The following is a 60,948-nucleotide window of genomic DNA, read 5'->3' on the forward strand; positions in this document are numbered from 1 at the left end:
CTGGTATCAATAATTAACCATGAAACGCCAACAGACATCTATATTCGTCTGGTTAATCAATACTTTCAAAATCAACAACCAGTCGCACAAGACAAAAAAACAAGAACCGTTACTTATTGCCATATGATAGGCGTACGAACCTGTTAGATTTTGAGGTGGGTGGGAGCGGTGAGACAGGCTCGAGTGTCCGAATTGTTTTATTTTGTCCGAATGTCGCCAGGCTACGATTAAGCAGAATAAACCAAAGGGTGACTTGCACAGTTTTTTCGAGGGATATGAATATTGATTATACAGTATCAATGAAGAGACTGTACCACCAACAATCCCCTCCTTCGCCCAGCACTCGACCGCTGGCTAAATCTATTTGTTAAGGCCAGCTCAATTTTTGTCAAGGTCGTTGAGATGTAAATAAGGTTGGGCACGTGACCGTTACCGCGATTGTAGGTTAGGGTTAGGGTAAGCATTGGGGTTAGGTCCAGGGTTAGGTTTAAGAATTTGGGGGAGAGGTTAAGTCCCCACATAAGCACTGACCTAGGATGATGAAAAATTAGTTCGTGATATTTCCTAGTTTTATTAAAAATACATACAATACATTAGATTTATATACAAAGGCGGTTTCACTGTTTATTGGTGTTGGTGGCGTTGATGGTCTTCCTTGGGTGGTGCTTCTGATATTCTGGTATTTTTGTTTCTGGTATTTTAGCACTAGCCATGTTTACATCACGTAACCTATGACGAAAAATTGAGCTGGCCTTATCATTTAGCACTTACCCACGACCGCTCTCTGCTTCGCCCGCACATCACTGCTTATTCAATAAATCGTTCACAGTCTATACCCCAACTGTAATAAACCAAATTGGATTGCCTTTTCAATTACATTTTATATTAGACGACCTTCGCGTCGTCGTTATTCTTTGATGATGGCAACAGAAATAATTCCATGGATTCTTTTGTTAATTCTTTATTCGTTTTCAGGACCGGCCTCCGTCGTTTGTGTCAAAACCCCCTAAAAAAACTACCGCCATACCGTCTCCTCAAATATATCACGATTTAATGTACCTCTGACTTGTTTGGGTTTTGTTTTCTGGGTTGATTCAAGTCATATTGAGTTTCTTCAGACATACTTAAGATTATTGGAAAACGAGCAAAATATAATGTTCCCTTCAGAACTTTGTTGTGAACGCATGGTAGATCTGCTATGAAAGCTAAAAGCCTATATGTTTGTAGCTTCGACGTGATCTTTGTATGTTAGCAGAGGGTGGTAACGACTTGACCCAATATTTACCTAAGATCTATATATTCCTTTCGAGAGTCACGTATTCAATACTTTAGGTACAATTACTCGTTGCCGGCCTTGGGAGATTCTGACATATATGCACACGTGACTATTGAAGTATATCTCCATTAGCTTATTATTTATCTGGCGAGAAGACGATGTTTACTGTGGCGTTACTTTATTCCAGCTCTCCAAAAGTTGGCAGTAAATCGTTTATAGTGGGTTTGTTTGTGCGTACCAGTTACATTAAAGCGTAAACACGTCTGTAAAAATATGAGTGGGCCTAAATGTAGCACTATTCATATTAATTAAATGTCCTCGCGTGAACTTCTATTGACGTCAGAACTCCAATGCGCTTGATCTGCCCAATCATTGGCTATTATTATTGTTATGGCATGTGACGTTGACGTCTGTCTTGCATAGAATAGTACTATCTTTCAGTACAAATTGTTAAGTGTTTCGAGACTGTCTACAAATCCGGATTCTTTTCTGATCATACAACTGCGATCAACATAGAGAATAGGGGATGATAGCTTGTTACTACTATACATGTATACAGAACTAAAGATGTCCCTAGAAATAATGCAAACCTTTCTTGGATGTTATTATGGTTGGTTTAACGTTCTACGTTTCTGCACCACCCGGAATAATGATAATGGGCATACCCCCCCGTGTATAAGGATTGAAATACTGCATGCTTCTAATCGAATTCCAACTGTCAGGGGTTATTTTACACGGGTGGACCTCTGTCTTTCGTCGCATCTGAACGACTATTTTTCTTGCCGGCCCCCATATACCACTGGCAAGGGGAAACTGAAAAATCCCGACGAACTTTCTCCCTTGAGAATTTAATATTGACCCCCCCCCTCCCCATGGAATTTATTGTGTTACCTTGGGAACTGAAAATGGACTGGTCTATTATGGTGTTACTATGGGAACTGACGATTGGTGTAAATTATGGTTGTCAATATGGGAACTAAAGACGGTCCTCAAAATTAGCTTATGGTGTTACTATGGGAACCAAAGGTGCCCTGCGAATGTAACCAATGTGTGTTGCTATGGGAATTTCCAAGGATCCACTGGGCCCTGCCATGTTTATCGTCTGACCCTCATCCCATGGTATCACTTAAAATAGCTAAGTCTTTAACTCAGTATCATCCACGGTCTTCGACATTGAAAATACGAATTATTTGTCAAATAAAATCAACATTGATGTTATGATCTTACCTGGAAAAGATGGGCTTCTGATATTCAATATTTAAGACAAAATAAACATTTTACCATTGATACACGAATCGTGCACCATAATGCGTTTCAGCGCCATTTGTAACAAGGGACTCGAAGACTGAGGCTAGACATATTCTACAAGTTATGTCAAACCGTGACGTCATATTCTTAACTGAAAAGCAGTTGCAATAAATACTACGGGTGTAGACTGGTATAACCAGACGCTCTGGCGTAGGGGTTGCCATTTGATTGAGACTTCTCTCGTATTTCGCCGAACATAACTGATTTGAAATTAAGAATAAAAACAGAGACTATTGAATGTAAATCAGTTTATATACAGTCATATTACATTATTATATGCGTTGCTACCCATTTGTGTCAATTTCTATGTTCCAAATATTAGCGATTTCGAGTTTTAGACGAATTACAGAAACCCACTTCTCAGAAAGGTGCGTTCTTTGTTGTGTGCAAATATATTGTAGGCCCCACATCTCACTTTACCAAGTGGTCACCAGTAAGTCATAAACAGATAAATATCGTTTAAAACAGCTTAAAATTATTATTACCTTATAACATTACCTTAAAATATCTATTCGTTTACACGGGGTCTCGGTATTTCGTGCCACCCGAAAGACAAACCGCTTTTCTTTGCAAGGCCATCCATCCTGCAGACAAGGAGTAAGTGGGCTGGGAAATCTCGAGGATTGCACCTGGCACCTCTTGGTTGGTTAGCATCGTTATCTCATTCAGTGGGTAATTTAAATTAGGGGGGGGGGGGATTTAGCATAGCTTGCGCTGAAGACTTGTTAGCAGCAACATTGCCATATTGTTATACATTTGGTTAGGTCCATTTCTAACTAATGTTTAAACCATACAGCACATAGGGTAGGTCACTAGTGGCTCAGTGAGTAAGACGTTGGTTGATTCGCTAACCTGGAGGTCCCCTGTTCGATCCCGGTGTTGTTCCCCCTTGTCAGTGATGGGGAACGGATGGCCTGGCAAGGGACAATGTATAGTCGTTGGGATGGGACGGAAAACCGAGGCCCTTTGTACACATTGGCGTGCACGAAAAAGAACCCTTGACAGTTGGGGTTTGAAATAAGAGTAGACCGTAGTGTCGTTGTCCGGGCAAAATGTCCCTCATGTATATGGCGCATGCCCGCCATCTTTACCCTAGTCGAAGCAGAGCAGTAGGATGTTAAACCCTTTTTCATTTCATTTCATTTCATTTCAAGTTACTAATAATACTGATAGAACATGTTTAAACTTTTAACTCGATAAATAAAATGTCAACGAACTCATTGCATTACATCACAGGAACGGATGCATCTAAAGTTCAATAACATTCTATGTTACAGTGTATTGTTCTAATTTAAACCTGTCTTACAAGAAAGAAACGTTATAGTTATAGTCGACCATTGAACCCACCCCGCTTGCATGGTTCTGTTGTACTTAGGTTTTATTACTGCCATAACTCCCAAAGATATATGGACATAATTATCCAGGATTTTCGCCAATTCCACACGAGAACTGTATCACGCAGACCTTTAGATATATTACAGATATAGGATACAGTATTGTAAAAGCCCCACCTTGTTAGTGAGACAACGTATAGTCGTTCCGATGGGACGAAAACCCGAGATCCCGGTCAAACATTGCCGTGCACTAAAAGATTCCTTGGCAATTGGAATTGAATATAAGAGTAGGTCGTGGCGCCGCCCCCGGGAAAATTTTCCTCATACCACACTGTATGGCGTATGCCCGTCTTCATTATCCCAGCCGGTGTAGAACGGTAGGACGTTAAACCCCATTTCATTTCATTTCTTCTACGAGTCTTTCACATAGAAATACTCAATTTTATTCAGTAATATATATCTGGTACAGCTCCTTTAATCAAATATTACATAGCTGTTATAATTTTCCTCAAAAGATGAATCTGAGGGCGTTGGGTGGCCGAATGGTTAGCGCGTGCGCGCTGCATCATAAGGTCTGTCATTGAGTCAACTGGCGTGGTTTCGATTCCCCGGTTGTGCGTGACAAGGAGTAAGGTCGCCTGTCCAACCTCGTGGGTTTCTCAGGTTCCTCTGGTTTCCTCCCACTGCTAAAAGACCCCTACGCGCAAGCGAATTATTGAACTTAAATTAAACCATGTTAGTCCCGAAATGACCTAGTTTGTGTCGAGTGGACGTTAACCCTAATGGCTGAGGAGTTCAAACGTATCTTGTGTGCGTTTTGTAATCGCAAAATTCTACTTTAAGAAAGCATTGAATTATTATGAACTTGTGTCAGATGTGGCGAACAAAGAAAAATCAAGTTGAAAAACAGTCGGTAAAGATTCTAAAATAGCCTTAGAACAGAGGTGAGGAAGAGCCGTATTTTCATATTGCAGCTATAGCGACGGAAAGGAACGGTCAGCGGACAGGCGTCCGATCAGCGAGCGTTCCCAAGGGAACTAATTTTCCTACAGCTCTGCAATGCGGAATTTTCTAAATTTTCCTAAAAGATAGAAGTATCTTATAATATTATTTTAGAACAATCTTGTAAGAGCGGATTCTTGGAAACCCATGGGATTTCTACATAAAGTTAATGGTTAATTCTGGAGTTCCGGAACTATATAGTTGTCATGGAGACAGGAAAGTGGAGTTTAACGTCTCGTCAACATAATACTTTGTCATTTTGAGACCAACATTTGATTATTGTTATTGTCATGTGTAAAAAGCTGGGGGGGGGGGGAACTCGGCCCGGACACTGGCGTTTCCTCCCATTTTTCATCGAATTCCAATTACTAAGGGCGTGACCGGATTAACCTTTAGGCTAATAAGGCTATATAGCCTTGGGTCCTTACAAATTTCGGCCCTCATATTTTCTAAAATTATTGTAGAAGACACCAGCACATCTTGAATAGTCTTAGATATCTGACACAACTCCATCGCCATCGCTCAAGCATAGAAAGTAATATTGTCAGAAGTTTTAATTATCACGATTTTATTCACAATTTTGCAAGCAGTAAGGCTAGAAAAAGCAAATTTGAGCTTCATACAGTAATACAGTAATATACGAAATGAAATGAAATGGGGTTTAATGTCCTACTGTTCTGCTCCGACTGGGCTAATGAAGACGAGCATACGCCATACGACAGTGTGCTATGAGGGAAATTTTGCCAGGGCAGCGGCACTGTGGCCTACTCTTGTATCGAATTCCAACTTCCATGCCAATGTATACACGGAACCTCAGTTTTTCGTCCCATCCGAACGACTAGACAGCTGTTCTTGTCAGACCCTCCGTTCTACACCACTGACAAGGGGAAACCACGTCGGAAAATCCCGATGAACTTTCTCGGCCAATGGAGGGATCAAACACGCGACCTCCAGGTTAGCGAGCCAGCGTCTTACCCACTTAGCCACCGTGACTCCCACAGTAATATACACATGTGTATTTATTATAATATGTATCCGTTATTTTAAATATTATAATCCGTTATTTCGTAGTATAATCATTATATTTGTGTTACTTTTTGTCGTTTTGTTTTCAAAATTAGGTGCTTCAGTAAGCAGCCTTAATCCGGACCTAGCTAAGGGTTATGTTACGTGTACAGGGGTAGGCCTGTTTTTTCGTCCAATCCGAGCGACTTGGCAACATTTTAACTGTCAGCCCAAAAGACGCTACCTCTGATTGAAAAATGGGAATCAGGCTTCACTTATCCTGAAATTCGTCTCTTGCCGTAGTTTGAACCTGGGAGTTTAGTAGCCTGTTGCGGAACCTTATCTTTGAGGTCACCCTTCTATATTTAACGATCACTTGACACTAACTATGTCATTTCGGGACTAACATATGGTTCAATTTTATTTCAATAATTCGTTTGCCCGTAGGGGTCTTTAACTGTGTTAGGAAACGGGGAGGGTGAGGGGGGGGGGAGATCCGGAGAAAACCCACGAGGTTGGAATTCTATAAAGTAACAAAAGGCAACATAATTAACAAAAACTGGATTCGAAAACAAACTTCAAGTGAACAAAGACAATGACTAATTAAAGTGGATTCTTATTTATAACTGTTTTAAAATAGATGTTGGTATTGTCACATCTGTTATTTAAGGTTACAGCTCATCCAGTTCTGTCTAAACTAAAAGAATTAGACGCAAACAATAAATTACACCTGTGGCTTGAAAAAAAAATATCATCAGACACAAACAGAGCAGTCACGATGCTTGAAACAGGTAAGCCATTTTCTATGTCTTCTTACAATATGGAAATATACAAACTCCTATATACAAATATACAAACTCATATATCAAAAAGATGTCGAATAAATTCTATCTGGGGATAAATAATAAAATGTATATTCATATTTTCAAATTTTCAACCGAAAAAAAAAACATAAAAAATAAAAAAAAAACATAAAAAAAATAAAATAAAATAAACCAACAAAATTCGTTCCAAAACAAAATAGAAAGGGATTGGGTAATACAAAATCAAGTCCCTGTTCGTGGGGTCCCTGTTATGTTGAAGAATGAAACTGCTTAATTTTGTGTTAAAAGCCCTTAAAATCCTCTACCTTAGGGCCGAGCAACTAACTCAATATACGAGACACGCTTTCAAACGACTTAAATCCGTCTGGAAATGGAGACCGGTGTCCCAAGCTGCATTATATGGCATCTGGATAAAACCAGACTTTTATTTTATAAAAATAACGTGCAGGTGAAATTTACATTGGTAATCAAGTACAGAGTGTGGGTCATGCACTGCATTGATCTCTAAAAGCACGGCAATAGATTATCAGGTCACCCAACGAAAAAATTGACCCGAAATCTTCCAAACGACTCAATATTTTGAGCTGAAATTTTGGGACAAGGTCAATACATCATTCCTCTATATTTTGGGGGTTAAATTTCAGACGTACACGGACTTTTATTTCCGAGATTCAGTTAAAATCGGGATGGTCCCTTTAAAACTGCATCCAAATAAGTTGCAACATGCTAGTGTTGGCAAGCACCTCCTCGACACCCCACCCTCTATTCAAAATAATTTAAAAGGGTTATGACTTTTGTGAACTTACCTAACGAGGTTCATTCCGTGTGTGAGTAATCAAGCCACTTAATTTAGAACTTATCTGAAGGGGTTCAATTCTGTATGTTCTGAGGAGGTGCACTTTACTGGTGTCTGACTGTAACTCGCATCCAACCTCGTGAGTTTTCTCCGAGTCCTCCGTTTTTCTCCCACTGCTAAAGAAACCTAGGCGCAAGCGAATTATTGAAATGAAATTGAACCATATGTTAGTCCCGAAATGACCTAGTTTGTGTCGAGTGGACGTTAAACCCATCTCTCTCTCTCTCTCTCTCTCTCCCTCTCTCTCTCTCTCTCTCTGTAACTCGTAAGCTATTAAGCAGGGGTTCCTAAAGAGTACAGGAACACGTAGTTAACTGATATGAAGTATTTAATATCCAGAATAAAAGTGATATCGTAATTCGGAATACGGTATGCGTATCTATGAAAAGGATTAAATAGATTTTATACCCAGTCAATACGCCATTTCTAACTGATATCCAAGGGATTAAGTATAGTTATAGTTTAGCTAATTGCTAATCCTGTGGAGTCTGGTCTGATCATGAAATGTAAACCAGTAAGTGACCACCATAGTTCTTTCAAAGTTAGTAATCAAATCGATTTTGATTTTTGTTATAGATTTATTCCCAGCCATTGTCGATGTAACTTTTATAGTTTAAACACAATTCGAATACCCTGTAGCATTAATTCCACGCGAGTAATAAACTCCCCATAAATTCCTAAAAAATAAAGTCGGTTTTCGACAAGAATTTAAAAGAGATGATGAAGCCCCATTGAGAAATCGATATGAAATTCCGGTGAATATCTACATTAATTTATTCTCCGAGGCAGAGCTAGACAGAAATAATTCTTTATATTGATGGTTCTGGTTTTGTAAAAACTAAATAACTTTGAAAAACAGATCGACCATACCATCACACCAAAATTACATTAGTCTTCATTCTATACGTGCGAACTAATCAGATAGAAAGGGATAGCATGGGTTAGGCTGCAATTAACACGAAACAACATTGACCACCGTCCATCATCGTCGACACGCAATGGCAGAAATAGACAGGTGTTAGTAAAGAAATCTTTCGTAAAGTTTCTGTTTTCTGGTTTGGGGTGATGTTTCTGAGAGTCACGTGTTCTGAAAGCGCTCTATTGAATATTCCTTATTTGAAAGCATCGATATATTGAAGAATAGTTTTGTCATGTTTTCTATCAAATATCACATTGCAAGGTAAGCATTCTTTGAGTTTTAATCATGGTTTTATTGATTATTAGATAATAAATGAACATGCTTTATCGCGGACAACGCCCAGTAGGCCTGCAGCTGGAATTATTGATGTGTCGATATTTAATTGGGTTATAAAGTGTATAGATGATACTGTTATTAATCATTTTACAAGAGTTTTATAAAGGTAGGTAACATCTCTTAATATTTAGGCCTACTAATTATTATTGGATATAGACCTAACTGTTCCATAGTTATTCCTGCGTGTATTTTCTCTGTGGAACAACTTGGAAATAGCCCAAAACCTCCAAGGTCACGTTAAGGTCATTTTAAGAATAATATAAGTCAGGTCTATTTTTATTGCGTTTAAACGATAAGTTAGGTCATGTAGGCTATCCTCATCCTGTACTGAACCCAATCTGTTTCACAGAGTATACCTAGCGAATATTCATTGCGGATCAGTGTGTATTGAACCGTGATTCCCATATAACTGCGAAGGATCCGTATATGATTTACATAAAAAAAACCCCAACAAACACAAAAAATAAATCAAATTTTACATGTCGATTTGATTTAAAGTTAAGATTTGTTTCGCAATAAGAACGCAATTAAAAGCAAGTTCCGTACGAATGTATAGCCCATCAAAATCACGTTATAACGCAGGGATTAAGAGTAGAATAAAGTTCGATTATCAATTCCATAATCCCGTTTTTTGCTGTTCGAATTTTGGATTAAGCTGAGTGTAGGCCCACTTCTGGACAACAAATTGACTTTTTTTTCTCCATTTCGGCCGAATTTCCACCCTTCCTCTTTCAGAAATGTATGTATCCACTTCTAAATGAAAGTTTTTTGTTTTTTGTTTTTTGCTTTTTTTAAAAATTAAGTATGAATAAGTAGGCCAAAAATATGGTGAAATCTAAAAATGGGAAATATATTAGGTCTAGATCTAATTTTAACTCTCTAAAGTTATCCGTTTAATTTTTTTATATGCCTCAGGCGTTTTTGATCAACATCCGTCAAACTTCGGCCTACTCATGCATTAATATACCGCTACACAATTCATAATTTTTTATATATTTTTTTTTCATTAAATAATTTAAAAAAGCAGTGTGTACAAGTATGCTGCATATTTATTCGCAGGTTATAGGTACACTAGCGGAGTGTTACCATTTCTCTTGCAAACCGTTCCTTGAAGCCGTGCTCTACTTTCAATTTACAGACCGGAGCTCTTCATTGTCGACAAAAGGAGGTGAGAATCTTCATTGTAATATGGCGCTGCCCATAGAAAGAAAAACTGAATGGCAATATCGAGGAGAAGGCAATTGTAGTCTTGCTGTAGCTAATCTAGAGGTACGTTATTGTGTCAAATGTTTCACTATGTCTTTGTCTACGTTTTTCCATTATTTATTTTTGATAAATCCATCTTAACACTAAAATAACTATTGTTTATTTCAAGTTGACCAAACCAATGGCATTAGACAGTGATTAAGACAATCATTAGTAATGCCCTTGCCAACCCGGGCCTTGCTGTCTTAATTTGTTGACATTTTGATTGACATTCAAATAAAAGTAATCTCTATTAGTAAGTGCAGGAGGACACCACACCACACATGAACAAATTTTCAAGAAAACCCCGCAGACAAGACATGCAGTATCTACAGACATTTCATTTTCAAACAATAAACAACAAATGTATGGTACCGTATCAAATAAAGTGAATGGATCCAGAAGCCAGCCGTTGGTGTCCACTGTGCTCTACAGTCCCGGGTCTATATGTTTATTTTGCATGAGACAGTGTATGCGTACACATTCTTGTAACACCACATAACACTTGTTACTATAAAAGGAGGGTTTACTATTTTTTCCTACAGAGACTGTTTGGGACAAATAAAAATCATTGATAAGACTTGATGGTCCATTCTATCACTTAATCGTGACACATGAAAAGTGAACTTAGATATTACGATGTCTTGGAATTTTGTAGGAATATTATTTGAATACCGTACGGAAATTAAATATGAAAAATAACGAGGTGCACCTATTTTTTTTATTACGTATGAATTTGAATATTTTGTTGACACATGATTCTTAATTGTGGTTTGAAAACGCCTGCTTAAATAACGATAAGAGTTATGTCCCTTTATTTTCGGGAAGAAATTGTCCGACAACTAAAATTTTGAAATCCCATCACTGTATAAAATGCCAGGACTTTAAACGGGATGTAGCTTCTCAATATTTTTTTTATACCAATGTACATTACTTAAATTCCAGGGTGCATTCCATGTTATTCAACTGCTGGAATCCTTTGATGGTTTTCAGTTACTGTCCCAAGAGGTGTTTTTACTAGACCCCAAATGGTATTGACAAGGGAATGTCCATAAGAACAATCTATTCAACCACAAAGCTTTATACATAACACAAGGTCACTGGATATGACTTTTTGTCCTTGACCCTTTCTTTCACACATTTATTCTGACAGAGAACAGATCAGGCAGAACACCAAGAAAAACAATTCTGTGGTATGCTAAGACCTAACATAATTTTCAGGCACCAGTGCACTGATAGGTCTATCTACACTGTACACCAACCCAAATTTTAATTCCACACCGAACATATTAAAACCTAACTACATGGGGGCGCGGGCGAATGGTTAATGCATAGGTTGGATCAGAGGGTATGTTATTGAGTCAAGGGGCGTGGTTTAGATTTCCTGCTTGTGCATGACAAGGAGTAGGGTCACCTGTCTAACCTTGTCCTCAGGTTTCCTCCCACTGCTAAAGACCCCTACACACATGTGGATTATTGAAATAAAATTTAACCATATGTTAGCTCCAAAATGTAGGTTTATGTAGAGTGGGCATTAAACCCCATTTCTCTATCTCTTTCCTAACTACATGGAAGGCACCACAAAAAGGATGTATTCTCAAACTTCGTGTTTTGATTTATTATTATTAATGCAGGACGGAGGGGCTGACAAGGAAAGCTGTCTAGTCGTTCGGATGGGACGAAAAACCGAGGTCCCGTGTACACATTGGCGTGCACGTAAAAGATCCCTTGGCAGTTGGAATTCGATATAAGAGTAGGCCGTAGTGCCGCTGTGCGGGCAAAATTTCCCTCATAGCACACTGTATGGCGTATGCCCGTCTTCATTAGCCCAGGTTAGGAGCAGAACAGTAGGACGTTAAACCCCATTTCATTTCATTTCATTCATTTCATTTATTATTATTATTTCAGGAACAACAAGTTTATAGATTTGTTAAACAATATTATACACAACAACTAGATGCTATAACAAAATCTCTTGATACACAACAGGTAAGCAAATTACTGGCTATATCTAAAATTATGGCCATTTCAAATTAATTATTTTCTGGACCTAAAAATTTGTGGGAATCTGCGAATGTTGGGGCAGACCATGGTCACCATGCAGTTTGATTTTGATTGGCAAAATACAATGTATAAAGATCTCATGATGAATCACCTTATATTACAATTTACATGAAATGGAGTGTCTTACTGTTCTGCACCTGTCAGGCTAAAGAAAACAGGTAGATGCCGTGCTTTTGTCCCATCAGAATTACTAGACACTTTTCCTTGCCATTCCCCTGTCCTGCATTGAAAGTTCATAGGGAACTTTTTGGCCAACACCTGGATCGAACCAGACCTCCTTGTTAGTGAGCCAGTGACCGACTAGAAAGTTTTGCATATGTCGAGTACATGACCAGAACTGTTACTACATCAATGATATTCAGAGGCCTTGTATTTCGTACCATCCGTACAACTAGACAGCTGTCCTCTTCAGGCCCTCTGTTCTGCATCACTGACAAGGGGGATCTTTCTCAGCCAATGCAGGGATCAAACACCCGACCTCCAGGTTCGCGAGCCATCGTCTTACCCACTTAGTCACCATGACCCCATGATATTGAAGCCATTGCGTATTATACATACATGGCTCTATACAACACATGTAATTGGTCTAGAATGTCAGTGTTATACTGAGGCCCAAGTGTAATGGGCCCTGGATGTCAGTATTATACAGAGGCACAAGTGTAATTGGCCTCGCAAGTGTAATTGACCCCGAACATCGGTTTTAAACTAAGGCCCAAGTTTAATTGGCCCGAATATCAGTTTTAAAGTAAGGCCCAAGTGTAATTGGGTCTAAAACATCAGTATTATACCGAGGCCCATGGTTAATTGGCCCCTAATGCCGAAAGTCAGTTTGATACTGAGACAAAGTATGTTAATAATTATATTGTATTTATATTACAGACAAATTTACCAACTGATATTATTGAAGATGAATTAAGAAAAGTTATAAACTATGTAGAGAATGTTATGCAACCCTTACTCTCGACACATTATGTTGAACCACCTGTAAGTATTTCACTACTAGTTGATAATATCCTGGATTAAAACTTTTCTCATTGTAAATACAGTCTTATCAAGTTCGTTGCTGGGGAGATTATTACCAGGAAAGTAGATAAATCATATTGTAAATTGTTAACTTAATTTCTTAGATACATTATTTATGGTATATGTAAAATGTTTTCTAAAATGATTAGAGTTGGTTATTTCATGGTTTGTGATATAATACCCTGTTTGTTATTTCATGATCTGTGTTATGATACTCTGTGTGTTATTTCATGGTTTGTGATATAATACCCTGTGTGTTATTTCATGGTCTGTGATATAATACCCTGTGTTATTTCATGGTATGTAATATGATATCCTGTGTGTTATTTCATGGTATGTGTTATGATACCCTGTGTGTTATTTCATGGTTTGTGATATGATACCCTGTGTGTTATTTCATGGTCTGTGTTATGATACCCTGTGTGTTATTTCATGGTCTGTGATATATTACCCTGTGTGTTATTTCATGGTATGTGCTATATTACCCTGTGTGTTATTTCATGGTATGTGTTATAATGCTCTGTGTGTTATTTCATGGTCAGTGATATAATGCTCTGTGTGTTATTTCATGGTCTAGGATATAATACCCTGTGTGTTATTTCATGGTTTGTGATATAATAAGCTGTGTGTTATTTCATGGTTTGTGATATAATACGCTGTGTGTTATTTCATGGTCAGTGATATAATGCTCTGTGTGTTATTTCATGGTATGTAATATGATATCCTGTGTGTTATTTCATGGTCTGTGATATTATACCCTGTGTTGAATTGGATATAGAGTGCAACTTATTTTATTATTTCCTAGCAACATTTCTGATGAAGAGTTCAAATTGTACAAAGTGTGTATTCTGCTGCTGGGATGGGCAGGATATAAATTCTATTGAATATTTATATAAATAATTCTGTACTGTTTGTTAAATATGTTTTGATATTTATTATTCAGGTTTTATGTGAGATTAAAAATGGTTTGACTAAAGAAGCTGAGGTGATGGTAAATGAATCAAGACCAGGTAAAGATGTTGTTTCAGTTTAAAAATAGGTTATTTTAGGCCTGGGAGATCAGCTGTTAAGACCCTTGGATGAGAATCAGTTTTGGTATTGAAATAGGTTGTTTTAGGTCTGGGTTTCAGATGGCAGCTGCAGTAAGATCAGCTGTTAGGACCCTGGGATGAGAATCAGCTTGGGTTTCGAAATTGGTTGTTATAGGTCTGGGTTTCAGCTTTTACGGGTGTGTCTGGTAAGTGCGGGGAGCTCAGCTGTTGGGATCCTGGAGGCCAGGGTTAAACTGTGGGGAGAGGGGCAGGGAGGCAATGTTGGACTTGTCAGGGTTAACCGCTGGGGTGGAAGATCCTTTGTCTGTTGAAATTTGAAATAAATGAAATGGGGTTTAACATCCTACTGTTCTGCTCTGACTGAGCTAATGAAGAGAGGCATATGCCATACAGTGTGTTTTGAGGGAAATTTGGCCTGGACAGTTACGCCAAGGTCTACTCTTATATCGAATTCCAACTGCCAAGGGATCTTTTACCTCAGTTTTTCATCCCATCAGAACGGCTAGACAGCTGTCCTTGTCAGGGGGGATCACGTGGCTAAGTGGGTGAGGCGCTGGCTCGCTAGCCTGGAAGTCGGGTGTTCGATCCCTGCATTGACCGAGAAAGTTCATCCAGATTTTTGACGTGGTTCCCCCTTGTCAGTGATGCAGGACGGAGGGCCTGACAAGGACAGCTGTCTAGTCCCTCGGATGAGACGAAAAACCGAGGTCCCGTGTATAAATTGGAATGCACGTAAAGATCCCTTGGCAGTTAGAATTCGATATAAGAGTAGGCGATAGTGCCGCGGCCCGGGCAAAATTCCCCTCAGAGCACACTGTATGGCATATGCCCGTCTTCATTAGCCCAGCATAGGAGCAGAACAGTAGGACGTTAAACCCCATTTCATTTCATTTGTCCTTGCCAGGCCCTTCGTCCGGCACCACTGACATGGAGAAACCATGCCGGAAAATCACGATGAACTTTCTCAGCCAACACCAGGAGCGAACCTGCAACCTCCAGACTAGCGAGTCGGCGCCTTACTCACTTAGCCACCTCTATCAATTAGGGAAGACGCATCATAAGAGAAATGAATTATTGGGTGTTTTGTTTTTCTTCAGTTCACAGAAGATGTAAATCACAAGATAACGTTGATACCCGAGCTCGAACAGCCCTTGTTTTACCTGATCTATGTTTTCTTCCTAATACCGGTCCTGTTTATACGTGTACCCAGTCTTTATCTAATGGTACAACTATTATAGATGATACAGCATGTGGACCCACTATTAGTATTGAACTTAAAGTATGTATATCTTACTACTGATCCATTATTTGTATTTTCGCTACAATATCAAATTTCTCTCGTCTAAATCCACGCTAAATATGTACTCAGATTGATTATTTAACATTTAAACATGCATTATGCAAGAGCTAAATCTGTCTATTGTAGTTCTTTCTTTAGGCCTGAAATGTTATCTAGATTATTAATTAGACATTAATTAACATAACAAGACCATAATCAACTCGCAATGCTATCTGATGGCTCCAATTTTAAGTAGATTAGAACAGTTCGGCCATTTAATGATTTAATTTAAATATGGAGAAGCGAGGCTAAGACTCAAATGACCAGTACGGTGGTTACGATTGATTTACTTATCTTGTCAAATTACAAACATTGATAACTTGGCTCAAAATAAAGTAATTTGAATGAAATTTTCAATATATGTGACTGGCCACAGATAAATGAGTCAGAATGCGCGCTAATCAATAATGAGATAAAGACAAAATAAGTGAAAATATTGATTTTGATCGAAATTGAGATTTTTACAAATATGAGTCTATAAATATACTATCTATCAGCACAAAAGATCAAAATAGCAATACAAGATTTTAGAACACCTTTACTTGAACGTTTTGTAAGAGTACTGTATTCTTAAATCTGTCCTATTTCTTAAAATTCTCAGCGAAATTAGTTATTTTTCTTTGCTCGCAGCGAGACAACCGGTCATTCCTCTTGGCATCGTTGTAAAGCAGAGAATCTCTAGTTTACAAATATGACCAAAATATTGCTGATGAATTTTTTTTGAACAGATACAATCGAGTTTTAAAACCCCTAAAAATGTAAACAAACTCCGCTTGTTGCTATGCTGTCTACACAGCTGGTTCACTGATTGGCCCAGACCACCGCACGCAAAATACGTGGCTGGCTCGAGCGATAATGTTTCGGGGTACCTACATTCAATTCAACTGTCACGAATCAATGATAAAGCCGTTGACAACTTATTATTTACTCCGAATAATTAATCCAAGCAGTGATTATTTGATATCTCATTTCATCTTTAAAAAAATGATTTATAGGCCTTGAAAGGAAATAAACAAAATGGACATTAATTTTCTTTTCAAAGAGAATTTTACTGATACCTGAATTCTGTTTTCTGTCGCTTCTTCATACGGCATGCAAAGTAAGGAATGCATATTGGATATTACTGTTTAAAATTCTTTTATCACCATGGGTCGAAAAATAGAGAGCGACCAACGTGCCGAAATGCGACGATTCATGAATGGGAAAACAGTCTGCCAATGTTTAATTACACCACTGCCAAAATGCACGAAAGTGAACTTAAGTATTTCTTGCCAATGAAACTGACATTTCTATAGGGACGCATATTTTGATACCATTACGGTAACTGAAAATAATAATAGACCTATCGTACATGCAAAATCTTATTTTAATTCATGTGTTAAAAATGCGTACAGCTGTGTCAGCTTTTTTGATGATTACCCAATCAACAACCTTAATCTCCTCACCACTAGCTTTCACTAAGGTGCTAATTAATTGATGAGATTAACTGTTAATCTCACCAAAGTTATAATATACAAAACATAGACTACTAATGTATAGATTGTTCTTCAGTATAACACTATCATATGAATATGCCGCATGTATTATGGATGTTTCGTTACGAAACAAGTGAATTTACCGCGATTTTCGTTTTCAGCACCCTTGAAATCCTAAATAAAAAAATATTAAATGACAAAATAGCAAATAAATGACGAAAATCGCCTTTAGCACCCCTGAAAACCATGGAAAGATATATTCAACGACAAAACAGCAAATAATGGCCTGGTTGCTGTGGGATTTTGTTTTGGAACATACCAAATCTTTGACTTGCTTTTGCTCAAAACTTACTTTTGTGAGCTGGACACAGCTCAGTCAAGTTTTGCCCGATTCAAACAAACTATACATCAAATTGAAGGAAATGAGTTGGAGAATGTGACAATAACAATAACTCAATTTTCAAAATTTCCTCATTGTGACTCATTATTCCATGGGGAGTCACATATTCATTTTGCATTATCTATTTTTGAAATATTATAGCGGTTGGATGGCCAAATGGTTAGCGCGTGCTCGCTGTATCATAAGGCCTGTCATTGAGTCATCTGGCGTGGTTTTGATTCATCGGTTGTACATGACAAGGGGTAAGGTTACCAATCCCACCTTGTGGGTTTTCTCCGCTCACAGACGGAACAGAACAGTAGGACATTAAACCCCATTTCATTTTATTTTCTGTATTCAAGTTAATTAAAAATAATATATTCTATATTAGTCCCCAAAATATTGAGCTTTTTACAATAAAAAGAAACTGAATTGCGATCTTAATACTTTAATCCACTAAGTCTCGGCTTAAAAAGATCACTTCTACTAATTAGCTTGCTTAAATACATTGAGCAGATGTTCACAAAGAATTTTATTAATACCAGTGTCATGCATGTTTAACTTAATACTGAAGTAATTAAGATATTTGTGAAAGGATAATTAAATATATATAATAGATTATATTCGTATTTTGTCAGTATTCGTGGGAATTTAAATATATTGAATTTAAATCTTTATATTTGGATTTCAAAATTCAAATTTGTCTTTACAAGATTAAATTCATACATGGAAGAAATGAAATGCCATACAGTTTTCTTAATTAAATATTAAAGGACAATATTGGTGTCAGTCATTATTACATATGTGATAGAACTGGTTAAATACATTCCAAATATAATTTTAACACAGAGATCATTGCTACGGGAGACCTGTTACAAGTACGTGAAGAAACGGGAAGTGACGCCAAACATGACAAACACGAGTTGTCCTTCTATGTAACAGACTGAAGTAACGAGCGGTAAGAGACAAACGATCGAATTTCATTTCACTGATAATTCCGTTGAAATTGAAAAGTTATTATATGGGACGGTGAGAGGGTATCTCACAATTCAAAAATATTGTCCTTTAAATAATCAATTTGAGTACATTGTCAGATATTGACCACAAACTGAAATATTGCAAACAATATTTAGGTAAATATATAGGGACATTATGGAAGATAAGATAAAGAGCTGGCAGTTCTAACTATAATAGTTAAAAACTAAATAATGTAAAGGAAATATGCTGAAAATTTCAGTCAAATTGCTCCACTCTGAACCAAGAAATTAGCGATTTAATTTTAAGCCTAGCCTCGATCATCATTCCTAAAGTCGGTACGATAAAAAAAAACATAGTCTTGATTATCCAGTTGAGCAGCAGATCAAATTCAAATCCAGTGAAAATCCGATACATAAGATGGCATCGAGAGTTGATTAAGGTATGTGCATGTTAATAAATATCCAATTAATAGTTTATATAACATTTCAGCCCTAAAGAAACACCTGCAATAGGTAGATTTAGCTCTTTCATAATGTATGTTTAAATATAAACTCGTTTTGTTATTTTTCAGCCTAAAAAAGGATTTTTACCTCAATCACAGTACATAGATAAAGCGTCGTTACGACATCAAGTATGTAAATATTGTATGCATCAACGTCTCAAGGTAAGTCATCAATATTTATTTTAACAATACACATACTCAAGAACGAAAGTTTTCGGTTTTTTGTTTTTATTCAAGATATTTCCGATCTAACTAACTAATTATCTGATTTATAGTTGAATATCCTCTGACTGAGTGTAAATCAAACATTTACATGCACTTGAAGCTACAAGCTTACATTCACTCCAGAATCATGCAAAAAGTAGAGCAATCCGATGTGTTAAAGATACCTTCCCGCATACAAACTGGGTGATTTTATGATATATTTGGACTAACAACATATTCAAACTAGTTAATCTATCAAAATTTTGATTCAAAACATTGTATTCGCAAGGGAATACCCCTGCTATAAAAAGTCATGTTTGTGTCATGTGATTTGGCTGACGCGGTACCTATAACGGATGCGAAGCCGAAGGAGAATTCGTTGCACATACACAACGATGTTGTCTTTAATCGCTGTCCTTTTATCATATATATCTAAGCCTAATTAAATTGTCTGATTATCCACTGCCCACATCTTTTTTCCTGGATTTTATCTCAGACACTGTTGTGCGCTTAAGCTCACTAACGCTGAGAGGTCAGATAATCTTCGCTTGCAACTTTTGATGTCACTCGAGCAGACATCCATAATCATCGGGTTGCACTGTATCCGCTCCATGGGTGTTTTTTCAGGGAATCCAGTATTTTTCTAGTAAGATTGGATGATTCTACTTTTGTGAGAAAGTAGCTTTAAAGGTCACGGTAAAAGCTTCAATTTATTTTTTTGAATAATGCAAGTTATTATGTCAACATACCTTTTCCATAAGTATAACACGAACCCGAATGTCAATATTACCTGCAACAGGTAAATTTCAACATTAGTTATTTCTGCCATTCTCCGTGAGTAGTCGTAACTTTCCGTCAATAAACAATCTGTGACGTCATTTTAGTCCTTCTGCTCATATTCTAGTCTATATTTCTATGAGCAGAAGGACTAAAATGACGTGATATACTTATGGAAAGGGTATGTTGACATAATTGCTTGCATTATTTAAAAAATTAATGAAGCTTTTCCGGAGACCTTTAAGAAATTGAGTAAAGTATTGTTAACCAGGTTATTTAGCTGTGTTTAACTGTAACATACAAAATATGTGGAAACAGACAATCAAGAGAGAAATTTGTAACAAAGGAGGCATTCAGAATACTCTTGACAGAATGTTCTGGCAAGTAAAGGGTTCCCTGGTTGTGTGGATGAGACAAAAAAACTTATAGAACACATAAAATAACCTTGGACACACAGCATGACCATAAAACAAATAATCGTATGTTTGTTTTAAATTGACTGAAATATTGAGGAGACATTAAATTATATTCTTTTCTGGGTAGGGGAGCAGGAAGGGGTCTAAGGTCTGTCATTAAAGGACAATATTGGTGTCAGTCATTATCACATATGTGATAGAGCTGGTTAAACACATTCCAAATATAATTTTAACACAGAGATCATTGCTACGATAGCTGAGTAATACAGGTTTCCTGAATCGGAAATGACGAACGCCAAAGGGAAACACAAGTAATCCCTCTATATAACTGACTGATGTGACAAGTGATAACAGATACACGGCCAAATTTCTGCTCACTAATAATTTCTTCGAAGACCAAAAGTTGTTATATGGGACTGTAAGAGGATACCTGACAATTCAATAAAGTAATTGAATGTCATTAGATAAGAGAACACGAGAAAAATAGAAATAGTCCGTACATTCTCTTGTTATATTCATTCTATACCTTATAAAAACATGGTAATGCACAGACTTTTTCTGTTTTTCTTTCCTGTTCTCTTGTGGCAGTCAATTCCTTTTTATGAATTGTCAGATATCCTCTCACAGTCTCACACAACAACTTTTGGTCTTGGAAGGAATTATTATTGAGCAGAAATTAGCTCATGTTTCTGTTATTACTCGTCACTTCTGTATTACTCAGCTATTGTAGCAATGATCTCTGTGATAAAATGATATTTGGAACGTGTTTAATTAGTTCTATCACATATGTGATAATGACTGACACCAATATTGTCCTTTAAGTCAAGTGACATGATTTCAATCCCAAGCTTTGTATGTGACAAGAAGTATGGTCACCTAACTAACCCTGTGGGTTTTCTCTTGTCCTTCAATTTCTTCGAACAGCTAAGGACCCCTATGGGCAACTGCAAGCACAAGTTATTAAAATAACATTGAACTATATATATATATATTAGTCTGGAAATGACCTAGTTTGTATCAAGTGAACTTTATATACAATTATAAATGTATTTGTGGACCGGTTCCCAGTAAATGTAGAACTCTATTTACAATCCTACATGTACTTATGGACCGGTTGCATGTTGTTTGATGATATTAACTAAGTTTATCTTTGATAAATAAGAAAGAAATTTGTGAAATGGTTGATCTTGGGTCAATATGTGTCCGGACTAATGGCTGATACTGACCACTAGAATAAACAGAGGTGGCCTATAGGTCTATGTATGAACACTAACACCCTACTGGGGATATTCACACCGGTATGATATCATGTGACATGCGTTAATTGTGAGGCCGATACATGACAATTCTTTTAGTCATGACCATTGGTTAATTAGTGTCTAAAATTTGTATATGTATGTGCCGTTTTCTCAGATATATCTATAATTATTTATTGACTGATCGTTATTTTGGACATTATCTTTTTTTCGAGGCTTAATCTACTTTAGAATATGCTGGCGTCGGAAACCATTGAATACACGACTTGTGTACTGATTATAAAATGTTCATTATGTCTTAAATATTGGATATTAGGATCCCATATATTCATGGCAAGATAATAACATCAATATTGATTGAAATGTACCAATATTGAATTCTAATTCGTGTTTTTAATTTTGAATATTATGGAAAATATGTGACCTGTTACGTTAAAATTAGTCAGAATCCACCCAATCTAATTTTGAGATAAAGACAAAATAAGCGAAAATAATGATTTTGATCGAAATTTAGATTTTCACAAAAATGAGTCTATAAATATAAAGATCAAAGTAGCAATAAAACATTTTAAAACACCTTTATTTGGATGTTTATAAGAGTACCGTATTCTACTGTTCTGGTGTTGCAGGTTTAGCTCCTTTAAGTGTTCCGTCTTCATTAGCCTGGTCAGAGCAGAACAGTAGGATGTTAAACCCCATTTCATTTCCTTTAAGTGTTATTTATAACATTATAATACTCTTAATTCTTTATTCCTTTTCTCTAGAGATGGGGGATAAAAAGATGATTTTATGAAAATCTCACTGTTTGTCCCTCAAATCCCTATCTAATGAGTGTGAAACTGTGAATGCTTTTAATAGTTTATCCTCTTATTAAAGCTTATGGAAATCACAGTTTTAAAATGATTTTTATAAGCCGGCAATTCACGTGGGAGTATACTGTCCTTCAGTTGATCTGCTATTCTTCTTAAGGCTTTTTGATAACTAGTCAAAGTTTTTTTTTAATTATTTTTTAAACTTCTGGGATTGTTCTGATAGTTCTTAGGATAAATGAAATCAAAATTTAGTTGGGCAATTAATTTTCATATAGTTATTGCCCCTGGCACCGAAACCTTACAAAATGCTTTCCAGGTCAGAGTTTTTCAGATTTTTTTTTCTCAAATTTATTAGGTTTGTCTAGTCCTAATAAGGTAAGACCCTATCAAATTCCTAAAATTTGGATTTTATCTTAGTTGAAATTTCGTGAAACCGGCCCCAGTTATTGCTCCTCTTGGTGGAACTTTGTAAAAACTCTTTTCTCCAAAATTTGCTGAGATTGGGCAAATAGTTCTAAGGAGCAGTGCTATCATGCAACAATTTGTCACAAACCACCTTATGTCACCAAAACCTTGAATATTATTGAGTTGTCAGGATTGTTAGCTATGCCTGTATTTAATGTTTAGGGCCATTTTGTGTCACTTTGTCCCCTGACCTAAAAAAACATGAATATAAGCCTTGATTGTTTATTACTATGTTATCAGGAGAAAACCCTAGAGAGAGGGAGAGAGAATGGGGTTTAACGTCCACTCGACACAAACTAGGTCATTTCGGGACTAACATATGGTTCAATTTTATTTCAATAATTTGCCTGAGCTTAGGGATCTTTAGCAGTGGGAGGACCTGGAGAAAACCCACGAGGTTGAACAGGCGATCCTACTCCTTGTCACATACAACCGGGGAATCAAAACCACTCCATTTGACTCAATGACAGCCCTTAACCTATTCGACCATCCAACCCCCTTATTTAACTTTTGAACTGGAAATTTGGCTGAAAAAAATATTGTAATTATTTGTAGAGAATTGTTTTGATTTAGCCTTGTGGAAAATTTTCAATATGGTAGCTGTTTATTGAACTTTGTTAATAATAACTAAGCTTATTATATTTAGAAAGTTATTGGAATTCAATACTTTTGTTCACAATCCCCTTAAAGAAAAAAAAATAAAATTGTGTCAAAATGGTTGTAAAAAAAAAAAATTAATTTGCTGTTGCCTTTACCTTAAGAGTATTTACCTTGAAGTTGGGCCAAAAGTTTATGTAAACAATGTGTAGGCATGAAGAGGGAATAAATATTGAATCTGGATGGATTTCAAAAAGAAACCTTCACTTTTCATACTGTTAGATACTCTTTTATATCAAGTCTTAACATTTTTTTCTTCTTCAAGAGAATTAACAGACATTGTGGTATTGGTGTGTTTTGCTTAGATAAACCAGTTGGATAAAGTAATCAAGGCTTTATTTGTTTATATCATTCTGCTGAGTGTTCCTTTTCATCTGTTGATTGTCTCATAAATACCTTCTTAAATTATATATCGACTGGGTTCCTCTTGCTTTTATTGTCTGAAATTTTATTTTCTTGCTAGCAAAGTGATATGATAAACGTTTGAACCCAATGCAGACATTGCCTTCTTTTTAAGTATACATATATAGCATTTATAAGTACACATGTCTGGATCAAACAAAAAACCAATAATAGCTTGCTATACTTGCTGACAGATATGTCATTTCGGGACTAACATATGGTTCAATTTTATTTCAATAATTCGCTTGTGGGTAGGGGTCTATAGCCGTGGGAGGTATTCAGAGGACTCGAAGAAAACCCACGAGGTTGGACAGGCGACCCCCTCCTTGTCACGTACAACCGGGGAATTGAAACCATGCCAGTTGGCTCAATGACAGACCTTGTGATACAATGTGCACGCGCTAACCATTTGGGCATCAAACCCCGCTGAAGTGTGTACAACTTGAAATTAAATGGGGGGGATAATGTCTTACCTTTCCCCACCAACCAAGTTAATAAAGACGGAAGATGGGCGTGTGTGCTTGACAGACAATTTGCTCTTACATCAGTGCTACCGCCTACTTTATTTTGATTTCAAACTGCCAGGGGATCTTTTAACATACTACCAGTGGTACACTGGGGACATTGGTTTTTTGTACCATCTGCACTACTGGGTTCTTTTCCATGCCAAGTTCTCCATACAGCACCACATACAAGGGAAAACCAGACCCAGAGTTCATGAAACATACTCCGACTGAAGTTAAGAATTTACTCAAAATTGTTCGCCTTATTTTAACTAGAAAATATAGCTCTTTATAAAACTTTTGTTGTTTTAATGTATCAAAGATATTTCTCATAAACAGTGATTAAGTCTGAGAATGCTTTGTGAACTTGGAGCCAGGCTGGAAATTCCTGAAAATGTTCTCAGCCAATAGTAGAATTACACCCGGAACCTTCTGATTAGTTTGCTAAGGTATAATGTACTCATCTTGTTACGATTAAATGCATCTCCAGCAAAACTAACAGCCAGTTTAGCCCAACTTTTAGGTGGCGTTGCTTCATTAGGTCTGTCATTGAGTCAACTGGTGTGGTTTCGATTTCCTGGTTGTAGGGTCGCCTGTACAACCTTGTGGGTTTACTCCAGGTGCTCCGGTTTCCTCCCAAGTCTAAAGACCCCTTTGCGCAAGCAAGTTATTGCAATAAAATTGAACCATATGTTAGTCTGGAAATGACCTAGTTTGTGTCGAGTGGACATTAAACCCCATCTCTCTCTCTCTCTCTCTCTCTCTCTCTCTCTTAACTTTGAAAGTGTGTACAGCTGAAAACAGCAAGTAAGACTTGAAAGCTTTACATGAAAGTTGGAATTGCAATAGTTGTTAGTCAGTCTACCATAGATTTTGAACACAATGGACGCTTCATCTCCTTCTGTTTACAACTCTTAAAATTACTCAGTTGGCTTTTGTTTTGTGAAGCTTGCATTTGATGTTACTTGAAAGGACTGTGAACAGTTTTTACATCTTTCTCCAAAGCTTTGATGGTTTTGTTCAGTAAATTTGCACGTTAACAATAGATGCAGAGGCCATGGAAAATGGGTCATTTTAGTTGCTGGGGGGCCTGTTTCTTTTCTCTTTTTTTTTTTCTCACAATTTAGGCATTGAGGAAAAACCCAAACAAAAAACTTTTTGTCATGTCTGTTTACAAAGTGTTCGTGTCTTAGATTGTGTTGGCAGTCCGACAATACCTTAGGAACGAGGAACAAACAGACGGGCTGTGATCACATGCGAGAAAAATATTTGCTTTCACTGTTAATAACAGAACTGTAGAAGTGAATCTGTGGTACTTTATTATTAAGATATCATCAAAAAGATGTCTAAAAATCCTCGCACATATCATCAAAAAGCACAATTATTTTTTCTGTTTGACAGAGCAACAAGGCCGTCAATTTGATGAATAGTAATTGTAGTACATGATGGAAATCAATGGAGACGCCATTTATTTGTACAGCAACGAAATGAACCTTGAGAATATCTCATATCGTTTGGTTATTTACCTATATACTAATAAAAAGGTTTGATGCAAGTGAAATTGACCAAAATGATCTAGTTTTTCTTTGATGCAAGTGAAATTGACCAAAATGATCTAGTTTTTCTTACTGGACATTAAACTCATTGCAAGAAAAAAAAATACAATCTACATTTCTATCTTAAAATCGGCATTTCTTCATTTATGTATGATATTATATTCTACATTTCTATATTAAAATCGTCATTTCTTCATTTATGTATGATATTACATTCTACATTTCTAAATTAAAATCATCATTTTATCATTTATGTATAATAATACATTCTACATTTCTATAATAAAATCATCATTTCTTCATTTATGTATAATATTACATTCTACATTTCTGTATTAAAATCATCATTTTTTCATTTATGTATATAATATTACAATCTACATTTCTGTATTAAAATTAATTGTCAGTGATTTGACATTAAGATTGTCAGTGATTTGACATTAAGATTGTCAGTGATATTTTCAAACCTTCATTTCTTCATTTATGTATAATATTACAATCTTCATTCTATATTAAAATCGTCAGTGATATATTAAAATTATCAGTGATATATTCTTTTCTTCATTTATGTATAATATTAAATCTTCATTCTATATTAAAATCGTCAGTGATATTTTCAAACATTCATTTATGTATTATGTTAAATTCTTCATTCTATATTCTATATTAAAATCATCAGTGATATATATATTCAAACCTTCATTTTTGTATAATGTTACAATCTTCACTTATATATGTAATATTAAATCAGGCCTGGAAATATTCTTTTTGATTGTGTCTGTCATATTTTAAGGCACTACTGACATTTTAAGACAAATCTGTTCCAGACATGATCACAAGCTCCATAGGGATTGTTCTTATCAATACCTTAATTTGTGCTTAATATTGTCTGTGACAGCTTTGCCTTATTTCTAGTCTTGAATTAAAACCTTCATTAATATATAATATTAAAACCTTCATAATATTAAAACCTTCATTAATATATAATATTAAAGCCTTCATTAATATATAATATTAAAACCTTCATTTATATATATATATATGGGAGGGTTGGATGGCCGAATGTATCATAAGGTCTGTTATTGAGTCATCTGGCAGGGTTTCAATTCCCCGGTTATACGTGACAAGGAGAAGGGTTGATGATGATGAATTAGTTGTATTTTACGTCCGCTTCCACCGAGGTGATATCGCAGGAGAAGAGTCACCTGTCCAACTTTTTGTTGGGTTTACTCCAGGTCCTCCGGTTTCCTCCCACTGCTAAAAAGCTTTATGCGTAAGCGAATTATCAAAATAAAATTGAACCATATGTTAGTCCCAAAATGACCTAGTTTGTTTTATGTGGACCCCTCTCTCTCTCTCTCTCTCTCTCTCTCTCTCTCTCATTTATGTATTATTAATACCCTCATTATTAGTTCTATATAGGTGTTTATGTGACTGATATTTGATGTTTTATTGAAGTTTGTGATTTATTGCTGGACTGTTGTATTCCATAAATATTAACTACATTATTAATAATCTCACTCATAAAAAAAACCCTGAGAGTATGCTTCAACAACAATCTTTTTTGACGCCTCATCGATTTTCTTGTTTATTTGTATGAGCTGCGAGCTCGGTCACAGTGACCATCACCTTTTGACCCAAGGTAACAGCTGTGTTGGCCTGCCAGGTCATAAGGACATTTGTTTACCAACAAAACACTTGGCGGTCTGACTTCTTAGTTTGTTCATTGAGCTCTTGAGTGATAAAATATAATGAGTTATAGCCGCCTGGATGGACAAATGTCCTTGAATAAAAAAAAGATAATCAGTGAATTTATACAGCGATAGTTTGACAAGTCATTAATGACAATAACAAAAAGTTGTATTCAATATTTTTTCAATCATATCTGAAGTTTTTATGAAGATCTTTGCCTGAGTTTTGAAAGTCATGAAAGTTTGTCTAAAAAACTGTTAAATTGATTAGTATTTGTTAGCTCTAGGCAAAACATGAAAACTTCTGTTTAAAACAAGGACAAATCATGAACAAACATGAGTGCATTACTATTTCATAATTTTTTTTTTTTTAAAACAATATTTTATTCAGAAATTGAAAGGAATTGACTTCTCTCCTAAATACAAAAATTAATATGGATATGTAAAAGAAATAAGTGAGTAAACAACAAAACAATACAATGAATACTTAATCAACAACATTTTGTATATACATATTTACACATTGGCTACCAGTTGTTCATGTTCGCATTTTGATTATTTTATAATGAATGAAGTTGATTGCTATGTCAACTTAATTTTTATTTCACTCTTAATTGGATATCTCCTCAGAAATGGATGCCTGGTGTTGTTGCTCCCCCCCCCCCCTCTCCTGGGGACGTTGCTCCTTCACCCCTCCCCTGGGGTCGTTGCTATCTAAGTGATGATAGCGACCAAGTCAATATTTACTGCCCATCAGTTTGACACTTTGGCTCCCTACTTTATATTTTAATCTTACTTTAATAAAAATAATATAAACAGATTTGGCAGTTCTTGAGCAGTTAATTAAAATCTAAATTAGATATTTCAAAATAGAATTTTATATAAAGATCAACTTTAAACTCAAGTACAGTTGTAGCGAACAAAGACCTTCTTGTTCTATTCTGGTACCATATAATCGTAATAGAAGAAGACTCAAGTTTTTCTTCTCTTTGAAATAGTTAATCTCTGTTAGAGTAATGATAGGGTATTAAAGGAAGGTTTTGTTGTCATATTTGAATAGCTGATTAGAAATTTAAAGGCGCAAATGTAATTCTTTGTTTGAAAGGGAGAAAGATTTGATCCGGGAAGATTGCTTTTGACCTTTATATAAAGAATTTTGCAGAAAATATTTCGAAGTAAGAAAAATTATCACTTAATTCTTAAATTGATTGCCCAGATCATTCTATTTATAAATTGTAATGTAGTTAGAGAATACAGTTGAGGTTTTTGGTCTAAGGGCAGACAACTCTTTGTGTAGAGAGAAATGAGGACTCAGCAAGATCTTTTATTGCAAAGCAAATACAGGTACACACTTTGTTTGAAAATTTTAGAATATGAAGAGAGAGAGAGAGAGAGAGAGAGAGAGGTCTAATGGTAAACCCATTAGGTTGAACAGGCGACCCTAATTGTCATGTACATGTACAAGCTGGGAATTGAAGCCACACAATGACGACCCTATAATCTAAAGCAAGCTCATAAGACTGTATTGCCACCCAACCCCAACAAACCTGAGGACAGTTGATACCACCTCAGCCGGTTTCTCTATTCCACATAGTTTTCGTGACATGATTTGGTATTCACATAATGTATTGTAAATCAAGCAAGATCTAAAGCTCATTCTAAGTTCGTGGTGAATAATGATATTAAATGAAATATCAAAAACATCAAAAAGCTATTTTTTTGTTTAATCTGAATTTAATAGAGCAGGTGAAAGGCTTTAGATTCTTTGATTTCATGCTTGACATGTGTTCATACAATCTAAACTAGCAAAAAAACTGTATTTTTTTAACAGATACCAATATTGAAATAGAGTTTATCCCTTATTGATAAGAGACTTATTTCAGATAGACCTTTGTAGTTGCTATTGTAAGACATCACAATGTGGGCTGGCAGTAAAATTAACCCTTTGTAGAGCTTAGGTGTCAGTCAATTTACATGGTGTAAGATTAGAATTTCAAAGAATTTTTATATATAAAAACACAAGATTGACATCATGCTAAAATGCTAAATGCCAACATGTCAAAAATTGTCTAGCTGGCAACATTTTGAGGTGAAATCCGTGATAACTCTTTTTACATTTAAATGTATTTTGTATTGTACACCTGTAGACCGCATCATCTGTTTGTCTGTCAGTTTTGGGGATGCTCTACATGGTGTTTACATGTATATTCATTAGATAAACATTGATTTTCACCAATTTCTGATAATTGCTCGCAGAGTTATGGTTCTTGATCACCTTGATTGAAGAATCTTCTGATTGACTAGAAATTAATACACAATGTTAATGTCTGTGGGACAAAGAAGCCTATTAATTTTCATTGATATCCAATATTTTATATGCTATGTTTGTTTAAGACCTATTTTATCGTACCACATTAAATTTGATGGACAATACATGCTGAGTGTAAAGTACACTGAATAACTACATTGCTACTTTAATATGCTGCCAATCATTGTGTTATTTCTTACACCTATTAATTTATATAGGTGGCATGCATGACAGTAAAACTGACAGATGTGGCTTTATTATATTCTATATAGTGACACTTGACATGTCGTTATTGCAAGCAGGCTTAAAGATTTGCCCGAAACTGCAAATTTTCTCCAAGATGAATGGTAACACTCCATCATTAAAATCTTAATGCTAAATCGAAAGAAATATTTAATAATACCCTGTATTTAAAAAACAAATAACTAACAGGGGAATATGCATGATTTACAAAAGGGAGGGGAGGGAGCACAAGAGAATTCATTTGATATTAAAACCTTTCACAAAATGATCTTTTAATACCGGTTGTTAAATTATGAAATTCTGAAACAGTATTAAACAGGCATTTTGCAGGAGTTAACTCTGCCTTTTGCAGGTCTTTCTTTTGGCCTTAAATGTTATATAAATTATTAATTAGACATTTATTAACATGACAAGACCTTAATGAACTTTCAACCATTTAATTTATGAATCATGGCTATGACTCGAATGACCAGTACAGTGGTTATACGATCAATGCACACATCTTGAAATGAAATGGGGTTTAACGTCCTACTGTACTGCTCCGAACTGGGATAATAAAGACGGCACACAACCTTTGATAACTTCCCACAGAGTAAAGTAATTTGAATGGAATTTTCATTTTGCATGATCTATTTTTGAAATATAACAAGAACGGCCAGCTCTTTATCTAAATCTTACATAATGCACTTTAATTTGGTTGATTGTAAAACTCACCTGATAAAAACAAGTTATATTGTGGGTTCAAACTTGCTGGTGGGGGTTTGGTGAAGTGATCAATGTCCATTGTCCCAACAGCTGAACACAAACGATACTGGTCATGCTGCTAAGCTAATTTTTATGTGCCGTAGCAATTTAAGTATTGCCTCGCCCTCGTCTTAATGAGGTGTGTGTGTGTGGGGTGGGGGAGGTGGCTGTGCGGCACGAATAGTGGCCATTAAGTAGATGTGTCCGATTGCACCCCCTCCTCCCTGTGCCCTATACTGATAACAAAACAAATATAACATGTTTAACGTCTTTGAACTGGAATCCATTATAGATTTGTTGGGAAAGAAAAATACATGGCATTAAGAACAGGAAGGTCACAGGAAGACCTCTAAACCTGATAGATTAAGTTGTTGACCTCTCAGGATCCTAAAATGAACAATGCCATTGATTGAATCGACCATGTATTGTGATATTATTATCATGGATTAAGACCACTAAGATAAAACTAAATATCTGGTTAACTGTACACAATCTCTGTATCATTGTTCATATAATCTATATATTGAACAGTTGATAAAACATGCAAGATTAATCTACACGCTTCATATCAGCTGTCTCCCGTACTATCTCTTCTAAACAAGAAACCAGAGGAATACCAAATATAACCAAATAAACACACATATGATGTTTGATATTTCGTCCTGCTGACGTTTCGTCCACAGAGGTTTTTATTAGTGCTGGGTATTGCCACTGCAGTCACGATACAATATGTATTGCGATTTAGATGCTACGATACGATTCATATCATGATTCATAACCAGGTCAATATTTACCAAGGAAATTAATCATATTGACGATATATCATGTCAGTGCTGGTTTTTATGAAGAGGAAGCCATGTTGGCTCGGTGTGGAAGACACTGACTCACTAACCAGGATGTTCAGGGATCGATCTCAGTGTTGGCTGAGAAAGTTCCTCAGGATTTTCCAGGCTGGTTTTCCCTTGTCAGTGGTGCAGGACACAGAGCTAGCAAGTTAAAGTGTCAGGTCATTTTGATTGGACAAAAAAACACTTTCACGTAAAAGAACCAGTTGGCACCAGTTTAACTTCTGTGACCATTTTATTTGGATTGTACATAGTATATATGTTTCGTACCTCCTGTCTGTATCAGTATTGTGCTTGATAACGACAAGAGAATCATTGTTGAAACGTAGCTTTAATAGAAATACAGTAATTGTTATCCATAGAATTGTTGTGTTTATTGAAAATACTCCTTGTGTGCTTCACCTACATGTACTTTTTGTTACACTCTTTGAAAGTGTTACTGCTGACAAAATAATTAAATAAATGAAATGAAATAGCCTTTATTATCTTACTTTTCTGCACCAACCAAGCTCATGAAGACCTAATCAAATAAGAGTGTGATATAACTCAATTTTATTTACTAACTGCATTGACTTTACTTGAGAGCTCATCTCTACTTCATCTTCTTCATTTGTATCAACTGTTAAACTCAGTTATATGTTATATGCTTGATAATGACTTGTGAAATAAACCATAGTAATTGTTATAAATAGTGTGTTATTTGTTAAACTCGGTCTTACAATTTCACAGATTTTTATTCTTGCAATTATTTTACTTTTTTTCACCCATCTTTTAAATTATTTTTTTTACAAGTGATGAAGCTTGGTGTATAGTTTCACTACATCAATACAGTGACTAAGTTCAATAAGGAGCGTTTTCTGTTTAGTCTAAGTACATGTAGATGTATTATAAGAGCCATTTTATTTTATTCACCAATTGATGTTGTTTCAGATTTCGTAAAATGTGCCATATTTCAGTCACAGATTTTCACCACTGTTCCTTTTTTTTTTACCCTATTGAATTAGCCCCTATTACCACCTTTATCACTTATTTAACCTCGGAAACATTGGTGGCCACAGCTGCTGTCCTTATCACCATAATGCGTAGAACCGACAACCATGTGACATGTAATTATTCAATCTCAGAATATCATTCTAAAGACTGCATTATCTTAAAACATTAATCATTCAAATTATCTGATAGAACTTTACTCCAAATTAAAATTCTTGGTGACCAAAGCTGCAGTTTACCGATTTTTTTTATCACCGAAACTCCTCGAACCAGCAAGAATATGACATGTAGTTACTCAATCTCAAAACAGAATTATGAGCAGAACAGTAGGACGTTAAACCCCATTTGATTTCATTTCAAAACAGAATTTTCAAGGCTGCATGTTCTTGAAATTAAAATTCTGTATGTACCTGTAGTTAAGATCTTGACAATTGGAAACATTAATCATTGAACTGTCTGACTGGTCGTCTGCTGGTGTTAGACTGCTGCCAGCACATCTACAACATAATGTAACATCCATGTGACACCTATTGTGAGAACTATCAGGATTCCCAATACAAATAAAGCCTGCTGATACAACCTTGTAGGATAACCTTTACAATTAAATTAGCCTTCGGTCAAATTATAGTTATGTTTACAAACAATCAGGTTGCTAAAGTAAGGTCTTTGTTAGAAGGGGTGCATGCCCCAAGACTATCTGCTAAATAAATAATGATAATTGCTTGTTAGAATACAGGCATTCACATTGTGAAACTGGAGGAGACAGTATTTTTAATGGCATAAATCCAGTACTAAAGGTGATTCAGAGTTCAGATTTGTATTTTTATTAAGCTTTAGCTGAAGTTCTAGTATAAGATTTTATTCTATAAACTTTCTATGTTGAACAGCATGGAAACATGAAAAAAGTAAATATAGTAAAAAAAATAAACAAGTATGAATAATTGAACTGTGCCGTTTCACTATAATTGATATAATGATAATAGGGGTCCCACTTTTCCTCCCACTGCTGAAGAAACCTAAGCACAAGTGAATTATTAAAATAAATTTGCACCATCTGTTTCTTTAGAAATGAGTAGACATCAGACTCTATTTCTCTCCCAACATGTATATAAATATGGATTTTGAACAATACATATCCAGACAATTAAGATTATATTATTAATATGTAATTTTTATATTGTAATTATAAAGTTATAAATTTAACTATAATGTACGTATTATAGAAATTGTATAAAAGCATTATCTTAATTTAGATCAAAATTAATATCGAGATTCTTCTTTGTGATAAGTTAATTTAAATGCTACTTGAAATTGATTATTCAAATGTAATTAAAACATAATCAAATGTAATTAAAACATAATCAAATGTAATTAAAACAACTATTTTTAACAGGGTCTCAGAAATAAAAGTCTGTGTACGTATGAAATTTAAACGCCAAAATGTAGATGAATGCTGTATTTACCTTGTCTGAAAAATTCAGCGCAAAAATATTGAGTGGTTTGTACTGAACTTCAAAATAGCTTACCCGGACACATAACCCTTTGAAGATTTCGGGTCAATTTTTTTGTTGGTTGATCTGATATTCTATTATTGTTCCTTTAGAGGTCAAAACTGTGAGTGAGTGGTGCATGTACTGTCCTTGATAACGAACAGAAAATTTCACCTACACGTTATTTTTAGAGATTAAAAGTCTGGTTTTATCCAGACACCATATAATACAGCTTGTGACACCGGTCTCCATTATGAAGACTGACAGGTTTAAGTTGTTGGAAAATGTATCACATATATGGAGTTAGTTGCTCAGCCCTAAGGTATAGGTTTTTAAGGACTTTTCATACAAAAAAGCAGTTTTATTCTCCTAAATATAATCAAGATTGGTCCTTTAATTCTAACAGGGATTATAAAATCCTACATGTTAGGACACTACAGGTTCTAGAGTGCCGTGCTTCGACCTCTAGCTGGCCAGTCACCTCTGGCTTGCGGCTGGTCCATAACAAAATGTATTCAAATCCACTAAATATCACAGGATAACGATGGCATCAAGAGTTGATTATGGTCTTGTCATAGATCTGCAAGAGAGAGAGAGAAATGGGGTTTAACGTCCACTCGACACAAACTAGGTCATTTCGGGACTAACATATGGTTTAATTTTATTTCAACAATTCACTTGCGCGTAGGGGTCTTTAGCAGTGGGAGGAAACCGGAGGACCCGGAGAAAACCCACGAGGTTGGACAGGTGACCCTACTCCTTGTCACATACAACCGGGGATTCAAAACCACGCCAGTCGACTCAATGACAGACTTTATGATACAGCGCGCGCACGCTAACCATTCAGCCATCCAACCCCACCCCTGGTGTGAGCGTATGTGGCTTGGATATAGGGCCGTCTTCTCAACCGCATGGGTTTACAACAAAGACCCCTGCAATATCACCTTTGGTGCAAGCGAATGTTAAACATCAACAACAACAACATCACTGCAGATCTATCTTATTCATAACAGGGATTATAGGATTCAATTTGATTTTTGTTTGGTTCTTATTTTTGGCATTCTAATCAGATCCTTTGTATATTGGTCCAATAATAAAACCATTTTGAGATACAATGAGTTTTATTAGTTACTGTGTAAAATAATGAGTTGTTATTAAAGACATTGTGTTTAGAGATTGTTGGGTTTGATGAGAAACAGACATGAATGATAGCTTATTAGAAGTTTATTAGCAGACATTGTGTAGAAATCAGAATACTGAGTCTGGTCATTTATTGGTACTGACCTTCCTGAAACAGCTGATACAAGGCCACACAAAATAATTCAGTAGAAATAACAATATTATTAGACAGTTTGTTTATCACATCTAGTTTTAAGTTAAAACTTGTATTTAGTCTGGAAGGATTTATGAATATAATTCAAATGAAGAAAACTATTTTAAAATCTCTAAATGCAGATTAAAAATTTACATGAACTTCTTGTATTTTTGATTAACATGGTGGTTCTCAAACTTTTTTGCCAAGGGCAAACCTTGGAACAGTGAACACATGAAAAAAAAATAGCGGCACAGCTAGCTAAATATATATGAAAAATATTTGAATTTTGCAAAAATAAAGTCATAGACGGTATACAACCGTAGACACAGACTAATCATAGACACATAGAACGACTCAAACCAAATAAAGTAAAACACAGCTATGAACGTATCAGTAGACACCAGTGAATACTAAATTGGGATCACATGATTTTTCGCATTTTCTTAGTATTATTAGTATGTCGTTCAAAATTTTGCGGCACACTTAGGAAGATCTCGCGGCACACTGGTTAAGAATCACTGGATTAAGACAATGGCAAAGGCAGGATTTTCCAGTAGGCGGCTGGGGAACTCCCCCAGCATCGATCAGAAAGCAGAAAAATTAGCTCATTAAAGCTGGATATAACTAGTTTCAAATGTAAAGCACCATACATTTCAAATTAATATTCTTTGTGGCACTAGATGAAAACCTTGCAAGTACCTACTGAAATGTTAAGATCTCACAGATTTGTAGGAACAAGGAAACAAGGAAACCATGAATTAAACAAGTGAGCCTTTTAATTTCCAAATAACCATAGCATTAAAGTGGGTTTAGACTTTGCCCAAAACTACTTTTATTAATGGCTATTTTATGCTGCTTGACCAGAGCTTTGGTCATTACAGATAATTATAACTTGCCTTTCTGAATGGTCAAGTGGTGAAACGGTCAGTTCAAGTGATAACTGGTGAATCTCAAAGGATATGACTGAAGACAGAGTGGTCAGTGAGATAGACAATAAAAGGAAGAATATTTTAGGAGACTTTTCTCAGTAATATTATACCTTAAAGCCTATTTTCATTACATTTTGGTTTATTTCCATTTCTGATCATAAAATGAAAGTATCAACAATTTCTTATTCTCGGCAATTCAGCCACATGTCTTGAGTACAGGCCTGCAAATAACAGATTTAGCTGAATGTGACAAAATGTCAGACACTACAACTGAACTAGTTCATATAGTATTATCTGATATTTTAAACTTTGTGTCAGACATGTATTAGAGGGGTATTAGGTAAGATTAGATAAAGAGTTGACTGTTCTCACTATAATAGTTAAAAAATAGAGGATAATGAAAACAGAATATGATGAAAATTTCAGTCAGATTGCCTCAATCATCATTACTACTAATAAACAAAGTCTTGATTATCTAATTTTATGTTAAATCATCCATAACAAAATGTATTCAAATCCACTAAATATCACAGGATAATGATGGCATCAAGAGTTGATTATGGTCTTGTCATAGACCTGGAAGAGAGAGAGAGAGAGAGAAATGGGGTTTAACGTCCACTCGACACAAACCAGGTCATTTCGGGACTAACACATGGTTTAATTTTATTTACATAATTCGCTTGCGCGTAGGGGTCTTTAGCAGTGGGAGGAAACCGGAGGACCCGGAGAAAACCCACGAGGTTGGACAGGCGACCCTACTCCTTGCCACGTACAACCGGGGATTCGAAACCACGCCAGTCGACTCAATGACAGACTTTATGATACAGTGCGCGCACGCTAACCATTCAGCCATCCAACCCCCCGACCTGCAAGAGGCAGATTTAGCTCTTGCATATTGCATGTTAATAATATCAACAATATGGTCAGTTCCTGGACCATAGTACGATCGTACTTGTTTAATTATAGAAAAGCACTGACTCGCTATCCTACTCTTTCATTCAGTTGAATTTCTTAGATATTGGATGATTCTAATTTTGATGTAAAACGTTCCCAAGGTTGCAGTCAGACATATTTGTAATTAGAGTATGTTTAGAACAGGTATTCCGAATCTGGTTTGGGCCATGCCTTAACACCTGAAAAAGGTATTATTTGAATGTCATTAGTTTTAAAATCATTGGTAAGCTTCATAAGCCGTAAGATGACAGCAGTTTCTGTTCACATGTAAAATAATATATATATTTTGTGTAAATGAGACAAAAAGGTATGATATATCTAAATATATATATTTTGTGTAAATCAAGACCAAGAGGTATGATAGATCTAAACCTCCCGTCAGACCGGAGTGATGTCCTTATTGCGTAGCTGAGATCATTTTCCGTTGCCGTATTAGTGCTGTAAGGATGCCACTCCGGTCTGACGGGGGTATAAGCGATAGTAATATATATATATATATTTTACATAAATCGAGACCAAGAGGTATGATATATCTAAAGGGATAGTAATATACATTTTTTATGTAAATCAAGACCAAAAGGTATATATCTAAGGAATAGTAATATAATTATATTTTTTTGTAAATCAAGACGAAACGGTATAATATATCTAAGAGATAGTAATATAATATATTGTGTAAATCAAGACCAAACGGTATAATATATCTAAGAGATAGTAATATAATATATTGTGTAAATCAAGACCAAACGGTATAATATATCTAAGAGATAGTAATATAATATATTGTGTAAATCAAGACGAAACGGTATAATATGTCTAAGAGATAGTAATATAATATATTGTGTAAATCAAGACCAAACAGTATAATATATCTAAGAGATAGTAATATAATATATTGTGTAAATCAAGACCAAAAGGTATAATATATCTAAGAGATAGTAATATAATATATTGTGTAAATCAAGACCAAAAGGTATAATATATCTAAGAGATAGTAATATAATATATTGTGTAAATCAAGACCAAAAGGTATAATATATCTAGGAGATAGTAATATAATATATTGTGTAAATCAAGACCAAAAGGTATAATATATCTAAGAGATAGTAATATAATATATTGTGTAAATCAAGACCAAAAGGTATAATATATCTAAGAGATAGTAATATAATATATTGTGTAAATCAAGACGAAACGGTATAATATATCTAAGAGATAGTAATATAATATATTGTGTAAATCAAGACCAAAAGGTATAATATATCTAAGAGATAGTAATATAATATATTGTGTAAATCATGACCAAAAGGTATAATATATCTAAGAGATAGTAATATAATATATTGTGTAAATCAAGACCAAAAGGTATAATATATCTAAGGAATAGTAATATATATATATTTTTTGTAAATCGAGACCAAAAGGTATGATATATCTAAGCCATCACTTGCCCCAAGTGTAAAGATTATCTTTTTATTTTCTATACAAATTAGTGGACGGTTTGATTTGATTGATGTAATTAATCAGGATGAAAGATGACAGAGATTAGTGTAGCAGAGGATGTAAGGTAGTGCGAGGTAATTCAACCAGTGACATTAGTCAGGGTGGATCACAGCTACAATAGTCAGGGTGGATTACAGTGTATCAAATTTAATGACAAATGATCATGAATAACTGGTTAGAACTTGTTGATGGTCATTAGAGTGACCTGTCCACTAATAGTACTAGAAAAGGGGTGACCTGATAAATGTACTTTTCTTGTAAATGTAAATATGTTCTACAATGAAAATGATTAAATTACTGGATCTCTAGATTGTACAGTATGGTTGGCCGAATGGATTAACATGTGCATGTTAGATCGTAAGGTCTGTCATTGAGTTGAGTGGCGTGGTTTCGATTCCCTGCTTGTACGTGACAAGAAGTAGTGTCGTCTATCCAACACCATAGGTTTTCTCCGGAAACTGCTGGCTGCGGAGATGCAGTGAATGTTTTAGGGGGGGAGGGAACACAGTCTGCAGTAGATATTTTAGAGCTATGGTCGGCAACTTTTTTTCTTCGGGGAGCAAAACATTTTTTTAGGGGGGGGGGCCCCCCCTTGTCCCCTCCCCCCTTGTCCCCTCCCCCGCCAGTTTAGGAGCAGAACAGTAGGACGTTAAACCCCATTTCATTTCATTTCCTTGCCCCCCCCCTCCCTGACTACGGGTCTGCCCCTACAGCTAATAATATAAAGACCCCTACACAAGCAAATTATTGAAATAAAATGTAACTATATGTTAGTCTTGAAATGACCTAGTTTCTGTCAAATTAATGTTAAACCCTTTACCCTCTCTTTGTACAGTATGAGAGTTTTATGTGAAGCCTGTTTTTGACCAAATGTCATTTAAAGGGGGGATATTTACAGATCTGGAAATAATGACTTGACTTGTACCTGACAAAATGTCTGGCATTAATGAACTACTACCTGACATTTAAAACTTTGTGCAGGTATAAAACAAAACATCCCAAAAAATATCTGTAAATTGACCCAAGTTTGGATACCAGGGCCCTGTTTCTCGAAATCTTAACTAAAAATAAAATCCAAATTTTATTAGATACTTCAATTTTGATTGGCTAAGCACTAAAATCAATCTAATATTATCCAATCAAACTACTAAAATTTGGATTTTATCTTAGTTAAAATTTCGTGAAAGAGGCCCCAGTGCTAAACCCACATATTTTAGGAGAAGATAAAAATAATACAAATTTTCAATTTATCATATCCTTATAAAATACTGAAGTGAATTCAACAATTTGTGGACTGATTTTCCTTTTAGAGACTATACTTTCACAATATCATAGTTTGCAAGGGATTCCTCGAACCCTCAAATCACGACCTGGCTCGGTGAGTAGGACGTTGGCTCCCTAACCTGGAGGTCCCGTGTTCGATCCCTGCATTGGCTGAGAAAGTTCATCAGGATTTTCTGGCGTGGTTCCCCCTCGTCAGGGACAACATATAGTCATTCGGACAGGACAAAGAACCAAGGTCCCATGTACACTTTGGTGTGCACGTAAAAGAACCCTGCCCGTTTTCATTAGCCCAGTAGAAGCAGAACAGTAGGACGTTAAACCCCATTTTATTTCTTTTCATTTCATTTCTTTAGGGCAGGCTACGTTCAGATGGTCAAAATAAACCAGCTTGGTAAAAAAAAAGCCTTCTTAAGCACGGGTAGCAAGCGAGCTGGGACTTTTAAACTTTTTATTTGCCAAACTTTTACATTCAGACAACAAATGTAAGCTATCAAGTTTAAAATTTCCAGTAGTTTCTAATCAGCCTTTAAACGAATATTAGTGTCAAAATAATTCTACAGTCCTGTCTGTTAGGATATTATCACAGACTGATGTATGAGAGATGTGTCCAAAAACAAAGCCATAAAAAATACATATCTGTCTTGTTTTTAATTTAAATAATGTTGACAACTCTTCCTCCAACTTGATGGATGGCAATTCAACATGGAAGCTTGATGAATGACAAAATACTTTATTATGGGTAAATTGCAGCTTCTAGTCATATTATAAATTACTGTACTTTTAGTTGTATCAGTGAATTAACTGTTCTGTCAAAATGTAAAAAAGAAAAACTTTCAAAGCGAAATGAAATTGCGAAGGAAATGTCTGTCGTTTTGAAAAATAAAAAACCCTGGATAAACAGCTTTCATTTTGAAATAGAAGATAAACAATGACTGTATTTTTCTCAGGATTATTGAGGAAATTTTAGCGTCTTAAACACAAAACAAAACATCCAGAAAAAATGGAAGTAAACTGACCGATGTTTGTAGAGAGACTAGCGCTAAACTTGATATTTTAAGAAAAGATAAAGAAACTCTCACTCCTAAATATGGATAAGATTAAAAAAGAATATTAAGAAATCCAAACATCCACTTGGGGTGTCAGGCCTGACCTCTGAACTTTAGGGGTCATAGTGTATAAAGGTTTCCCCTTAAATGATTTTAATAACAGTGCCTGGTGGGTTGAGGGCTTTAAGGGTCAATTTACTGTTAGCTTATCAAAGGGTTTTTATGACTTGAACTCTAGGTCATTCAATCTTTAGAAGTTTACATGGATTGTATGTGACTTGATAATAGAATCTTCACAGATTTACTGTTATTCCAAAACAAAGAAGTTTGTCTACATCTTCAAGTCTCTTTCTGACACTTTGATGTTATTGTTGTTTTCAGTCTGGAAGAGCAAATAAAACTGAAATGTAATCTATGTGAACTGCTTGCTGTTTAAAAGGACCCCTTGCTGAGTTATGGGACATGCTTGTCTAGTTTCACCCATTAAAAACCTTTAAAAAGGGGTGGTTTCAAAATGCTGACATGAGTGGGTAGCTTTAATACCCTTTGTGATGATTTCTGCCAATTCTGCAAAGAGAGAACCCTAGTTTATTTCGATTCTTGCAAACTAAAAATATTATCGAAAATGTTTATAAATTTATACATGTTCTTTATAAGGACAAAACCTCTTCATATAAAACATTATATTGATTTACATTGTCTTTGTTCAAGTTGGATTTTATGCATAGATTTTTTTATTGCGCTATATAAATATCTTGTTAGAGACACACATTTAGTGACCTGTTAAAGGTAATTTTAATAATGTCGATAAATCACAATAGACAATACAATGAAACCTGCCAACAAAACAGAACAAGCAGTGTGCACTTCCCTGCACCAGTCTGGTTAATAAAGATAGGCATAAGCCATTCTTCCCCACAAAAATATGCTACAGTCTACTCTTATTTCTTTTGCCAACTTTCAGGGGATCTTCCAACCTCGTGGGGGTCCTGCGGTTTCTTCCCACTTCTAAACGAATTATTGAAATAAAATTCAACCATGTGCTAGTCCCGAAATGACCTAGTTTGTGTCGAGTGGACGTTAAACCCCATCTCTCTTTCAGGGGATCTTTAACATGCTGTTAATAGTATATACAGGAAGGAAACCTGGAGAAACTCATGAGGTTGGACTGGCGACCCCACTCCTTGACAAGTGATCACATACAAGTTTGGGATGGATCTAAAGCACACTTGTTTGACAACTCAACCACTTCCCTCCCCACCCCGCCATCTCTCCACCCTTAAGTGTACATAGTGGTAAATTGGCTAGCTACATGAACACAACATAACATCACTCCTCTCATAAATGACCTAAGTGGTATGGGGTGTTCCTTAAAGCATAAAAAATGCATCTTATCTTCTCTGTGACACACATCCCTACGTATTGCTAATGTTAACAACAGACCCTCTGTACGTTGAAGACTAGGAGGTTCTGGGTGACTGAAACTGAAGTGGTATTGAGTGTTCCAAAATGCAAAACTACACATTTTACTTCTCTGTAACACTCCTCACAGCTTCTAGCTACAAGACCAAAAACAAGCCTTGAGTTAAAGATACATTAGATAAGATTTTAATAAAGAGTTGGCCATTCTTGATGTAATAGTTCAAAACTAGATGATAAAATATTGAAAATTTTAGTCAAACTAATTTATTCTGAACGAAATTATCACTGCACTATTAGAAGTTTCGACTAGAGAATTGCCGATCGTTTGACTGACAGACAATAACTCCATCCACATATTCTTGATTATCAAGTAACATTCTCAATGCCTACGGTACCCTCGATTGTCAGTCCTTTCATCGGCAGTCTCTGGTTGTGACGTCAGTGATTGACGGTAAATGTTAGCTTGGTCAGCCATTTAATGATTTAATCATTAAATGGACGACTGTTTAAATTTAAGTTGTATCCAAGCCATCCGAGGGTCTACAGAATTAATTTTGGGCTTGTTATATAAATAAAGGCCTAATTAATAATTTCTATAACATTTGAAGCCTATAAAAAGACTTGCAATAGGCAGATTTAGCTCTTATCTAATGTATCTTTAATGAAATTTGTTCAGTAATTTTAAACAACAATCAATTCAGTAAAAACCAGCTGAGTTAATGAAATTTGTTCAGTAATTTGCAATTCAGCTAGTGAACTGAAACCTTGAGTAGAGGTGTGAAATTGTGTACGGCAATTTATCAGTTTTATTTAGTCCTAATCACGTACAGATGTTACACGAACACCTTTATATTTATCAGGCGTAATTTCAGAGCTTGGAAAATTTCTGTTTGCCTCCGGGACCTCAGCTTCTACTGTTTACATTTTACAAGAGGTAAACAAAGAGAGTGAAGTGAAAGTTATTTTGAAATGGTCCCTGTGGGATCTGGAGGGACAGGTGGTACATCTTGTCTTTACACAGTTGCCCAGATTAACCAGTGGTAATAATGAGCTTACTACGCAATTTCCAACACGAAGCTACAGTAGTGGTTTTGCAGTTGTTAAGTGTTAAAATTAGTAATTTAAATATTCCCTGAAAAATATATTCTGTACTTTATATCTTTATCTGGATCCCGTGCCCAGCATTGTGGGTTATCTCTTGTACAGCTTCCTCTCACTGTTTTAGAGCCCCATGTACATAAAAATAAACCATATCTCAGTCTCAAAATAACCTAGGTGTAATCAGTGGTGATTAAATTCCATTTCTATCTATTCTGTCTTGCTAAATATCTAAATAGCACCTATATGCTTTTGGACCAAGATCTGGTCGCCAAGCACTACTCATCTTCCTCCTTGGACACTTGTGCATTGATTGACTCACTTCAATGAATCACAATTCCAAGATGACAGGGATAACATCGTGCTCGGTTCCTGATCTATAAATTAAGATTTGTACATACTGGTAGTCAATTTACAATTTTCACTTACCAAATAGCAATCATACACATATCGTATCAACCAGAACCCTTTTGTTATTTCTTTTATTTATATTGCTAGAAATTACAGATAATAAACTCAAGAGCTGATATTTCAAACAGTTCTAGTTCTATGATGTTTCAAACAAAACAGAAGACCATTCACATTTGTTTTTGTAAACATTTGTATAGTAACATAATATGCATAATTGATAGAGCACACAGCAAACATACACTGTATATTTAATCAGAGAGTAGAACATTATAATTACTGAAATACTCTACCTTTGTCAGCTGTGATATAAACATGTAATATAAACATGCCTACATCCAGGATAGGGATGAAGACTTGGCTAAATTATGTAATAAGGGCCCTGTTGCAATCTAATTATGTAATTAGGGCCCCGTTGCAATCTTTTTAAGTAATTAGGACCTGTCACCATGTAATTAGGGCTGGGTTGCAACCTTATTAGGTTATAAGGGCTTGTGGCAATATAATTATGTAATTAGGGCAGGTGGAAATATAATTAAAACTAGATAGAAATATTGTTTTGTGTTCTGTCGTCTTAATGCAATGGCACGCTGGCCTGTTGCCCAGGGATCCCTCGGGCCCCATGCTAATCTAATTTAAGTATGTTGTGACTTGCTGTCAATATATAAATACAGTATTTTTCTGTGTTGATTCATCTTTGCTGTACAACATGTGTTTTAATGTTTAATACATTGATTTTGTTGGTAGTACTAATAATATGAAAAATATATGTTTAATTTTATCAACCATTTACATTTATATTCCTGTGAGTGGGGGCCTTTAAAGCTGTTAAGATGGTCCTAGTGGACCCCTTTAGTGGTACTGCTGGGTATTGCCACCGCAGTCACGATATGATATGTATTGCGATTCAGGTGCTCCGATGCGATTAAATATTTACTGCCATGAAAACAACAGGATAAGTGAAAAAGTGATATTTTCAGTCCACATCACAATATTGATGTGGATCAAAATAAGGACCAAAACAATTTAAAGGTCACCGGAAAAGCATCAATTTTTTTTTAAATAATGCAAGTAATTATGTCAACATATCCTTTCCATAAGTATAACCCGAGCCCGAACGTCAATATTACCTGCAACAGGTAAATTTCAACATTAGTAATTTCCGCCGTTCTCCGTCGGTAGTCGGAACTTTCCATCAATAAGCAATCCGTGACGTCATTTTAGTCCTTCTGCACATAGAAATATAGACTAGAATATGAGCAGAAGGACTAAAATGACGTCACATTTACGGAAAGTTACGACTACCCACGGAGAATGGCGGAAATTGCTAACGTTGAAATTTACCTGTTGCAGGTAATATTGACATTCGGGTTCGTGTTATACTTATGGAAAGGATATGTTGACATAATTACCTGCTTTATTTAAAAAATTTATGAACCTTTTCCGGTGACCTTTAAGAGTGTTTGTGTACCTATAGATAATATGTGACATAGATAATTAAGGTTACTTACTGAAGCAACAAAAAAAATAATCGCGATGCATTGATTCATCATGTCGCGATTCAGTACTTGAATCGTGAGAAGATGAATCATGATACATCGATTCAATGATATATCATGCCAGCGCTATTTAATGGTAGGACTTTAGGTTAGATTGTGGCCCTGTCTACATTTCACAAAATCGTGCAATTTATTTCAGTGCAAGTGCATAATGCTTTCATAACAAACTTTGATTTTTATTTTCCAGGCTCGTGAAGGTCAATGGCCGAGACCAACAAACTACTGCCCCTTAGATCTTTTTTCTGGGTAAGTTAGAGCATTGAAGTTAGAATGTTCCATTTCAGATATAAGGGAAAGCAAGATCATTGTTTTGTGGCTGAGGAAGTTGAAGTAGTTCAGACATGTTATTAAAATTAAACATATGTTTCTGTGTAGGTTGAATCTGGAATACGATACATTGGAGAGGAAATATGGATCAATATTTAATTAAAATATATACTTCGTATTTTCTTTTATATACATGATACAGTAACTAATGCTTTACAGATTTAACAATAACATGCTGTTTATTATCAACAGTTAAACATTAGGGTAGGCAGTCGCGTACTGGGAAGGGGGGGGGGATGAAGAGGAGGTGATGACCTCAGGCATCCATGTCAAATCAAAGTTGCTTTATTGAATCCCAGGTTTGATGGCCGAATGGTAAGCATGTGCACGTTGTATCATTAGGTCTGTCATTGAGTCAGCTGGTGTGGTTGTAAGAGACACACATTTAGTGACCTGTTTAAAGTTAATTTTAATAATGTCGATAAATCATAATAGACAATACAATGAAACCTGCCAGCAAAACAGAACAAGCAGTGTGCATTTTTCTGCACCAGCCTTGTACGTGACAAGGAGTAGGGTCGCCTGTCCAACCTCGTAGGTTTTCTCCGGGTCCTCCAGTTTCCTCCCATAGCTAAAAGACTTTTACACACAAGCGAATTATTGAAATAAAATTCAACCATATGTTAGTCCCGAAATGACCTAGTTTGAGTTGAGTGGACGTTAAACTCCATTTCTCTCTCTCTGATTCTGTTGTTTATCGAGAAAATAGCGTGCAGGGAGAGGGGCAGAGGAGGCAACGTCTTTAGGGCATCCAACGAAAGGTGGTTCATTGAGTAAGGTGCTGGCTCGTTAACCAGGAGATCCCAGGTGTATCGATCCTGGTGTTGGTCCAGAAAGTTCCTCTGGATTTTTCAGCATGTTTTCCCCCTTTCTAGTTGTTTTGATGGGACAAAAAAACGTGGAAATTCCATGTTGAGTGTCCAGTGCCCTAACCACTTACCAGTAACAGGCATGGCCCCCATTAAAACAATGGGCTAATGGGAATATGGTGTCAACTTTTTCAGCCTTTTAGAAAATGATACATTTATAATAGAAGAAATTCTGGAGTTTGAACATTAATAAATTGATTCTTGAATAATGTTTGAAAAAATATGTCGGTGATATAAGTAAAGCTATGTCTCAAAATTTAGGATAGTAATTAAAGTTTACGGGTTGTAGTTGAGTACAGTAGTTGTAGGTCAGAACTTGACTGATTATTCAAGCATGATATTACTCTCAAGGTCTTCTTGTACCCTGTCTGTCAAATCCACTATGTTATTGTTTACCGCATAGAAAGCTCTGCTGACGTTTGATTGGTTGAAAACTGTACATTATTCGCACTTATATACTAAAAGCAGTTTGATTGGTTGAAATCTGGGTTGACTAGCACAAGTTGTTGTTTGTAGGGGAAGGTTAAACTTTACAGCTGATTTGTGTGTACCTACCACCTGCCTTTCTCTCCACCAATCAGAACAGGGGGTTGTCGTCTAAAAATAGTATTTGGGCTATGTTATTGAAATGTGTTGCTATGTGCACATAGGTTCAATCCAATATTAAAAGTAAAATTAAAATCTATTTTATCAGATTCGACTCTCTCTCTGTAGCCATGACAGATTTTTATTTACAAATCATGGACCACATTCATGACACAACTTAATAGAAATAAACATTTTGTGAACCTTTGCCAAAATACTGGTAAACAAAATTTAATTAGGTTGCTGGCCTTCATTAAGTTTTGATTATTTCTCCAAATGGCAAGGGGGGTTGGGTGGCTGAATGGTAGGCATGTGAGCGCTGTATTATAAAGGCTGTCATTGAGTCAACTGGCGTGGTTTCGAATCCCCGGTTGTACGTGACAAGGAGTAGGGTTGCCTGTCCAACCTCGTGGGTTTTCTCCGGGTCCTCCGGTTTTCTCCCACTGCTAAAGACCCCTACGCGCAAGCGAATTATTGCAATAAAAATTAAACCATATGTTAGTCCCGAAATGACCTAGTTTGTGTCGAGTGGACGTTAAACCCCATCTCTCTCTCTCTCTCTCTCTCTCTCTCTCCAAATGGCAAAGTACTGGTAAACAAAAGTTGAAGTTTATTAAACATAAATTATGCAAGAGCTAAATCTGCCTATTGCAGGTCTTTCTTTAGGCCTGAAATGTTATATAAACTATTAATTAAAAATTTGTCATTTATTAACATGACAAGACCATAATCAACTCTTGGTGCTATCTGATGGGTCCGATTAAACATGCATTATGCAAGAGCTAAATCTGTCTAATGCAGGTCTTTCTTTAGGCCTGAAAGTTTATATAAACTATTAATTAGACATTTATTAACATGACAAGACCATAATCAACTCTCAGTGCCATCTGATGGGTCTGATTTTTCATAGATTTGAATCTGATCTACCGCTCAACAGTCCCCCTATTGATGATTATGGATAATCAAGACTTTGTTTATTATCGTAACAACGGTAACAATGCCGATCGCTTCTACAATTTTATTAAAATGAGTATTTCTCCTCTCAGAGTGAAGTAATTTGATGAAAATGCTCAGAATATTCCCATTACTTTATATTTTTTTGAACTATTATAGCGAGAACTGTCAGCTCTAATCTTCCATAATGTCACTTTAAGTTTTGATTATTTCTTCAAATGGTTTGATTTTCATACAAATAAATGTTAAATCTAAAACCATTAATATTAACAGTTGACATGTAATAAATGTTAAATCTAAAACCATTAATATTAACAGTTGACAAGTAATAAATGTACAATGAAAGTCAAAAACTAATAAAGTTTTATTGAATTTTGAAAACCAATTTCAAATAAATTGCACAATAATTGAGTAAATTTAGAATTTATGTGTTATATGACTTAAAAAGCAGCCAAAAAATCTCTTTATTATGGGCTTGAAAAACTACATTTTATATAAATTGTTTTAATGGCATTTAGTAATGTATTCCATAGATTTGAGTCCTATGGTGATAAAATAAATGGATAAAAATTATGCAAACACAGATTATGAATGTAATTTATTTTTTAAAAGGATCCAATTTATTATAGGCCTGGACTAGTTTTAATATGACAGGGCATAAAGTGAAATATGGTGGCGACATAAATGATAAAAATAATGCAAACATTGTTTCTTTGCTGGTTTTTGCTGGTCCCTCCATCTTGCACCACTGACAAGGGGAAACCGCTCCAGAAAATGAAGAGGAACTTTTTCGGCAAACACCGGAAGAGATACGGAGCCCTCCTGGTTGGAGAGAGAGAGGGCTGCGTTTTACTCACTGAGTCACCGCGTCTCCTCACGACTTAAAACCCCTACTTGCAAGTGATTTAATGAAATGTTAGTCCCGAAATTACCTAGTTTGTACTGAGTAGATGTTAAACCCCATTTCTCTCTTTCAATTTTTATTCGTGGTGTGCACTGTGCAGTGACATCTGGGCCTGCCCCTTTGAAGTTATACCTCAGCAGACCTTGCTGCCATTAAGTTTTAAGAGCTCAGGGGGTGTGTTCCAAACTTCAATTTTTTTTTTCAAAATATAAATGTAAGTATGTTTTTGAAGATGATGCCAATTCGATTATTAAAAAAAAACTGGATTCACTTTACTTACAAATCTGCTTGATTAAAATTTCAAACATAAAAGAAATTCACAAAATTTGAATTTTGTTATTTCTGGCAGACGTACTAAAATGAATATGTTACATATTTAGATATTAACGATCAAATTTATGATCATTACAAATATTGACACATAAATTAAGCTTGATATAATGTTAAACTGGTTTTATAGTGACATGTCGAGGTTTGTCAAACAATAACGATGATATTATCATTAAATGTTGATCTTGGCATGTTTTGGTATTGTTCTGTTTGAAAAAGACAGGTTTGACATCAATTAATCAGAGCAATAAGTAAATAAATCCGTTAAATATTGAATTCCTGCCAAATAAACGAATATAGGATGTGTGTCAAAAGTTCTTAGAGTATCCAAGTGATTGTGATATGTTTAAAGTACAGTGAAGAAATAAAATTTATTTATTGGAATTGCGAAATAAAAGAATCACTCTGGTATCAAGTTAACGTCGGAAAAACTCATTCATTACACCGTTTATTAAAGTCATTTGAAGAATTGTGAAACCCTTGCGATCTGGACTGTGTGAAAGTTTATTCTCTAAAAGACGAAATAATAGAGAAATAGGGTTTAACGTTCACTCGACACAAGCTACGTCATTTCAGGACATCTACTCAGCATTTAGGTCTTTGGTTGTGGGAGGAAACCGAAGGACCCAGAGAAAACAGAAAGCAATTCTTAAGAATTTGTTAAGCAACCAGCTATGCTGTGCACATACAAATAATTTAAAAGCGATGGTTCATGGATGACCAATCCATGGTCACATGACAAGTGTGTAAGATGTTTGCTCGAAAGCCTGGAGGGCGCATGTTCGGTCCCTGCATTAGCCGAAAAAGTTTATCAGGATTTTCCAACGTGGTTTTTCCTTGTCAGTGGTGCAGGACGGAGGGCCTGATAAGGACAGCTGTCTAGTCGTTTGGATGGGACGAAAAACTGAGGCCCCGTGTACACATTGGCTTGCACGTAAAATATCCCTTGGCAGTTAGAATTTGATATAAGAGTAGGCCATAGTGCCGTTGCTCGGGCAAAATTTCCCTCATAGCACACTGTTTGGTGTATGCCCGTCTGCATTAGCCCAGTATAGGAGCAGAATAGTAGGACGTTAAACCCCATTTCATTTCATTTCATTGCTTTGGAAGAGATTGCAAGCTGCTGCATTGATTGATGTTGGATTTTAACTCAACAAGAAATTCTTGTTTGATATTTGGCAACTTGTCCCGGTGATAAAAGTTGATATTCATTGCCATCACAATGATGTGCACACAGATGTTTTTTTCCGGCGAAATGGCGTAAATTAAAAATCCAATCGATTTCTTACAGTTGCTAAAACCTGACACAATTATATGGAATGCAAGTTACTTTGATGTATATTTCTGTCAAGGTTTCAACGAGGGTTCTCTCTCTTTATCAAGTAAAGTTGCTGCTGTATTTACTATAGTCAACATGGATTGTCACATGGCAAGGAGTGTGATGACTGACATTTGTAATGGATGTTGGACAAATATTTAAACCATCATAGATCTGTCTCATGTAACGTCATATGTAGGAATAACGAGAGAAGCCATTCAAGTTTCAATTCTCCCCAGACTCGATAAACAATTTATAGAAATCTAACTTTTGTTGCCTAATTCTCCTGATTATGAATCTATATTTGAAAAATCATCATAAAATTTCTATATTTCGCGTAAGCAAATTATTGAAATAAAATGGAACCATTTAGTCCCAAAATGACCTGGTTTGTGTTGAGTGGATGTTAAAACCTCTCTCTCTCTCTCTCTCTCTCTCTCTCTCTCCCTCTCTCCCTCTCCATATTCAATAAAACCTGACATGTACCTATTATACTAATAAACTAGAATACATATTTACTGGTTTATTTATGTGTTAATATGTTTAATTACTAAATGCCAATCAAAGAAGTAGTAATTTTGGTTTGAATAGCTGTTATTTTAGAAAGAATCATCATTTCTGTTATGCTTCAGTTTACTGTATTCAATATTAATTATTTCTTTTGACCCTTTTTTTTCAGAAATAGACAAAGAATGAAACACGCATTACTTGGTTTAATTCACACTCCCCAAAATAACCTTAAAATATGTAAGGTGAGTTTTAGCTTCAAAACTTTAAAATAAAAAAAAGATTTACTTGAACTTTTATTAGAGCCTATTTCTGGGTGTGTTGGGCACTCTACAGAATTAGTGAATTTACGTTCAAGCCTGGATATCAGCCACCTGCCACAGACATTGGTAAGCAAAATTCAGACATTGTCAAGCACCAACCCTCTAATGCATATCATTTTGTCTGGAGCAGATTTGTCCTGACTAGATCTATTTGTTAAGGCCAATTTTCGTCAAGGTCGCTAAGATGTTAATAAGGTTAGGGCACATGATTGTTGGCGAGATTGCAGGTTAGGGTAAGCATTGGGACTAGGTCCAGGGTTAGGTTTGGGATTAGTTTACATCTCATGACCTCTAACGAAAAATTGAGCTGGCCTTATCATTTAGCACTATAGCACTAACCGATTTGTCCTTTTATATTGGTTTTTATCAATATTATTAACATGTCCTGCACAAATTATCTGTGCCTGACATTTTGTCGAGTTCAGCTAAAATCAATTTTTTTTTGCTGGCCTGAATATATCAGAATTTTCATACTCGCCACATAAATTGTACTTAAAGTAGCTAAGTATCTAGCTCAATACCATCCAAAGTCTTTGACATTTAAAATACAAACTATTTGTCAATTTAAATCAACATTGATGTTGTGATCTTACCGGGAAAAGATGGGCTTCTGATAGCAAATATTTAAGACAAAATAAACATTTTACGATTGGTACACGAATCATGGACCAGAATGCGTTTCAGTGCCATTTGTAACACGGGACTCGGAGAACGAGGTTAAACATATTCCACAAGTCATGTCAAACAGTGACGCCATTATTCTTATCTGGAGAGCATGCGCAATAAATACTATAGATGTAGACTGGAATAACCAGATGCTAGAGATTGCCATTTGATTGAGACTTCTGGCGTATTTAGTCGAACATAACTGATTTGAAATTAAGAGCAAAAACAGAAACGGTTGAATGTAAATCAGTTTATATACATTCATATTATATTATTATATGTGTTGCAACCAATTTGTGCCAATTTCTAGGTCCCAAATATTAGCCATTTAGCTCATTTAATGTTACCTGTGAACATCCCCTTCCACTTTTGAGTGACATGGTAGTAAATTTAACCAATCACAACAGATGCAAGTACCCACACCCACAAGGTTGAGAAGGCACCCATATCTGTAAGCCATATACAATCACACCAGGGATCGAACATCAAACTCAAGACCGCATCCCAGAGATGACTGGCCATTTAGAGCTCGAAGCGTGACACAAGGCATCCTGGATGACTCCCACCCTCGATTTACGTTACAATATTTTTATTTCAGAATGGTGTAGAAGTATATGGTGCTCATAAACAGAAAGATTTAAATTTACTATTAAAAGATTTTTTTACAGGAGATGCTAGAAACAAGTAAGTGTTTTTTTAATTTGATTCTGAGGAATTCACAAATTGTAAGTTTTAGTAAAAGTTGCAAAAGGTATATATACATAAGTAAGTGTTGAACCTAGAGTTTCTGTTTTAAAACTTTGCTCGTCAAACATTATTAGTTGTGGTTAACATAGGCCAGAATTACGCCTCCGAAAGTCACTGTCATTGTACAAATTAGATAAATTTGGGTGATTTTGAATGATTTTTACAAAATTTTAAAACAAGAATTTGATATTGAATGAATGTGAAAGGAATTAGTGCTAAATACACAAGATTAAATGAATCCCAGATTACAGTGAAACATGCACATGAAGTTATTAGACTTTTGTTAATTATAAAATAATAATAGCATGTTAAAATTTTTATGAACATTAAAGATATTATTTTATATATCAAGTATTTCTCATTTTAATATTGTGTTTACTTTGCTTACAGATATTTAAGCAGTTTCTTAGACCTGGTTATAGAAATATTATTGTCACCACGATCTAAGGGAGGCAACTCTATTGAAACCCTTTCATTCAATTCACAAGTTTGTTACAACTCCAAATATGTCCCTAAATCTCACTCTAAAGGTTAGTAGAATTAATATGGCTACATTGTAAAAAAATGAATGGAAAAAACACACGATTTAATTAACTATTTATTATTACAGGCCTAGAACTGTACAGCGTAATGGATGCTTACGGCTGGCCATCGGGTCCATTCATTTGGTTTGATATTTGTTGTTGGCAAAGTCTATGTAATTTGTGTCTTGTTTGCATCTAGTGGGGTCCCCCTGCAATTACTATTAGTATTTGAACTGCCAGAAACTACCTCCTTATCTAGAGCCGAATACTAGTTCTCTGACTCTGACAGTTTAAGGAGCAGTAACTTCAATCGGTTTTCAAAATGAGTTTCAAAATTCAATGTCGAGTCCAATACTAGTTCTGTGACTCTTAACCGTTTAGGAAGTAGTAAATTTAATCGGTTTTCAAAACTCAATATTTAGCCCAATACTGGTTATGTGACTCTGACAGTTTAAGGAACAGTTAATTCAATCGGTTTTCAAAATGAGTTTCGAAACTCAATGTCAAGTCCAATACTAGTTCTTTGACTTTTAACAGTTTATGCTCGGTTCTCACTGTCACAATTAGTGCAAGGATTGAAATCATGGTTTTAATCATGGAGTAATCATGATGATCCTATCAGGTCTTATCATACACAATTAGTGCAAGGATTGAAATCATGATTTTAATCATTGAGTAATCATGATGATCCTATCAGGTGTTATCATACACAATTAGTGCAAGGATTGAAATCATGGTTTTAATCATGGAGTAATCATGATGATCCTATCAGGTCTTATCATACACAATTAGTGCAAGGATTGAAATCATGATTTTAATCATGGAGTAATCATGATGATCCTATCAGGTGTTATCATACATGTATATTGATGTCAGTCGTAGCAAATCGTGTTGACAGTATCGAAATGTATCCAGGCGTATCTGCACATAATAGGGACAATCCTATCGTAATGCATCGCACGACAGCAGGAACATGGCATTAGGGAGCAGTCAATTAGGGTCATCACATTTATCATAGAACAGGGGTAGTCAATATTTACCTTACCTGTACCAGGTGCTAAAGGCTTAATAACTATTTGTTATATTACAGGTGATAGTTGGAAATTACCTATAGAATGTGTACTAGAGAAGATCTACAGTGTACAATCTCTAGATGAATTAGATATAGATGGTATATATCCTATATATCAACATTTACAAACACATCTTAACTCATATCCACAACACAGGTATATCATTCTACATTATTTAACTTGATTACAGGAGGCCCTATTTAGCTTGATTACAGGTGACCTATTTAACTTGATTACAGGAGGCCCTATTTAACTTGATTACAGGAGGGCCTATTTAACTTGATTACAGGAACCCTATTTAACTTGATTACAGGAACCCTATTTAACTTGAGGAACCCTATTTAACTTGATTACAGGAACCCTATTTAACTTGATTACAGAAGGCCCTGTTTAACTTCATTATGGAGGCCGCTATTTAACTTGATTACAGTAGACCCTGTTTCACTTGATTACAGGGGGCTTATTTAACTTGATTACAGGAGGTCCTATTTCACTGGGTTTTCAGGAGGCCCTATTTCACTTGATTACAAGAGGCCCTATTTCACTTGATTACAAGAGGCCCTTTATAACTTGATTATGAAGGCCCCTATTTAATTTGATTACAGGTGCCCTATCTAACTTGATTACAGGAGCCCTATTTAACTTCATTACAGGAGGCCATATTTCACTTGATTATGATGGTCCCTATTTAACTTGATTACATGTGCCCTATTCACAAATACGTACAGAGGCATTATGCAAGAGTTAAATCTGCCTATTGCCAGGTTTTTTATAAATCATTATTTAGGCAGTTATTCACATGCCAAGTTCATAGTCAACTCTCTGGACAATCAAATGGCTTAGATATTGAGTGGCATCAAGCTGAATTTTTCCAGTGATACATGACAGCTCAGACAATCAAGATATCATTTATTATCGTGGCGATGGTACTTGACCATTTAGAATATGAACTGTCGGGATAGATTCTATCTGCCAACAATCGGCAATTCTTTGCAATCTTCGCATTACAAAATGCATTGCATATCTTAATACAGACAATCTGATTGGTCATTCTGTTGGCATGATCTGTATTCCAAATGTCCCAAAAGTAATTAGTTTCAGTCACCCAGAACCTCCTAGTCTTCAACAAACGGTGTGTCTGGGATCGTTTTCAATATTTAACAAAAAGTTCCATTGCCCATGCGTAACTGGAAGGATTTTTTTTTATTTGGTTGATTATCCAGTATCTTTGCCCAAGTCAAGTAAGTGTTGCGCCCCTCCCCGCAATAGATCCCATAATTCTTGCATTATTAAAAACAAACATGAATCGTAACGACGAATGCAATGCAATCAAATGGATTTTCTGAAATGGAATGCTTAAATTAATTCATGGGTGTTGAAATCTTGTTTCAGGACTAGTTACCTCCCTTTGACTTTGAAATTTTAAATAAGATTTGGACTTACCACAGCTGTCAAAGCAAAATTTCCCTCACAGCACACTTCATGGGGTAGCCTATATGCCCATCTTCTTTAGCCCTGCCAGTGCAGTAAAATAAGAAGTTTTAACTTAAACATACATTATGCAAGAGCTAAATCTTCCAATTGAAAGTCTTTCTTTCGGCCTGAAATATTATCTAAATTATTAATTTGATATTAATTAACTTATCAGACCAATGTCATCACTAGCCTGCAATATTTACTGGATTATAATCAGATCTGCTGCTCAACGCTCATTCATGATTAAGTAAAAAAAATGGATAATTGAGACTATGTTTTTTATCGTACCGACTTTAGTAATGATGATTGAGGCTAGGCCCAAAATTCAATCGCTAAATTCTTGGTTCAGAGTGGATCAATTTGACTGAAATTTTCAGCAAATTCCCTTTACATTATCTAGTTTTTAACTATTATAGTGAGAACTGCCAGCCTTTAATCTAATCTCCCATAATGCATCCCATTTCTATTTCTGCTAAGTACTTGGTAAAGTTGTCAGAATTTTCGTATTTGTTCAGCGATAATATTGCAGTTATAAATGCCTACTTTTAAATGCAATAATTCTTTTCCCTAAATCTTTAAGGAGTAATTGGGGTTTGGATGGTCCATACAGTGAAGACTGGTTAACAAGATCTACTTTTACTGATAACTCTGAACATCTCCAATCAGCAGTTCTGAAGGTAAGGTTAATCTTATGCTAGACTGTATACTTGGGTATATTAGTAATACTTCTTTTTGTTTTAAAATATTGGTGTCAGTCATTATCACATATGTGATAAAACTGGTTAAACACGTTCCAAATAAAATTTTAATATAGAGATCATTGCTACGATAGATGCGTTAGGAAGATTTAAAGAAACAGGAAGTGACGAACTTGAAAGGAAAACACAAGTTATTCTTCTATATAACTGACTGAAGTGACAGGCAAATTTCTGCTCACTAATAATTCCTTTGAAGGCCAAAAGTTGTTATGTTAGACTGTGAGAGGATATCTGACAATTAAAAAAAGATAAGGGAAAACAAGAAAAATAGACATAGTCTGTACATTCCCGTGCTTTTATTCATTCTTTACTTAATAGAAACATGGTAATGCATGATCAAGATCTGATAAAAATCTGTTGTTAATTCCTAGTGGCTGCTTAGAAAAATATACAGATCATATGATATAATCATTCACATAATTTACAAATTGCTAATGTGAAAAGGCAGCACTTACACCTACTGCTTGACAATCAAATATGGAAACCTTGACCAGGATAATATCTAAGAAAAAAGACAAAAAACAATGAAGAAAGACAAAAACCAATGAAGAAAGACAAAAAACAATCGTCTAATAATATCAATAGACTAGAGGCCATTCTAGTCTTACTTGCCAATTCGGGTTTCAAAGTAACATAAAAGCATGGAGCACAATTTTCAATCAACTGATGCTGAACATTTTATGTGAGAGCATGTTTGTGAATTGACTTCATCCAAGGTACAAGTTGGTGGCATGTTATTGTTTTCTATAACTGGTACTAATGACAGGTATTTTGTCCAGAAAGGTGATCAATACAGTTGCAATTGCAATCTGTTTCACAGAGGTATTGCAAAAAGTATTCTTAAAGCTCTGTAAAAAATGACTGCTTTCAACATGCTTTCAACCTCGTGGGTTTTCTCCGGGTCCTCCGGTTTCCTCCCACTGCAAGCGAATTATTGAATTAAAATTGAACCATATGTTCGTCCCGAAATGTCCTGGTTTGTGTTAAATCCCATTTCTCTTTCTCCTAACCACACAACCACCATGGCCCATATTTTGCCATACATTAATGGATTTCTCAAAACTAGAAAAGCTACAGCAAAAAAAAGAAAAAAAAGAATAAATGTAACATCTTCCGATATTATTGGTTTATGTTTTTGTTAAATAGTTATAGTGTAATGAAAGGCAGCATTGATAATTATTTATTGATTTCTGTCATTTTTCAGGTGAAGAAATTTTTGATCTCTAAAACGGTACAAGATTGTTCAATAATGGTGGCATTACAACCTTTAGTTAAAAGGTACCTGAATTATTATCACTGCTTTCAAATATTTTAATTCTTTTTAAAGCAAATTTAAAGAAATGATGCATGAATTGCATTTTTCGGAAAATATCTTCCCACTTTATCCAGGCTGATATGTACTCATTTTGATCATTTAACATTTTATCAAGAAAACAGAATCAAAATACCAACACTACACTAGCTATTATCTCTATGCTTAGATTCAGTCGAATTAAAAACAGGTTCATCAATTTGGTTCACAGTAAATAAAGATTACGACGGACTTAAAACAATCAAGTGACCAGAACAGATCGATGGAAATTTCAATTCATCATATCTTTGTAAATACTGAATGGAATTAAACCAGTCTTGGACTGATATTGCTGTTAGAGATTCAACTTTCACATTATTGTAGTTTGCAAGGTATTCCTATAGCGCTAAAATCATGTTCTTTAAACGTGAGAAAATTAAATGCCAATTTTTATTGTCAGTATTTATAAATTTAATACAATTTTGTTTCAGACCAAGTGATATGAGCTCTGTGATAAATTTTGACGAACAATATTTCCGTTATTCCATCTCAATAATCGATCTAGATCCAAAACGATTTGATAAAATACCAACATATTATATAATGGAACAAGAAATGGAAAAGGCATATCAGGAAAACATGGACAAAGTTAAACTTCGAGATATCGGCAAGAAATGTGAAACTCTGTGATTTACATCAAGTTTTAATCTATTCGTCTTAACATATCTTTTTTTATATATACACCCTGGAAGATAAAATTTTCCATTTTCCATTTTCAATCCAAAGTTTGTAGCGTTTGTTGTATAAAAACCACAAGAACGGATAACCAAGAAAACATAAAAAAGGATATTTTAGACATAGTTCTATAAAGGATCTGTAGAATAGTTTAGGGTTTTCATGCTTAAAAAGTATGGTACCGTAGTGTGTTCGTTCTGGGCATAAAATGGGTCAGTAGAGAGAATTGTACTCTCGGCAAGTTGTACCACTATAACAGGGCATTTTACTCTTGTTCTCCCGATGTTACTTTAATAATAATTTGATATGAAGTTATTGTATGTAGGAAATTATTTTGAATGGCAACAGGTCACATTAAAAAGGTTTATACAATATTAATTATTTATCTATTACAGAATTAGATATATATCTTGCAAAAATTTCTGTCAAATTACTAAATACAAAGCCGGGAAAACCTCATTTTAATAACACTGTAGCCTCAATAGGCATTGTTACCGTTGTTACGATAATAAACAAAGTCTTGATTATCCATTATTACGGTTAATCATCAACGGCCATTGAATCGCAGATCGGATTCAAATCTGTGGGAAATCGGACCCATCAGATGGCATCGAGAGTCGATTATGGTCTTGTCATGTTAATAAATGTCTAATTAATAGTTTATATAACATTTAAGGTCTAAAGAAAGACCTGCAATAGGCAGATTAAGCTCTTGCATAATGCCTGTTTAATATATGTACTCTTTTATTATTCAGCGATGTTTTATAACTCGATTAAGTCTAGTGAAACGTCACTCAGTAATAAACAGTAATTTTGTTCCATAGTAGTTCAGTTACTAAATGCCATTGAAATAAGTGAATGTATTTGTTTCAGTGTATATTCTTTAAAATATGTGGATGCATTTATTAAAATATATCACATTCAGATCTAAATCCCATTTTATGTTATTAAAGATGGGTTCCCAGAAAAGTATTTATCAGGTGGTTATTTCCAATAAAAGTATGGTAATTTTGGTATATATGGAAAGTAGAGATATCCAATCTTACTAGAAAAATACTGGATTCCCCGAAAAACACTCATGGAGCATATACAGGACAAAAATGTAAGGGTTCGCCTAATCAACAGCCCGACCATTAGGAATTTCTGCATGCGTCACGGGCGAACATTGAGCGCTTAATGTACAAGTTGATAAACTTTATGAAGAGTTAGATGTACAACACTTTCTGAGATAAAATGACGGAAAAAGACGCGGGTAGTAGATAATCCAAGAATTTTATTAGGATTCGATATTTGTAATAAATAGTAAGCGATTAAAGACATCATCGTCTTCTGTATGCAATGAATTCTCCTCTGACTTCTAAGAGAGGTAAGTCACGTGACGTAAACATGACCTGGTTTGATCAAATTTTTATAGCAGGACATTCGTTCGCAATTACAATGTTTGAGAAGGATTTGAAGCAAAATTATGACAAATTAATTAGTTTGAATATGTTTTTAGTCCATATATACCATTAAATCACCCAGTTTGTACGTGGGAACCCATCTTTAAATATCACATTAATTAAAGAATAACAGACAGCTTTATGGATAACATTCACTTTGTTTATTAACTGCAACATTTCAATGAGGGTATAACTCACACCGTTATTAAGCAATCATACAGAAGGTTAAATACAAATGGGTTACGATAAAAATATATGTTAATTTATTACAAAGTTGTCTGTTATTATAATATATTGCTTTCACTAGATGCCCTTTAAAGATATT

General features: G+C 35.3%; 1 protein-coding gene across 1 annotated transcript; it reads left to right on the top strand.

Moving 5' to 3' along the window:
- Nucleotides 1-9,980: 9,980 nt before the first annotated feature.
- Nucleotides 9,981-59,522, top strand: LOC126828486 (inositol-pentakisphosphate 2-kinase). The gene is made up of 14 exons (XM_050558242.2): nucleotides 9,981-10,129; nucleotides 12,014-12,094; nucleotides 13,049-13,153; nucleotides 14,136-14,202; nucleotides 15,342-15,523; nucleotides 18,987-19,079; nucleotides 45,982-46,040; nucleotides 51,761-51,833; nucleotides 53,176-53,261; nucleotides 53,715-53,854; nucleotides 54,939-55,077; nucleotides 56,978-57,074; nucleotides 58,360-58,433; nucleotides 58,938-59,522. The coding sequence occupies exons 1-14, from the start codon at nucleotides 10,049-10,051 to the stop codon at nucleotides 59,134-59,136; spliced, it is 1,476 nt and encodes a 491-aa protein (XP_050414199.2). The 5' UTR covers nucleotides 9,981-10,048; the 3' UTR covers nucleotides 59,137-59,522.
- The last annotated feature ends 1,426 nt before the right edge of the window (nucleotides 59,523-60,948 follow it).

This window comes from Patella vulgata, chromosome 7, assembly GCF_932274485.2.
Source record: "Patella vulgata chromosome 7, xgPatVulg1.2, whole genome shotgun sequence".
NCBI lineage: Eukaryota > Metazoa > Mollusca > Gastropoda > Patellidae > Patella > Patella vulgata.

What these genes read in the sequence shown, in the direction of transcription:
- LOC126828486 (XM_050558242.2), top strand. Translation starts at nt 10,049, where the DNA reads ATGGCGCTGCCCATAGAAAGAAAAACTGAATGGCAATATCGAGGAGAA. An exon ending in AATCTCTTGATACACAACAG is followed by an intron (nt 12,095 to 13,048) that starts GTAAGCAAATTA and finishes TTTATATTACAG; the next exon opens with ACAAATTTACCAACTGATAT. An exon ending in ATAACCTTAAAATATGTAAG is followed by an intron (nt 51,834 to 53,175) that starts GTGAGTTTTAGC and finishes TTTTTATTTCAG; the next exon opens with AATGGTGTAGAAGTATATGG.